We start from the raw sequence: 60,948 nt of genomic DNA on the forward strand, positions 1-60,948 counted from the left end.
TCGCCCGCCCCCACTGCCGTTGCCAGGAGATGCAGCCGCTCCGTTCTCCTCTGGCCAGATGCGCCATTGCATCCCGCACTGGCCACCTGATTCGTTGGGTGGGCACGCGTGATGATGGTGATGAGGAGAGAGGAGGAGAGACAGGGGTGGCGGCGGCGGCGTCTGGAGAGGATGAGCGGGGAAGGAGAGGTGGCGGCGAGGCATGGCTATTGTTGTGCCCTGGCCTCGAGGAGGACGGGCGATTGGTGGGGAGGAGGACACGGGATTGGTGGGTGAATCATCCACGATGGCCGCGGTTAATGTATTTTTCACGCAAGGCGCGGGCGACGAACACACAGCACGCGCACTTCCAAGCTAGGCCCGTGAGAGACGAAGGCCCACTTGTCATCCGCCTGAGCAAGAAAGAGTGGTGTGGAAAGAAACAAGCCGTGGGATTTTTGACACCGGGGTGAAAAACCTCCAGCAAGGCAGATCGAGCGAACGAGATCAAAAGCGGGATGCAAGTGCCCTCGCTAGGCGAGTTGCCTAGCGTGGTTTATATGTTCGATACCTTGGTGGCCTTTGGAGAGATTGAAGGCAAGGCCATCGCGAGGGGTAAGAGAATCAAAGCAGCGAATAGAGTAGCAAAATGTGAACTAGCTAGAGGCCACCGGATGTAGAAATGGCCGGGGAACTCGTCCATGCATACTTGGCAGACATCAGCAGGATGGCGGTGAGGACTTGGTTTTTCCCTATCTTTGAGAGTTGAGACTATGTTCTATGTGTGAGAAGAATATCTGAGGGGGCGCATGTTGTTGTGGCATAAAGGGTAGACCTGCTCGGCCCAAAGGACCTTTGGGTGATTGCCCAATTCATCTATTGTACTTTAAGGGTCGCTACTGTAGCCCTTTTGCTATTTTACGAGATTGTTAAGCGCGGCGATGGGCCAACCCTCCCCATCGCGAGGCTTATGATTGTATTTTTCTTCGTTGGGGAATAATTGGAGAATGCTAGATTCAGTGGGGTTTTTTTTTTTTGCTTTAAGATGCGGATCTTAACATTGTCTTCTAATTAGAGCTGAGAATCAGTGGTATTTAGAGATATATTTAATATTTTGGGAACCATGTGTATATACACTTGTTGCCTGAAGTGATCCTTTCATTACCCTGAACTGCTGACAGCATCGGCATTGCACATGCTAACCGATTAGGTCAGTATGCAGCATGTACGTAGCTGGGACGTGGTCTAAGCACGATCCCATTTTTCCCTTTGTTGGTTTTTTCTGTAAACCCGGTCAGCGTGGCACGTTTGTGAGAAGGAGGTCGTGGGATGGCGCGATCAATCTGGATCACGACGGGCTGGTCAGGGTTTGTTAGATAGGCTTTTGGTTGTACCAGGAATAAGGGAAAAGGAATGAAACAGAAAACGCTGCGCTGTTAGCTGCGGCACAAAAGGACTTTCCTCTCTCTCTCACGTGCGTGTGTTCTTCAGCTCAGGTTCTTCGCTCGATCGGCTATTCGGCAACGACACTCCTAATGTTTTTTGGGTATACTTCAAACTTCGATGGCATGCTGGAAATTAGTCAAATTTAGAATACAGCCCCCTGTAGCTAATTGTTTTTTTTCCTTCTCATGAACAGATGGTAACTGACGACGACGATGATAGCTCAGACGACAACGACAATGATGAAGCGTCAGTGATGGACAATGAAGCGGCAGCCAGAGCAAACGATATGTCGGTGGGCGAGCCGAGGCCTTCCAAGCCTACCCCTGACGCTGATGGGTGGACAGTTGTGCCACCGAAGCGCGGTGGCCGGGGCAAGAACTAAGCGCAGAAAGGAAACCATGGCAACAAACTTGCCACTTGAGAGGCCGTTTTGGTCTGAAGGCTTTGAAGTGCGACTAGCAATACCTTGGCAACCACTTGTGCCATTCTGGCCTAGAGGTTTTCAAGTGTTGCACTCTGCCTGTATCGCTTGGATTTTGTCAGGAATGTTGCTTGTGCAGCATGTTTTTCTTTCTTGCTCTCTAGGTGTTCGACCGATCCCCAGTCTGTCGACGGATGCGGTGTCCGGTTTGTGAGATGTAGGTCTTCTGCATGGTTTGAAAAAAATAAAATGGGAGTGTCTAGGTCTCAGTCGACTGAGACTTCGCGAAGTCTCAGTCGGCTGACGTCATCGCATGCAGATTAGGCCTGTTAAGTAGCTCTGTTTCTGCTGGGTTGAAACGGCTTAGCACGTGGGCTTATTTCGTTTTCCCCCTGTTTGTTTGTTTGTTACTTTGGGCTGGGCTTCTCACTTTGTTTGTCGTGGTTGAGGCTGGACCAACAAGCTGCTACTGTTGTATGGGCTTTCTGCTGGGTTTTTGCTGTTTGTCAGGCCTGTTGTACCTGTGTCCCCATCCCTGGACGCACCAAACACAAAAACAAAAAAGCAGAAAGCCCATGTATAGCTAAAAGACAGGAAAACTTTTGCTCCTCTGTCAAAACCCTGAACCCCCACCCTCCCACGCTGAGAGAACACGCCAGTCCTCACCCCTCCCACCTTTCCCCTCCTTCCTCCCCGTCCCTGCCTCCCCTACCCAACCCTAGTGTAGGTGGCGGCTGTTCTTGGACATGAAAGAAGCAGATGATGAAGATAAGAACAGGGATAAGGGGAAACAAACTCACCAGGGTGAGTTTGTGCGTCCATGGATCCATCTGCAACTCCTTTCTTTTCCAATTCTCCTGATCTTGTTCCCTTCTTCTTTTTGGATCTGAAAACCTCAACTTTCCGATGTTCTTTCCTTTGAGCACTCTTAGTCAGCTAGCAAAAAGCAAAAAAAGAGAAAAAATTCATTAGGGTGGAGCAAAGAAAAAAAGAGGCAACACAAATCATTCATTAGCTATTTTTTTAAACATCAAAAAAGAAAAAAATCATAGCCTCTCTTTCAACATGTGTTGCCTAGTTAAAAACTTCCTATATGAACTAATAACCTTGGAAAAAGAAAAAGTGCGTATTTGTATATAAAGAGTTACACACCACCGTCAGAACTTCTTCATACAGCAAATCGTCTGATGCTTCAGTGTCGGTGATCTCGACATCATAGCCTCTCTCATCTAAATCAGTATCTTCCACACACTGATGTCTCCCTTCTTCATTCCTATCACTACCAGGGTTCCCTTCTTCATCTTCAATATATGTACCTGGGTGTGGCTGTGTTCACAAAAAAAGTGCATATGATACATTAGTGTTGCATAGTAACATGTATCTTTTGCGAACATACTCTAGGCCAAAAAAAGATAAATAGCAAAAACAACACACATATGTTGCAGGGTAACTTCCCTTGTTTGCTAATGCTTAACGAAAAACCAAGCAGTAGACATTGTAAAAAGCATACAAAATGGGTGATAGCATTTAACAAAAAGAGAGGCAGTTAGCTAAAAAGAAAAAGTGGATTTAACACAAACACAAAAAAGAGAAAGATAAATGATCACTTGATTCCCTCTCAAAACTTTACTGTGCAGTTAGCTAAAGAAAAAAATACTGCACCAAAATCATTCAAAAAAGTTATGCATCAGAGACAAGGATTATGATCTTGGAGTCTAAATTCAGATAAGGGAAAGTGAAAAACACAGCGATTATGATTGATTCGGTTAGTAGTGTAGGCTTGAGAAAGGTGTTGCTGAGTGAGATGCAGTTAGGCAAAAACAATACTTAATAAAAGTAGCAGGTTTATTTTTTCGTGTGTGAGGAAAAAGAAGAAGGACAACTAGCAGGTGGTCAAAGTCACAGCCTGGTTCGCGGTGTGGACATCCGATCCCAACCACAATGCTTGTCGCGCCACGCGAAGCACGCACGCACGCATACCCCACATTGGCTGCTGCCGCCCACCCACGTGTCCCTCCGTTGCAAGTACTAGCTCAGCCTAGATTTGTGTGAGGGAATGGAGTCTGGCTAGAATTGCCTAGAAACAGAACTATGTATAACACAACACTGGCCCAGCTTGGTGTAGAACACACACATTGTCTCAAAACAAAAAATCAACTACCTCAGTATGCCAAATGCCTTAGAAAAAAATTCAAAACAGGCATTGCCAAAAACTCCATCCCAGAATCTATATTCACACTATATACTCCATCTCCACAAACTCCATCTCCACAAACTTCATGCCCAAAAAAAATGATGATGAGATTCATAATAAAATGTACAAAAAAGGGGTTAAATCAAAACACATAAAAAAATGATGATGAGATTCGAGTGCGTACAGTTTTAAGCTCTTGACCTAACCATTCTTTCAAGGACGCCTTGGCTTTACTTTCGATCTCGTGTTCAATCTTCTTGCGGGCATCCATCAGACACTGCTCCATAAAAAAAAAGAGGCGCATTAATTTAAAAAATATAGATCACAAAAATGGATTTACACACAAAAGACAAAAAATAAAAATGATCACTGGATTCCCTCTCAAAAACTTTACTGTGCCACTTAGCTAAGAAAATAAGATACAGAGCCGGGATATGGTTTAGAATTGGTTAAGAGGAATTTACGCATAGGAAAATAAACCGAGCATTGTCCTTAAAGAGGAATATGGCCTAATATATACTTGATTTCTCAAAAAGAGTTGCAAGTAGCAGAAAGAGAATCACAAATAGTATCTTTTTTCGGTTTGAAACAGCGACAAAAAATTACCCCAAAAAAGACACCTGCCATCTTGGAGCATGCTGCATTCTTTCACAAAAAAAAATGGTTTCATCCGGCTGAATGTTTTGCTTCTAAACTCAGGGAGGATGTTTGCAACAAAATTGTGCAGACCTAAATTGTAAAACGTTCTTAGGTGCGTACATTCTCCTAAGACGCAATCTCAACAAAATACAAAATCCCTCCCATGCTCACAACTAGACAAGGGGACTAGACGCAACATATTGCAGTTAGCGAATTCAGCCAGGGGACAAGACGCAAAACATATTCCAGTTTGCGTGAATTCAGCGAGGGGACTACAAAACTGCTAAATTCTGCTATATACTAGCAGTTCTGGTGCCATCATTTACTTGTGAATCACAGATATATCTTGTTCAAAACATAAGTACAGATAAAAACATGTTCAAGTACACAAACTCTGAATTTTCAGGCAACAGAGTGCACAAACATTGTTCAAGTACAGGAATCATTCGCTCCAATTCCAATTGGCAAATTCTGCAAGGGGACTAGACTTGACGCCGCATATCAAGATGGCAAAACTAAAAAACAAGCAGCAAACTGCAAAAACATGCATACATATCTGTCCATGATTCGTGACCCCGCTCTCTAAATTGATTAGTTGCCGTTGTATCTGAGCAGCTCCCACATGTTAAGTTCAGAAAAAACACAAACAAACAGAATGCCTTCTGACAGTGAACAGAATTAGACTGACGCTCTCATAGAGCACATAATAAAATTCAGACATAGTCCTACTAAGTTCCCCATCCTGCTGACCGGGCGTGGCGCTGGCCGGGGTGCCGCCGGAGAACGATGGAGAAGACGGCCACGCTGCCCCTGACACCTTCTCGTCGGGCAGCACCACCGGCGCCCATTTCACCTCACGGCCGACCATGCTAGTTCCCCCCTGTAACACCCCGAGAATCATGCTACAGTAACTCTCTGTGATTAAGCTAATCATGTAGCTAAACAGGGCTTGATCACATTGGAATCACATTTCTTTTCAAACTCCTAATTCAAACTTCAATTAAATTTAAAATGGAAAATAAAATGGTCAAAATTGAAAACTAAAATGTTCATTAAATAACAAATAATTCTGAAGCAATTATAAAATTGTAACTAAACTTAAATGGATTAGTTAAGTGACCCTAACAATCTCAAACTTTGGCGAGCAACAACATTTAATAACCTTTTAATTAATCTAAATTCAATATGAATTAGTATTTCACCCAAACTAGTTTTTGGTGCAAGGATCTGATGCACTGCAACTTATAAGCTAGCTCCCATATTTTATAAATACCATTTAGGTGCTAAACATTTTTGCAAACAGAAAAAAAATTAATAAAAAAAAAGGGAAAGGCATCAATAGGACCCCTCCCCCACCCGCTGGGCCAACCGGCCCAGCTGGCCACCAGGTCATCCAGGCCGGCCCAGACCCAGGCCATTAACCCCTCCCGGGGGGCACCGAAACCCTAACCCCCATTCCCCACGATCCCCACTCTCCTCCCCCCCCCCCCCGCGCGATCTGGATCAGGGGCGCCCCAACGCATCGCAGCCCCGATCCCGTTGCCCCAGAGCCCGACGCCGGGGCCCGACGCCGCCCCGCCGTCGCCGGGCTGCCCCGCCCCACCACTCCGTCGCCGGAACGCCATCGCCGCCGCCTCGCTCCACCAATCCTCCCCGAACGACCTCCACGCGCCCGACGCCGCCGATCTCTTCCCTCGACGCCGTCGCCGGAGACCACCTCGCCGGACTGCCTCCCCTACGTCGCCAGCGTCCCCGTCTTCCTCCTCGTGCCCCGCTGCCCAGTCCCCTGCAACCCCTTGTGAGCGCCACCCCCATCTCCCTCTCTGACCCCGCGCCGAAGTCGTCCTCGATAGGACTCGCTCGCCCGCGTGCTCCCGCAGCTCCGCCCGACCCCTGCCCCGTAGCCTTCCCCGCGGCCTGGTGCCCGCGGCCACCCCGCCGTGCACAGCGCCTGCACCGTGGCCTTCCCGCCCGGCAGCCTCTTCGCCCGTAGCACCGCGCCCCACCTCTGCTCCGCCTGCCGCTGCGGCCCTCACCTCACACTGCTGCTAGTCTGTCTGCTGCCGCGCTTACCCTCCACCGCGACCCTCCGCTCCCGCGTTGAGCTCCGGCGGCCCCCAAGCCGCGCTGCACCGCAGCGCTGCTGCTGCTGCTCACCACGGCCTCGCCCCGTCTGCGCCCCGACTCGCCTCCCGCCCTTGGCCTCGCGTGGCCGCGCCTGCCTACGCGTGGCCGCGCCCGTCGTCTCCCGCGGCCAGCCACCACCGCCGCTGCCTGCCGCCCGAGTACCGCCGGCACCAGCGCCTCTGTGCGTGCGTGCACAGCCGCGGCCAGAGCCGGCTGTGTCACCGCCACATGGGGCCGGCCCTAATTAGTTTAGGGGCTAATTCCCCCTCTTAAAAAAATGATGAAAACAAAACCCCCTTGAGTATGACTAGTGGGCCCCGCCCTATAAAAGAATTAAAAAGGGATTACAAAAATAATAATTATTTAATTAACTAATTAATTAAGTAATAAGTTAGTGGTTTAATTAAATTAACTTAATTGACTAACAGGTTAGACTAATCGGTCAATGACACCGGGCCCCACTGCCAGATTTGACTAGTCAACATTCAACACTTTGACTGTTGACTGCTTAGTCAGCACCCCTCTGGTCCCACATGTCATGGACCCTGGCTAGAGTAGTAATAGGTGACAATAGTATTCTGTCTTTATTTTGAATTGAAATAATTCCAGAAATTCAATAAAACTTTGACAAATCATATAAAATAATCCGTAACTCGGATAAAAATACTTTGTACATGAAAGTTGCTCAGAACGACGAGACGAATCCAGATACGCACCCCGTTCGTCCGCCACACATCCCTAACCTATCGAACTCGCAACTTTCCCCCTCCGTTTCATTGTCCGAAAACGTGGAACACCGGGGATACTTTCCCGGATGTTTCCCCCCTTCAGCGGTATCACCTCATACCGCGTTAGAACACGTCTAGCTCTGCCTGTTGTCCTGTTATGCACTTGCTTGCTATGTATTTACTGTTTCTCCCCCCTCTTCTCTTCGGTAGACCCCGTGACGATGCTGATGCCCCTGTGGTCGACTACGTCACCGACGATCCCTCCTTCTTGTCTGAGCAACCAGGCAAGCCCCCCCCCCCTTGATCACCAGATATCGCCTATTCCTTCTCTATACTGCTTGCATTAGAGTAGTGTAGCATGTTACTGCTTTCGGTTAATCCTATACTGATGCATAGCCTGTCATTGTTGCTACAGTTGTTACCCTTACCTGCTATCCTACTGCTTAGTATAGGAAGCTAGTGTTCCATCAGTGGCCATACACTCTTGTCCGTATGCCATGCTATACTACTGGGCCCTGATCACTTTGGGAGGTGATCACGGGTATATACTATATACATTATATACATGACACATGTGGTGACTAAAGTCGGGTCGGCTCGAGGAGTACCCGCAAGAGATTCTGATGAGGGGGCTGAAAGGACAGGTGGCTCCACCCCGGTAGAGGTGGGCCTGGGTTCCTGACGGCCCCCGACTGTTACTTTGTGGCGGAGCGACAGGGCAGGTTGAGACCACCTAGGAGAGAGGTGGGCCTGGCCCTAGTCGGCGTTCGCAGATACTTAACACGCTTAACGAGATCTTGGTATTTGATCTGAGTCTGGCCATTTGGTCTATACGCACTAACCATCTACGCGGGAGTAGTTATGGGTATCCCGGCGTCGTGGTATCAGCCGAAGCTCTTTTTGACGTCAGCGACTGAGTGGCGCGTGCCGCATTGGACCGTAAGCTCGCGCTTGTATTAAGGGGGCTAGGTCTGCTTCCGGCCGCGTACGCAACGTGCAGGTGTGCATAGGGCGATGGGCCCAGTCCCCTGCGCGCATAGGGTTAGACCGGCGTGCTGACCTCTCTGTTGAGCCTAGGTGGGGCTGCGACGTGTTGATCTTACGAGGCCGGGCATGACCCAGAAAAGTGTGTCCGGCCAAATGGGATCGAGCGTGTTGGGTTATGTGGTGCACCCCTGCAGGGAAGTTTATCTATTCGAATAGCCGTGTCCCTCGGAAAAAGGACGACCCGGAGTTGTACCTTGACCTTATGACAACTAGAACCGGATACTGAATAAAACACACCCTTCCAAGTGCCAGATATAACCCGGTGATCGCTCTCTAACAGGGCGACGAGGAGGGGATCGCCGGGTAGGATTATGCTATGCGATGCTACTTGGAGGACTTCAATCTACTCTCTTCTACATGCTGCAAGATGGAGATGGCCAGAAGCGTAGTCTTCGACAGGATTAGCTATCCCCCTCTTATTCTGGCATTCTGCAGTTCAGTCCACCGATATGGCCCCTTTACACATATACTCATGCATATGTAGTGTAGCTCCTTGCTTGTGAGTACTTTGGATGAGTACTCACGGTTGCTTTTCTCCCTCTTTTCCCCTTTCTATACCTGATTGTCGCAACCAGATGCTGGAGTCCAGGAGCTAGAGATCCCGAGGATGATGCTACTTGGAGTTCGGCTTCGAGGAGTAGTTAGGAGGTCCCAGGCAGGAGGCCTTGCCTTTTTGACCGTTGCTACTTTTGTGCTAGCCTTCTTAAGGCAAACTTGTTTAACTTATGTCTGTACTCAGATATTGTTGCTTCCGCTGACTCGTCTATGATCGAGCAATTGTATTCGAGCCCTCGAGGCCCCTGGCTTGTATTATGATGCTTGTATGACTTATTTATGTTGTAGAGTTGTGTTGTGATATCTTCCCGTGAGTCCCTGATCTTGATCGTACACATTTGCGTGCATGATTAGTGTACGGTCAAATCGGGGGCGTCACAAGTTGGTATCAGAGCCGACTGCCTGTAGGAATTCCCCTTTCCACACTCCTTGGCCGAAGTCGAGTCTAGACATTACAAAAACTTTTACTAACATGGTTGTGTGTCTTACGGGCCCACGTCGCCATTGGGTGGTACTAGGATCTTTTACTCCTCGACCTTTACTCTGGGACTCTAAACTCTCTTCTACTCGGGTTAAGTGAATTTTGCTAAATCTAACATCAGGATCTCGTTATCACTTTCACCCGGAGAGCCCCTTATTGCTGATGATCGTCTGCTGCACGTGAAGACCCTGAAGATACTCTCCGCTGATAACCCGAGAACTTGTGTTCATTGCTTTTGCAATTCCCTTTCATCGATAAACTCCTATGGATAACCACGTATACTCGCCACTCATACAATGTTTCCCAGTTGATCTTGTTATTACAAGATACCCCGAAATTCTCCCTGTTGTTCCGAAAATCCTTTGAGCTTACTGCCTTGCTGTTCTTGTCACCTGCATACCCCTACGGATAATTCTCGCACTTACCGAGTATCCGGTCATCCCCAGTTGATTCAAGTATTTCACAATAGTCTTCAAAATACTATTCGATCTTCCGAAAATCCTCAGGAGCCTATTGCTCTTGAAATTCTTGTTTGCTTGCATTATGGTTAGTCCCATAAGTCTCGTAATCTTATTGGCATCTCTTGTCATTATCATTTTGAGTCCGTTGATTCAATTTGTTGCGAATGCTCGCAATCCTCAATCATATCCTAGAATTCATTCTTCCGGCTCAGACGTCATTTTAAATGTGAGCTGGATCTCGACCTATCAAATTGCCATCGATTGTACCCCTAAGCCTACTCAACTTATCCATCCTTGATCAGAGTGTTGCTTCTGACCCCCTGAGTTGGAAATCATAATTCTTTTGCATTTGAACTTTGAGTTAGCCAGTTGTTTCTATAATCAGATCTCCTGGCATTCTTCTTCCTCTGGTTGAGTACCGATGCTCACATCAGATCCCTTGTGGACCATCGGTTCCTTTGTTGGATTTTATCCAACAGTGTCCTTCCTATTGAATAACCTTGTGAGCCTTTCCATGGGTATATAATGCCTTTGGTAAATTGTATCATCTGCTTTTGAACAATGCTCTTCTTTCGAGCTTGTAATATTTACTCCGAAGTTTGTGGTATATGTTCCTAAGATGCCCTGATGGGTTGAACCTATGCCTTCCTTAATCTGTGTGAACCCGAAAGTTTTCCAAGGTTCATACTCCTCTGGTAATTCACCAGGTAGATCTTCGCACTCAAATTATTTTTAATAGAGCAGTGAATGAAAGGTTATGCATTGCAGAAGTGGGAGTCGACCTTGAACTTTGTGTTCATGCCCATGGACACGAGGTAGATCTTATCATTAAAAGCTTCTCTTAAATTAATTATTACCTTGGTATAAGTTCATCTTATATCTGGGATCTGGCCTTTTGCAATCGTGGTTCCGACCATGTTCTCCTTTAAACACCATTTCTCGTGCAAGTTTAAGCACTTGACTTCTGCAAAGCAATACCCAATCCAACCTCTATTTTGATTTGTCGTCGAGTATTACCCCCTGGTATCTCGAGATTATCATGGAACTGCATAACTTCTTATGAGTTCTTCATCAAGTGCTACATTCTCACTGATTCCAATTTTCCACGGGCTCTGGGTTATTAATCACGCAAAGACACCGATAACTGAACCGAGTCCGCACTACGGTTCAACAACTCTTAGTAATCTTCTTTAAGTATGAGTTTGTACCCGATCACGCCATTCCTAGCCTGTTTGGCTATATCATTATCTTGATGATTTTAACTGTGCTACCTGGTCTTTATTCCCGGAGCACCACTCTCGACGCTGAGCTAAGCTTACGTCGATTTTCCTCGTCATATCATTTCGCCTTGAACAGCAAGCTTGATTTCGAGTTTGTGTCGTACCCCTGGTTCCAGTAACCTTTCGCTTTCATCATTCCTTTGACTTGATGTCATCGTCGATCAATTACATCTTCTTGAAAACCTCTCGCCAAATTTGTCGTGATCATTGACAACAATTTGACTTCTTCCAAGTTGTGAGTCGAAATTCAGGATGAGAAATACCATCCTTGCCCCTCGATGAATTGTGTTATCATCGACAACATTCTTGCCTCCCCCCCAACACAAACTTGTTCATATTTTGTGTTGTATCTTGATTTCCCTGCTATCCAACTTATGTTAAGTTCTACCGCGGAATATTACCATCTTTGATGTCAAGGATGTTATGAGGATTGCTCCACCTCTTAAGAATTCTTGCTATAATGATACTTCTCACCATCACCATTCTTTCTTGGTCCTCGTGTTGATTCCAACCGAGGTACCCACAAGTGAATTGTGTTGTTTGGATTCTGCCCTTCTAGCAACCCTATTCCTTTGAAGTTAATGGTCGGACGTTCATTCTTAGACTATTGATTATTGAATCACCATTCCGACGTTGGTCGTGCAACCCAGCCCATATTTCGGGTGCACCTTTCCACCAATGTTTAATTATGTATGTTTTCCTCGAGCATACCTCATTATATCATTTGATCTGACAAATGTTATCTCCTTGTTCACATAAGTGTGGAAATCCCTCTTTTTGGAAATCTCGAGGAATTGTCGCTGAGTCCATCAGCCACCCCCTCATCCTCTCCTTGGTTTAATGATGAACTCTTGTTTCGGAACTTGCTTCCATAGTTCTATTCTCGAGAATCTTACAATGTCATCTCGACAATTTGTGTTGCACCTTTCTTCTCAGGCATCCTGAGTCTGAGTTATCCTGACACCAATCAGATCTGAATCTCGGTTAGATATGATGGTTGGGACATATTTTTGAGAGTTATAACATTGGTCTTTGTGTGACCCGGTAACATGATGTCATGCCTAGCACCCCCCTGGCTGGAGGACCTATCATTACAATTCCTTTTGAAAGGATAACCATTCTTCCTGGAGGAAATTGTGAGACTTATTCTATAAGTTGTTCCTGATGGATCCTTTGTGTATCCAAAGTCCGACCTTGCTTGAAGACCATGCCAATGTTATCTCGAAGCATGTCTGTGGTACTCCGATTTTCAATAAGAGCATTTGAAGAACAATGCAAAATTTTCTTTGTCCATTATCCAAACACCGTTGTATGGGTGATGTCATGAAATTTCTCTCACCTTACCTAAAGAGTTTTCTACATTATATCCTGTCCTGGATATCATGCTCTGCTTGTCCTTGGGAAGGATACACCCTTGAAATATGTGTTTAAACACATTTTCCTTTCCATTCTTCTGTTTAATCTGATAATCATATTTTCCTTTCCATTGTTTGGTTTAACATTTCTGGTGGTCTATATGATCTAAGCAGTAATATTCTCCTGCTTATGTAAACACCTCGGTGTACAATTCTGTCAGCAAGACCCTGTTACTATTGTTGATGACATCACGGTAACCACCAATGGACGAGAACTTTGCCTATTGGTCCGCCTCGTTTCAACGAGCAGGAAAATGGTTCTCTTCGTCCCTTGCCCTTGGTATCGATGTTGTTGCCGACATAATCGACAGGCTTCCTCTGACACGCCTTGCTATCATGACCATGCAAGATGTCACCGCTCCTCCTACTTTTATCCCACATGGTGGGCCCATAACACACAGTTCCACAGGATCGAAACCTGACTCTCCTGTACACCCCCGGTTTCCAAAGTTATTCCTCGCGCTTGACTTCTTATGTAACTCACGGGCCACCTGCCAAGTGATCTATTCGGGTGTCAGACGCAATACTTATTCTCGTTGCTCTGAACCCCTTTCACCTTCTGATTAGGCATCGAATGCTTGCCTATCCGTTTGAAATTTCTCACGGTACCTTCTTACCTTGCTCTCGATATTTCTTAGTTTCAATTCGAGAGTTACCTTCCCCCACCTCCCCGGATGTTATCTACCAGATAAGCAACCTTGTAGGGCCTATTCTTCCGAAGTTACCCCTTGTCCTTCGTAGGTTCGATGAAGACTCCGAAGAAGGATGATGACTTCATCATGACGACCTGAAGCAGAGAAATGAAGACATCAACGTAGTGGATAGACCTCTTCGAGAAGAGAAACCAACACCGAGAAGACCAATTAGAATTTCGTAACCAAATCCCTTCCCCCTTACTCCCGCTCCAAAATCTCGGGACGAGATTTCTTGTAGTGGAGGAGATTTGTAACACCCCGAGAATCATGCTACAGTAACTCTCTGTGATTAAGCTAATCATGTTGCTAAACAGGGCTTGATCACATTGGAATCACATTTCTTTTCAAACTCCTAATTCAAACTTCAATTAAATTTAAAGTGGAAAATAAAAGTTGTCAAAATTGAAAACTAAAATGTTCATTAAATAACAAATAATTCTGAAGCAATTATAAAATTGTAACTAAACTTAAATGGATTAGTTAAGTGACCCTAACAATCTCAAACTTTGGCGAGCAACAACATTTAATAACCTTTTAATTAATCTAAATTCAATATGAATTAGTATTTCACCCAAACTAGTTTTTGGTGCAAGGATCTGATGCACTGCAACTTATAAGCTAGCTCCCATATTTTATAAATACCATTTAGGTGCTAAACATTTTTGCAAACAGAAAAAAAATTAATAAAAAAAAGGGAAAGGCATCAATAGGACCCCTCCCCCACCCGCTGGGCCAACCGGCCCAGCTGGCCACCAGGTCATCCAGGCCGGCCCAGACCCGGGCCATTAACCCCTCCCGGGGGGCACCGAAACCCTAACCCCCATTCCCCACGATCCCCACTCTCCTTCCCCCACCCCCCGCGCGATCTGGATCAGGGGCGCCCCAACGCATCGCCGCCCCGATCTCGTTGCCCCCGAGCCCGACGCCGGGGCCCGACGCCGCCCCGCCGTCGCCGGGCTGCCCCGCCCCACCACTCCGTCCCCAGAACGCCATCGCCGCCGCCTCGCTCCACCAATCCTCCCCGAACGACCTCCACGCGCCCGACGCCGCCGATCTCTTCCCTCGACGCCGTCGCCGGAGACCACCTCGCCGGACTGCCTCCCCTACGTCGCCAGCGTCCCCGTCTTCCTCCTCGTGCCCCGCTGCCCAGTCCCCTGCAATCCCTTGTGAGCGCCACCCCCATCTCCCTCTCTGACCCCGCGCCGAAGTCGTCCTCGATGGGACTCGCTCGCCCGCGTGCTCCCGCAGCTCCGCCCGACCCCTGCCCCGTAGCCTTCCCCGCGGCCTGGTGCCCGCGGCCACCCCGCCGTGCACAGCGCCTGCACCGTGGCCTTCCCGCCCGGCGGCCTCTTCGCCCGTAGCACCGCGCCCCACCTCTGCTCCGCCTGCCGCTGCGGCCCTCACCTCACACTGCTGCTAGTCTGTCTGCTGCCGCGCTTACCCTCCACCGCGACCCTCCGCTCCCGCGTTGAGCTCCGGCGGCCCCCGAGCCGCGCTGCACCGCAGCGCTGCTGCTGCTGCTCACCACGGCCTCGCCCCGTCTGCGCCCCGACTCGCCTCCCGCCCTTGGCCTCGCGTGGCCGCGCCTGCCTACGCGTGGCCGCGCCCGTCGTCTCCCGCGGCCGGCCACCACCGCCGCTGCCTGCCGCCCGAGTACCGCCGGCACCAGCGCCTCTGTGCGTGCGTGCACAGCCGCGGCCAGAGCCGGCTGTGTCACCGCCACATGGGGCCGGCCCTAATTAGTTTAGGGGCTAATTCCCCCTCTTAAAAAAATGATGAAAACAAAACCCCCTTGAGTATGACTAGTGGGCCCCGCCCTATAAAAGAATTAAAAAGGGATTACAAAAATAATAATTATTTACTTAACTAATTAATTAAGTAATAAGTTAGTAGTTTAATTAAATTAACTTAATTGACTAACAGGTTAGACTAATCGGTCAATGACACCGGGCCCCACTGCCAGATTTGACTAGTCAACATTCAACACTTTGACTGTTGACTGCTGAGTCAGCACCCCTCTGGTTCCACATGTCATGGACCCTGGCTAGAGTAGTAATAGGTGACAATAGTATTCTGTCTTTATTTCGAATTGAAATAATTCCAGAAATTCAATAAAACTTTGACAAATCATATAAAATAATTCGTAACTCGGATGAAAATACTTTGTACATGAAAGTTGCTCAGAACGACGAGACGAATCCAGATACGCACCCCGTTCGTCCGCCACACATCCCTAACCTATCGAACTCGCAACTTCCCCCTCCGTTTCATTGTCCGAAAACGTGGAACACCGGGGATACTTTCCCGGATGTTTCCCCCCTTCATCGGTATCACCTCATACCGCGTTAGAACACGTCTAGCTCTGCCTGTTGTCCTGTTATGCACTTGCTTGCTATGTATTTACTGTTTCTCCCCCCTCTTCTCTTCGGTAGACCCCGTGACGATGCTGATGCCCCTGTGGTCGACTACGTCACCGACGATCCCTCCTTCTTGTCTGAGCAACCAGGCAAGCCCCCCCCCCTTGATCACCAGATATCGCCTATTCCTTCTCTATACTGCTTGCATTAGAGTAGTGTAGCATGTTACTGCTTTCGGTTAATCCTATACTGATGCATAGCCTGTCATTGTTGCTATAGTTGTTACCCTTACCTGCTATCCTACTGCTTAGTATAGGATGTTAGTGTTCCATCAGTGGCCATACACTCTTGTCCGTATGCCATGCTATACTACTGGGCCTGATCACTTTGGGAGGTGATCACGGGTATATACTATATACATTATATACATGACACATGTGGTGACTAAAGTCGGGTCGGCTCGAGGAGTACCCGCAAGAGATTCTGATGAGGGGGCTGAAAGGACAGGTGGCTCCACCCCGGTAGAGGTGGGCCTGGGTTCCTGACGGCCCCTGACTGTTACTTTGTGGCGGAGCGACAGGGCAGGTTGAGACCACCTAGGAGAGAGGTGGGCCTGGCCCTGGTCGGCGTTCGCAGATACTTAACACGCTTAACGAGATCTTGGTATTTGATCTGAGTCTGGCCATTTGGTCTATACGCACTAACCATCTACGCAGGAGTAGTTATGGGTATCCCGGCGTCGTGGTATCAGCCGAAGCTCTTTTTGACGTCAGCGACTGAGTGGCGCGCGCCGCATTGGACCGTAAGCTCGCGCTTGTATTAAGGGGGCTAGGTCTGCTTCCGGCCGCGTACGCAACGTGCAGGTGTGCATAGGGCGATGGACCCAGACCCCTGCGCGCATAGGGTTAGACCGGCGTGCTGACCTCTCTGTTGAGCCTAGGTGGGGCTGCGACGTGTTGATCTTACGAGGCCGGGCATGGCCCAGAAAAGTGTGTCCGGCCAAATGGGATCGAGCGTGTTGGGTTATGCGGTGCACCCCTGCAGGGAAGTTTATCTATTCGAATAGTCGTGTCCCTCGGAAAAAGGACGACCCGGAGTTGTACCTTGACCTTATGACAACTAGAACCGGATACTGAATAAAACACACCCTTCCAAGTGCCAGATATAACCCGGTGATCGCTCTCTAACAGGGCGACGAGGAGGGGATCGCCGGGTAGGATTATGCTATGCGATGCTACTTGGAGGACTTCAATCTACTCTCTTCTACATGCTGCAAGATGGAGATGGCCAGAAGCGTAGTCTTCGACAGGATTAGCTATCCCCCTCTTATTCTGGCATTCTGCAGTTCAGTCCACCGATATGGCCCCTTTACACATATACTCATGCATATGTAGTGTAGCTCCTTGCTTGCGAGTACTTTGGATGAGTACTCACGGTTGCTTTTCTCCCTCTTTTCCCCTTTCTATACCTGATTGTCGCAACCAGATGCTGGAGTCCAGGAGCTAGAGATCCCGAGGATGATGCTACATGGAGTTCGGCTTCGAGGAGTAGTTAGGAGGTCCCAGGCAGGAGGCCTTGCCTTTTTGACCGTTGATACTTTTGTGCTAGCCTTCTTAAGGCAAACTTGTTTAACTTATGTCTGTACTCAGATATTGTTGCTTCCGCTGACTCGTCTATGATCGAGCAATTATATTCGAGCCCTCGAGGCCCCTGGCTCTTATTATGATGCTTGTATGACTTATTTATGTTGTAGAGTTGTGTTGTGATATCTTCCCGTGAGTCCCTGATCTTGATCGTACACATTTGCGTGCATGATTAGTGTACGGTCAAATCGGGGGCGTCACACCCCCCCATGCCGCTGCACGAAAACACACCAAAATCCCTCTTCTAGACTTGCAATTCCCTCACGGAATCGTGATTCTCAACAAATTATGAATCCTATACTGCAGAAAATGGACATCCGCAGCTCGATTTCGCCTCGCGTACACGCAAACGGGGGCGCGATTGTGTGGGGTGGAGGGGAGAGAGGGGAAAATGGGCCGTAGCTCACCTCATCAGCGGGGCGCGAGGACTCTGGAGGGGCGCCACTGAGCATCTCGCCGCGGGCGTCGACGGGCATCTCGTCGCCGACGACTTCCGCCCCGGAAACCTTGGATGTGACCGCCCCCGTGATGCGGCTTCCTTCCTTTCCCGTTCTCTCTCTGTGTCTATGTGCCGTTGGGTGACCTCTAGAAAGAAGTAGAGCCTGGGTCCACATTCCGGAGACTTAAAAAAAAGAAAAAAAAATAGAAAACAGCAGCACACCGTGTATAGTCACTGTTTTCCGCTGATTTGTTGGGCAATTATCTCTGCTTAATTAATCGATAGGACAAATCTTTTGCCTCCGTTTCGAAGAAACTCCTTTCCTTCACAAAAAAGTATTAAAAAATGTGTCCGAGGATCTGGACAAGTAACTCTTCTTCCTTAATATGCTCCTTTTATTTTTGAGAAAATGAGCTCCGCTGTTAGAATAAGATACAAAAAAATATTATTTTTTCTTAAATCCTTGGGAAAACAAAAAATGCAAAAACATAGTGAGGGTAGAGGATTCACGGGGGAGCTGCCCCCTTCCGACCAAGCAAAAAAGGTCTAGTTTGAGAAAAAAAATTGTTTGTAAAAGAACATGTAGTTATACTCCGGGGGACAACGCTTGCAATTGCATGACTAGTTGTTGCCCTCTCTTATTGTCACCCTCTCCGGTAAAACAAAGGCCCCTAATTGCAACTAAGTTGGAAGACACTAAGTTCCGACCAAGCTAGAAAGACATGCAGTTGCATGAGTATAGTTGGACATGCAACTGGGCCCCATGTCGCTCAATGTTGCCCCCTCCGACAAAACAAAGCCCCCCTTAGTTGTGACCAAAGCTAGAAGACATGCAGTTGCGTGCCTGGTGTGAGACATGCAACTAGTCCCCATGTCTCTTGACGCCGCCCCCTCCAACAAAATAAAGCCCCTCCTAGTTGCGACCAAAGCTAGAAGACATGCAGTTGCGTGCCTGGTGTGGGGCATGCAACTGGTCCCCGTGTCTCTTGACGCCGCCCCCTCCGACAAAACAAAGCCCCTCCCTAGTTGCGACCAAAGCTAGAAGACATGTAGTTGCGTGCCTGGTTTGGGACATGCAACTGGTCCCCGTGTCTCTTGACGCCGCCCCCCCCCCCCCCCGACAAAACAAAGCCCCCCTAGTTGCGACCAAAGCTAGAAGACATGCAGTTGCGTACCTGGTGTGGGGCATGTAATTGGTCCCCATGTCTCTTGATGCCGCCCCCTCCGACAAAACAAAGCCCCTCCTAGTTGCGAACAAACTAGAAGACATGCAGTTGCGTGCCTGGTGTGGGACATGCAACTACGCCCGATGTCTCTCGACGCAGCCCCATTCGACAAAACAAAAAGTACTCTCACCCCCCGAGTTGCAACCTAAAAACTAGAAGCCGCCCCTCCGACAAATCATAAAAAAATGGAAATGTCAAGTTGCGACCAAGCTAGAAGACATGCAGTTGCGTGTCCTAGTGTGGGAGATGCAACTCGGGCCCCATGTCTCTTCGACGCCGCGCCCTTCCGACAAGAAAAAATCCCTCTAGTTGCGACCAAGCTAGAAGACATGCAGTTGCATGCCTGGTGTGGGACATGCAACTGGGCCTTTTTCTGTTGACGCCGTCCCATTCGACAAAACAAAAGGTACCTTCCCCCCTCCCCCGAGTTGGGACCAGAAAACTAGAAGCCGCCCCTCCGGCAACCAACAAAAATGGAAGTCAAGTTGCAACCCAGCTAGAAGACATGCAGTTGTGTGCCTAGTGTGGGACATGCAACTGGGCCCCATGTCTCTTGACGCCGCTCTGGGTACCCCCCCATCCCCGAGTTGCGACCAAAAAACAAGAAGCCGCCCCTCCGGCAAACAACAAAAATGGAAGTCGAGTTGCGACCAAGCTAGAAGACATGCAATTGCGTGCCTGGTGTGGGGCATGCAACTGGGCCCCCCATGTCTCTCGACGCCGCGCCCATCGACAAGACAAAAGCCCTCTAGTTGCGACATGCAGTTGCGTGCCTGGTGTGGGACATGCAACTGAGCCCCATGTCTCTTGACGCCGCCCCATTCGATAAAAAATTGGGTACCTGCCCCCCTCCCCGAGTTGGGACCAGAAAACTAGAAGCCGCCCCTCCGGCAACCAACAAAAAAATGGAAGTCAAGTTGCAACCCAGCTAGAAGGCATGCAGTTGCGTGCCTAGTGTGGGAGATGCAACTGGGGCCCCATGTCTCTCGACGTCGCGCCCTTCCGACAAGAAAAAATCCCTCTAGTTGCGACCAAGCTAGAAGACATGCAATTGCGTGCCTGGTCTGGGACATGCAACTGGGCCCCCCATGTCTCTCGACGCCGCGCCCACCGACAAGACAAAAGCCCTCTAGTTGCGACCAAGCTAGAAGACATGCAGTTGCGTGCCTGGTGTGGGACATCCAACTGGGCCCCATGTCTCTTGACGCCGCCCCATTCGACAAAACATTGGGTACCCCCCCCCCTCCCCGAGTTTGGACCAGAAAACTAGAAGCCGCCCCTCCGGCAACCAACAAAAAAATGGAAGTCAGGTTGCAACCCAGCTAGAAAAGACATGCAGTTGCGTGCCTACTGTGGGACATGCAACTGGAGCCCCATGTCTCTCGACGCTGCGCCCACTGACAAGACAAAAAAAGCCCTCTAGTTGCGACCAACCTAGAAAGACATGCAGTTGCATGCCTGGTGTGGGACATGCAACTGGGCCCCATGTCTCTCGACGCCGCCCCATTCAACAAAAACATAGGGTAGTCGAGTTGCAACCAAGTTAGAGAAGACATGCAGTTACGTGCCTAGTGTGGGATATGCAAAATGGGCCCCTGTGTCTCTCGACGGCTCCCCCTCCGACAAAACAAAAAGGTGCCCCCCTACTCCCCGCGTTGCGACAAGAAAACAAATGTCCCCTCCCCTAGTTGCGACCAATGTAGAAAGACATGCAGCTTTACGTGCCCCCTAGTGCGGAACATGTAAATTGGGGGCCATGTCTTTTGACGTCGCCCCCTCCAACAAAACAAAGGTCTCCCACCCCCCTAGTTGCGACAAAAAAACATGTAGTTGCCCCAGTAATCATTTTAAAAAAAGACATGCAAGCAAAATTAGATCACGATAGGCTTAAAAAAAATCAAATAGTTCCATCATCCACATTCTCCATTCGTTTGTGTGTAAGGAGCGTGTTCCTCGACACCACAATTAAAAACACATAAGCTGGTTGGATAGCGTGGAAAAAAAATAGACATGTATAGAGGAAGTCTGCTGTCCTTGAAACGAATACAGTAGCACACATTTTGACATTTAAAAAAAAGCATGTACACATAAATTAAAAAAGTATATGTATGGTTACTGAAAAAATCAACAAAAAAAAACTTAGGTGAAACACTTGAATATAATGTAGAAAAAGGTTCCCATCATATATTATTCAAGCCGCATTGTTCGGTGGACACATAAGAAACGCAAACTACACTGACAGGTTCAACATGGCATAAAAATGAAAAAAAGGTTCGTCATACAGACTTCGACACAGAAATATATAGAATACCCTAAAGATGAGTATTATAGACGCAGCTCTGCTTGTCATTAGTTGCTGTGGCTGGTGCCTAGCCAAGCTTCTTCAAGATAACCAGGACATGGACATCATCCCTCTCGCTGCTCTTGAAGCCAATAAGAACAGCTGTGTTGACTTTGAGTCCTCTGCTAGCTGCGAAGTCTTTCCACTTCTTCCTGCCAAACACAATGCGGCCATCATCAGCAGTTTTGTATGAGATTTTTTTGAATCTCCGACCATCCACAGAAATACCAACAACCCCCTGTTCTTCAAACGGCGTGGCAGCAGCAACTTTCTTGGGTATTTTCTATCAAAAAAACACAAACAGACACGAAAAAATATGAGTGTTTATATCAGAACAATCAAACTTTCTTTGGTCTTTGAATAATTTAAAAAACGGGTAAAAAACACAATTCAGATTTTTTTTTGCTTGAAAAGAGCGTACTGGAAAAAAACTGAGCATGAATACATGTTCAAAACATGCTTGCAGATACTAAAAACTAATACAAAAAAAATCTTATATTTTTTGTTCAGAATCCATATTACCCCCGCCCCTTCTCTTTCAAGGAATCATATTTGCATTGTGTGTTCACATATATATGCCTGTAGCATACACATACAAAAAAAGAAAAAACGAAGACAAATATATACATACCATCATGCCCAAGCGAATGTCAGTCCTTGTGAGGCGGTGAACAAAAGCAAACCCGATGAAACCATCACTGAGAGGCAGCAGCCCTTGTAGCTGAGCATCCTCTGTCTCATTAAGCAAAAGCCCCCTAGTGCGAACAATGCCTTCACCATCATCGCTTGAAGCTTCTCCATCCTCATTACCTGAAATCTGAATCTTCAATGGGATCACCCTCTTCCATAGGCTGTTCATCTTCAGAGCCGTTGCCGACCTGGAACCACAAAATAGATGCCGTAGGCGAAGGTTCATCCAGGTAGAACACCATCATCTGACCCTTGCCCAGATTGTTGTCTTCATAGAACTTCCTCCAACCTCTCCCATACATAGCGCTCTTTCTGCGACCCTTGTAACACTTTACAGTGTATGCCCGTTGGTTTGCCACAAACGTCACCTTCTCTCCTGTCGCATTGTTGAAACGGGCCCTTTCATTGCAAGGCACAACCTGATTTGAACAAAAAAAACAAAAAAGTTAGGAATGATGTCACGACAAAAAGTTGTGAGTATTGTGATGACATTAGTACAAAAAGTTAGGAGTGAGTTACCCCTGCATTCTTGAACTCCTCCCATGCAAGCATGCTGAAACCGCTTCCCTTGCTCTCATACTTGCAATGGTTGAAACAAACTCCACAAACCCCCTGTACACATCAAAAAAGGAAGCAAAAAAAAATTAGAATGGATAACTCACTAAAAATAACACTTTACAGTGTCATTCTTTCACCTCAGAAACATAAATATATTTCACAATGTATTCATGCAGCTTAATGACTGCGAAAAAAGCCCAAAAACCATGCTTACCCGATGGTACAACCAAAACAAAAGTACTTATGCTGTAAAAAGACCGTAAGATGTCAGCCCATAGACCTGTCGCTCCTTGCGAGAGCTTCCAGATCCATTTACACATGAGCGCAGTATTCTGTAGTCTGGTATTGATGATCCCTAATCCTCCCAAGGATTTGGGCCTACAAACCACTGCCCATTTTACCATATGGTATTTACGCTCTAGGCCCGACCCTTCCCAAAAGAATCGGGCGCGCGGTGTGTCCAACTTGGCATGAACCCCTTCTGCCAAAAGGAACAGACCCATAGCAAACATAGGGAGCGAGGGAAGGCTCGAGTTGGTGAGAACCAATCTTGCCGCTGAGGACATGGACTTGCCTCGCCAAGGACTCACCTTCTTCCCCGCCTTCCCAGTTAAGGGGGCCCACTCGTCTATCGTCACTCTACGTGGCGCTAGAGGCAATCCCAGATATGTAAAGGGGAATTTTCCCACTTTACAATTGAGCAGGTCTGCGATGCGACGCCCCTCCTCGCTGTCTATCCCCATAGACAGTACTTCGCACTTGTGAAAATTAATTTTGAGACCGGACATCATTTCGAAACTTAGTAGCAAAGACTTCACCGTACACTACTAGGAAAAGGGCTATAGCTGATATGGACATTAATGGGGCACCAGTACAGGTGCGCCATTATTGACATATTACTAATGGTGCACCTGGTGTGTGGTGCGCCATTAGTGGTTTGGAAAAAAAAATTGTTAGCAGTGGCGCACCAGGGATAGTGCGCCATTACTAGTTGACATAGTAATGGCACACCACACCCACCGTGCGCCATTAGTAGTTTTGAAAAAAAAATGGCGCACCACACCCACCGTGCGCCATAAGTAGTTTTGAAAAAAAAAATAAAAAATTTTTGTTAGTAGTGGCGCACCATGGGACAGTGCGCCATTACTAGTTTTAACTAGTAATGACGCACTATCCCATGGTGCGCCACTACTAACAATTTTTTTATTTTTTTTAAACTACTAATGGCGCACCACACACCAGGTGCGCCATTAGTAACCCTAGTGCTAAATGCACCCCCCCCCCCCCGGACCGCCTTTTCAGTTAAAAAAAAAAGAAAATGATGGAAATGTCAAGAAAATAAAATAAAATAAGTTTCCCATGTGATACGGGGCTTTTAAGATCTAGAGGGGGGGAAATGAAAAAAACAAACTTACTAGTGACGCACCATTTGCTAGGTGCGCCACTAGTAAGAGAAAAAAATATTTGATTTCAAAAAAAAAATTGGAATTTTTTTTCAAAATATGATACGTAATATGACCGAAAAGTTTGAAATATTTTTTCAAAATTTCATCACACTCATGAACATGAATAAAGTCCTAGACATCAACAAGGTTTAATAGGATTGATATGATAGATATATCAACAAGTGCCTATGAAGTGAGCTGGTGTTGGGGTTGGATAGAACTGCGAAGTTAAGCGTGCTTGGGCTGGAGTAGTGTGAGGATGGGTGACCTCGCCATTACTATTTTGTTACTAATGGCGTGATAATAGTGGCACACCTGTAGTGCGCCATTATTGGCAAAAACAAGTGCGCCACTAATTAGCCTTTTCCTAGTAGTGGCAGTGATGCTGTGATTGTCCGGCTGGAACAGTAGCAGTGTATCATCTGCGTACTGCAAGTGCGAGATCCCCCCTGGGATTAGGTGGCCGACCACTCCCTTGATGTGGCCTGCCGCGGTCGCCCTGCGCAACATGGCTGCGAGGGCGTCGACCACAAAGTTGAATAGGAGCGGAGACATGGGGTCACCCTGACGCAGTCCCCGCTTGTTCCGGAAGAAGTTCCCTACTTCTCCGCTAACCGAAATAGCTGTCTGGCCACCCGTGACCAGCTGCATAATTTGGCGCACCCACATAGCCGAGAAGCCTCGGCTTAGCAGGACCTGACACAAAAAATTCCATTTCACACGATCGTACGCTTTCTCAGAGTCTAATTTCAGGAGAATGGCCGATTCCTTTATGCGTTTTAGTTCGTGGATGATCTCCTGTAACGCAAGGGAGCCCTCCAAGATGTTACGGCCATGAATGAATGTAGTTTGGGTACGACTAATGGTGCGATGCACTATCGGGACCAGGCGGGAGGTGGTGGCTTTTGAACAGATCTTGAACGGGACGTTGATGAGCGCTATCGGCCTAAATTGACGGATATTATCTGCCCCTGCCACCTTTGGGATCAGCGAGAGGATCCCATAATTGAGCCTAGAGATATCTACCGTACCGCGCATAAAGCCGTTACACACTGCGAACACCGGCCCCTACAGGATCGACCAGAAATGTTTGAACATGGCAATAGGCCAGCCGTCTGGGCCTGGAGCTGTGTCAGTCTTCATGCTCTTGAGAGCCGCGTCGATTTCCTCGGGCAAAAAGGCAAGCCCCAGCTCCTCATTTTCCTTGTCAGTGACAAGCTGGGAGGGATCCCATAAGTCAGCACGCACCCCAGCACGCTGCTCTTCGCTCGTCCCCATTAGTTGGATGTAGAAATCGTAAACGTGGCGCGTGATGGCCTCCTGAGCCAGCCACTGTCGGATTGCAAGCGAAGGATTGCACATCTACGCCGTCTCCCGTTGGCGTAGGCGTGGAAGTACTTAGTGTTAGCGTCCCCTTTAAGGATCCACTTTAGGCCTCCCCGACGCCTCTAGTACTCCTCTTCCGCTCGCGGCAAGGACTGTACCTGGTTCTCCAACGCGTAGCGTCGAGCCCACTCCTGTTCAGAGAAAGGCGGCGCGTCCGCCTGTTGGTCGAGGCTCGCGATCTCTGCTAAAATGCCCTCTCTTAGCGATCTGTCCTGCCTTCCCAAGTTGGCTCCCCAGCCCTTGAGGCTGGCCCGAAGGCGGCTCCCTGCCGCGATCCAGAAGTCCATGGGGCCCCTCTGATGGCCCACCTGGCTAACACAGGCCGACCACTTCTCTCTAAAAATGGAATCGAAATCTGGATTTTCAAACCACGTCATTTTGAAGTAAAACCGAGGACTACGCCTAATCCTTTCCTCCCCTGAGGCCAGGATTAGTGGCACGTGATCCGACCTGATCCTGGTCTCAGCAACTAGCGAGCAGAGAGGGTACATCAATTCCCAGTCGGGGGAGATGAACACTCTGGCAAGCACCGATCACACCGGATCCAATTGCTTGTTCGTCCAAGTGTAGCGTGCCCCAGATCTGGCTAACTCCCTAATAGCCATCGAGGCAATCGCGTTGTTGAACATGGATACCCTAGTCCAATTAATGTTGTTGTTGTTCTTATCCGCACCCGAGCGGATAAGATTAAAATCTCCCCCGACCACCAGGGGAGTGAGCGTAGTGCTCACCGCAAACACCTTCGCTTGCAGTTCGGCCAGAAACTCTGCCGAGCGCGCGTGATCCGCTGGCCCATAAACCTGGATCACCACCAGCTCCCTCTGAGACTGACGGTGGCGAATGTGGCCGGCAAGGAAAAAAGTGCCCGCATCCCACGCTAACACCTCATAGACTGCTTGGTCAAAACCCAGCAGCATACCCCCTGACTGCCCATTAGCAGCAAGGTGGTACCAGGAGAACCTCTCCAGGGGGTCGATCGACAACAGCTCGTGATGCCGAAAGTCAGATTTAATGGTCTCCTGCAAGGCTACGATATCTATCCCTTCTTTCCGCATGTATTCTTTCAACTGGGATCGCCTACCAACATGGCCGAACCCACGTATATTCCAAAAGATAGCCCGCATCTAAATGATTCTGTTTCGGAGACGGATGCCCCGTGAGGACACCGCTTTGGCCACGCGCCTCGCCTTGACCCTGCAAGGCGAGCGAGGGGGGCAACCCCTGTTGCCAACACCACCTCATCGGGCCGAGTCGCTAGTGCCTGTGAGGCCCCTGCCTCTTACCCTAGCTGATCAGCGCGTGCAGCAACCGCGGCTGCTATCGCCGCTTGCGCCTGCTCTGTCGCACGCAACAGAGGCAGCAGCTCGCGCATGCCCCCCGAGCACGACGCGTCCACACCACTCTCCCGCAACACCTCACTAAGATGATCATCTGAAAAAGACTGCAGAATCGTAAAGCGCGGGGGAGGGTTACCTCACATCTCGAGATTCTTCTGCGCCTGCATGAGCTGGGCCCGCTGCATCGCCGGTAGGCCAGCCTTAGCACCCCGGGAGCGCGAGCTGGAGCGGATCGGGGCCGCGGCCACCACCTTGGACCGCTTGGCCTGCACGATCAGGGCCACCTTGGAAGCCTCCTAGAAGAGGGCGTCGCCAATGGCCTGCGCGAGGGGAGCGGCGAGCGCCATCACCGACTGGCGCGGAGTTGGCGGCGTGCCCAGCTGTTCCATGGGCCTGATCCCGTCCGTGACCACCTTGCGCCCCGCGAGCTTCTTCGCCTGCCGCACGGATCCACTCTTGCTGCCTCCCTGCCCACCCGAAGCCGGAGACCCAGCCAAGGATGGGAGGATGGTGCTCGCAGACAGCAGAATCGTCCTGCGCTCCCCCGCTGGCACACCCATGTCACAGGATGCCATGATCCCCTTGTCAAGCAGAGCCGCAGCCTGAGGGGACACCATCCCCATGTTGGAGCCATATTGGTTAGCTACGTCCACCTCCATCGCCACCAGCGCTGTCGAGGCGAGGGCTTGACGCTTCTGGGCCGACGGCGAGCCCGCACCCCTGATGCCGAGCTTCTCCCAAGCCGCCGTGTCAATTGAGTCGTCCTCCATACTCGCGTCTGGATCCTTGTCGTCCTCCTTGTCTTGAGGCTTGTCCTTGTCGCTGTGATCTGGGCTCTTGTTGTGGCTTGGAGGCGGGGGTGGAGGCAGCGCCGAAGCCCCGCGCCGGGGAGGGTCGAGCTCCGGCTCAAGCTTGATGAGGAAACCTTCTCCGTTGAGCCAGAGCTGGACCGAGCACCGCAGCTTCTCAGGCTTGCGGCAGGCGAAGCGCATCCGCACCGGACCAGAGCGAATCAAGGTCAGCTCGTCCACCACCAAAGGACGGCCCAACATCGTCAGCCCCACCATCAGCCGGTCCACCTTCCGATGCTTGAGAGGAATGCCCCAGAGCTTCACCCAAACCTCGGGCATCGCTTCTCCTTTGGGCTCGTCAGCCACGGCATCGCGGATGAGGGCGGTGATGTTGTTGATGGACAGAAACAACTTGCCACTGCGGGTCGCCATGCGCAGCATCGCCGGGTCCGGGAAGACCACAGAGTAGCTATCGATGTCGATCTGGGCCACCTGCCAGTCCCACTCCCCCTCAAACAGATGCGGCAGCTCCACCTCCAAAATCTCCTTCGACAGCACGCCCGGGGCCGCGGAGAGGTGAAGGAAATATGCCCTAGAGGCAATAATAAAGTTATTATTTATTTCCTTATATCATGATAAATGTTTATTATTCATGCTAGAATTGTATTAACCGGAAACATGATACATGTGTGAATACATAGACAAACAGAGTGTCACTAGTATGCCTCTACTTGACTAGCTCGTTAATCAAAGATGGTTATGTTTCCTAACCATGGACAAAGAGTTTTTATTTGATTAACGGGATCACATCATTAGGAGAATGATGTGATTGACTTGACCCATTCCGTTAGCTTAGCACTCGATCGTTTAGTATGTTGCTACTGCTTTCTTCATGACTTATACATGTTCCTATGACTATGAGATTATGCAACTCCCGTTTACCGGAGGAACACTTTGTGTGCTACCAAACGTCACAACGTAACTGGGTGATTATAAAGGTGCTCTACAGGTGCTTCCAAAGGTACTTGTTGGGTTGGCGTATTTCGAGATTAGGATTGTCACTCCGACTGTCAGAGAGGTATCTCTGGGCCCACTCAGTAATGCACATCACTATAAGCCTTGCAAGCATTGTAACTAATGAGTTAGTTGCGGGATGATGTATTACGGAACGAGTAAAGAGACTTGCCGGTAACGAGATTGAACTAGGTATTGAGATACCGACGATCGAATCTCGGGCAAGTAACATACCGATGACAAAGGGAACAATGTATTGTTATGCGGTTTGACCGATAAAGATCTTCATAGAATATGTGGGAGCCAATATGAGCATCCAGGTTCCGCTATTGGTTATTGACCGGAGATGTGTCTCGGTCATGTCTACATAGTTCTCGAACCCGTAGGGTCCGCACGCTTAGAGTTAGATGACGATTATATTATGAGTTTATGTGTTTTGATGTACCGAAGGAGTTAGGAGTCCCGGATGAGATCAGGGACACGACGAGGAGTCTCGAAATGGTCGAGACGTAAAGATCGATATATTGGACGACTATATTCGGACATAGGAAAGGTTCCGAGTAATTCGGGTATTTTTCGGAGTACCGGAGAGTTACGGGAATTCGTATTGGGCCTTAATGGGCCATACGGGAAAGGAGAGAAAGGCCCCAAAGGGTGGCCGCACCCCTCCCCATGGACTAGTCCGAATTGGACTAGGGAGGGGGGCGCCCCCTTCCTTCCTTCTCCTTCTCCCTTCCCTTCTCCTACTCCAACAAGGAAAGGAGGAGTCCTACTCCCGGTGGGAGTAGGACTCCCCCCTTGGTGCGCCCTCCTCCTAGGCCGGCCGCCTTCCCCCTTGCTCCTTTATATACGGGGGCAGGGGGGCACCTCTACACACAAGTTGATATACGACATTTTAGCCGTGTGCGGTGCCCCCCTCCACCATAATCCACCTCAATAATATCGTAGCGGTGCTTAGGCGAAGCCCTGCGTCGGTAGAACATCATCATCGTCACCACGCCGTCGTGCTGACGGAACTCTCCCTCAAAGCTCGGCTGGATCGGAGTTCGAGGGACGTCATCGAGCTGAACGTGTGCTGAACTCGGAGGTGCCGTACGTTCGGTACTTGGATCGGTCGGATCGTGAAGACGTACGACTACATCAACCGCGTTGTGCTAACGCTTCCGCTTTCGGTCTACGAGGGTACGTGGACAACACTCTCCCCTCTCGTTGCTATGCATCACCATGATCTTGCGTGTGCGTAGAATTTTTTTGAAATTACTACGTTCCCCAACAAGAGGATGGCGGCGTTGACTCCGAACCCGCTCTGAGCATCATCGGCCTCGGCAGGAAGCTGCAGGCAGAAGAAGCCCCCTCCAGGGATGGCATGCCCCATGGTCTGGAGAAGGAGAGGTTTGCCATGGGAGGGGTGAGGGAGTGCTGGACTAAGGGGTCCTCGGGCGTCCGGCCTGTTAGCCATGGGCCGGACTGATGGGCTGTGAAGATACGAAGGCCGAAGACTGCACCCGTGTCCGGATGGGACTTACCTTGGTGTGGAAGGCAAGCTTGGCGACCAAATATGTAGATTCACTTCTTTGTAACCAACCTTGTGTAACCCTAGATCCTCCCGGTGTCTATATAAACCAGAGGATCTCGTGGTAGATCAACTCTTGTAATACTCATATTCATCAAGATCATTCTAGCAGGAAGTAGGGTATTACCTCCATAGAGAGGGCCCGAACCTAGGTAAACATCGTGTCCCCCGTCTCCTGTTACCATCGACCTTAGACGCGCAGTTCGGGACCCCATACCCGAGATCCGCCGGTTTTGACACCGACATTGGTGCTTTCATTGAGAGTTCCACTGTGCCGTCGACGACAGGATCGATGATTCACCTCGTCCTTAAAGACAATATCACTGCTGGAGGAGAACTGGCCCCAGGCCAAACCCTCCGACTGGGCGGCTTTACCGTGACTGCCCGTTCGGCCGTTAAGCCAACGATGACCTCTCGGGCCATCGAAAATCCCCTTCGTATCGACTCCAAACACTCCAAGCAGGTTGATCCGGTGGAGTTTTCATCTTTAAACGAGCTCCTTGATCGCATCGCCGCCCTGGGAATCGCCACAGATTACGATCAGATCGGGCTTAAACCCGACCAAAGAGAAATCAAATCTCCACCGGTCACCCACCAGATAGCGGTAGTCGAGGAGCAAGACGGCGACTCTTCCCCTATACTGAAGACGGACTATGTCCGGATCACCAACCCTGCAGAGCCGGATACCCACCAGCAAAAGGAGGTGACCGGCCTTCCGGACATAGAATCGGACGGCGGGCATAAGCAACCAGAAGATACTCCGGAGCCCGGACTGTTAAGTCTGGAAAACCTTCAGACTCCGGATCATCGATCGGGTCAGGGTCCGGATCCAATTCCTCCCACCCACCCAGACATAAGCGCTCTCATGAGCATACAACAGCAGTCTCGGGAAACGGTCCACCACTTCTGGGCCAGATTCCTCCTTGTCAAGGACAAGGTTAAAGATTGCCGCGACGAGGACGCGATATCAGCGTTCTGCAACAATTGCACGAACAAAGGAATCCTCAACGCCATTAATCATCGCCGCATACTACACTTCGCTGACTTGGCAACTATCGTACAGAAGTACAGCGCAATGGAAAGCGCCTGGAAAGATCAGGGAGCTTGTTTGGAGCCATCGGTCCCAACTCAACCGCTGGTCCAGGCGAAAACGGCGCATCCCCGTGACACGCCCAGTCCAATAGCCAAGAAATATAAACCCATTACGCGGCACAGAACCGTTCTGGAGGGATGGCTTGATGGCCCATGCAAAATACACACTACACCGGACACCATACCAACCCACAGCCTTAGAGCATGTTGGATACTCCGGCAGGTAGCCAAGAGCGGTGAGGACATCCTTACCAAAAACACCCCAGAGCAACACCCTCCAGAAGATGATGACCCCAGAGTATTGACGGTCTTCGAGACATTCGCTTCAAACAATAAGCGCAAAAGGGCACTCCGCGACCTCGCCGAAGTCTGTCAAATCGCCGCGATAAACCCTTGGAACGACACGGCTATAACCTTTAATGTCGGTGACGAACCAAAATACAGGGCAGTCCGAGCACCAGCCGCATTAGTCCTCAGTCCCATCGTGGACGGCTTTCGACTCACCAAGGTCCTCATGGACGGCGGCAGCGGACTAAACCTCATCTATGAGGATACACTCCACAAGATGGAAATAGACAGAAGCCGCATCGAGCAAAGCAGCACGACCTTCCGAGGAATCATTCCCAGTCGGGAGGCGTGGTGTGCGGGAAAAATCACACTTGACGTGGTATTCGGCACGCCGGAGAATTATCGGTCCGAAGAAATAACCTTCCAAGTGGCTCGTTTCAGCAAGGGATACCACGCCCTGTTGGGGCGAGATGCTTTTACACGCTTCCAAGCTATACCTCATTACGGGTACATGAAGCTCAAAATGCCCGGACCAAACGGCATAATCACTCTTGTCAGTGATCCGGACATAGCACTCCGCACCGAAAACATAACCGCATCCCTGGCTGATACGTCTCCGTTGTATCTACTTTTCCAAACATTTTTGCCCTTGTTTTGGACTCTAACTTGCATGATTTGAATGGAACTAACCCGGACTGGCGCTGTTTTCAGCAGAATTGCCATGGTGTTATTTTTGTGCAGAAATAAAAGTTCTTGGAATGACCTGAAAATCAACGGAGATTATTTTTGGAATTAATAAAAATACTGGCGAAAGAATCAAGCCAGGGGGCCCACACCCTGTCCACGAGGGTGGGGGCGCGCCTACCCCCCTGGGCACACCCCCCTGTCTCGTGGGCCCCCTGGTGCTCCACCGACCTCAACTCCAATTCTATATATTCATGTTCGGGGAGAAAAAAATCAGAGAGAAGGATTCATCGCGTTTTATGATACGGAGCCACCGCCAAGCCCTAATCTCTCTCGGGAGGGCTGATCTCGAGTCCGTTCGGGGCTCCGGAGAGGGGAATCCGTTGCCATCGTCATCATCAACCTTCCTCCATCACCAATTTCATGATGCTCACCGCCGTGCGTGAGTAATTCCATCGTAGGCTTGTTGGCGGTGATGGGTTGGATGAGATTTACCATGTAATGAAGTTAGTTTTGTTAGGGTTTGATCCCTAGTATCCACTATGTTCTGAGATTGATGTTGCTATGACTTTGCTATGCTTAATGCTTGTCACTAGGGCCCGAGTGCCATGATTTCAGATCTGAACCTATTATGTTTCCATGAATATATGTGAGTTCCTGATCCTATCTTGCAAGTCTATAGTCACCTATTATGTGTTATGATCCGTTAACCCCGAAGTGACAATAATCGGGACCACTACCGGTGATGACCGTAGTTTGAGGAGTTCATGTATTCACTAAGTGTTAATGCTTTGGTCCGGTACTCTATTAAAAGGAGGCCTTAATATCCCTTAGTTTCCAATAGGACCTCGCTGCCACGGGAGGGTAGGACAAAAGATGTCATGCAAGTTCTTTTCCATAAGCACGTATGACTATATTCGGAATACATGCCTACATTACATTGATGAATTGGAGCTAGTTCTGTGTCACCCTATGTTATAACTATTGCATGAGGAATCGCATCCGGCATAATTCTCCATCACCGATCCGATGCCTACGAGCTTATCACATATTGTTCTTCGCTTATTTACTTTTCCGTTGCTACTGTTACAATCACTACAAAACTATCACTGTTACTTTTGCCACCGTTACCGTTACTTCCATACTACTTTGCTACTAAATACTTTGCTGCAGATACTAAGTTATCCAGGTGTGGTGGAATTGACAACTCAACTGCTAATACTTGAGAATATTCTTTGGCTCCCCTTGTGTCGAATCGATAAATTTGGGTTGAATACTCTACCCTCGAAAATTGTTGCGACCCCCTATACTTGTGGGTTATCAAGACTATTTTCTAGCGCCTGCCGGGGAGCATAGCTCTATTCTTTGAGTCACTTGGGATTTATATCTGCTGATCAGTATGAGGAACTTGAGGGGAGGTAAGGAACTGCCATCTAGCTCTGCACTTGATTCACCTTCTGTTTTGAGTAAGCTTGCAACACCTAAACCTGCTTCTGCTATTAATTCTGATATGTCGCATGTTATTGATGATGCCACTTCTGCTATGCATGATACTTATGATGAAACTACTTCTATGCTTGATACTACTGTGCCACTAGGTGAATTTCTTGATGAACAACTTGCTAGGGCTAGAAAGAATGAAATTATTGAAACTGATAATATTGATGAAAGTGATGATGAAGATTCTCCCCCTAGATATGAATTGCCTGTTGTGCCTAAGGGTTATGTTATGGATGAAGAAACTGCTAGAGACTTTCTTGCTTGCAATGATAGGAGTGATCTTAAGAAATTATTAGCTAAGCTGAAAGAAAAATCTCTGAATGCTAGAATGAAATATGACCCTGCTTTTGCTACTTCACCTATCTTTATTACTGATAAGGATTATGATTTCTCTGTTGATACTGAGATAATTACTTTGGTTGAATCTGATCCTTTTTATGGCTATGAATCTGAAACTGTTGTGGCACATCTTACTAAATTAAATGATATAGCCACCCTATTCACTAATGATGAGAAAACTCGCTACTACTATATCCTTAAATTATTTCCGTTCTCATTAAAGGGTCATGCTAAGATATGGTTTAATTCTCTTGATCCTGGTTGTGTGCGTAGTCCCCAGGATATGATTTACTACTTCTCTGCTAAATATTTCCCCGCTCATAAGAAACAAGCTGCTTTAAGGGAAATATATAATTTTGTGCAAATTGAAGAAGAGAGTCTCCCACAAGCTTGGGGAGGCTTCTCCAATTACTTAATGCTTTGCCTGATCATCCTCTCAAGAAAAATGAAATACTTGATATCTTTTATAATGGACTAACCGATGCTTCCAGAGACCACCTGGATAGTTGTGCTGGTTGTGTTTTCAGGGAAAGAACAGTTGATCAAGCTGAATTGCTATTGAATAATATGTTGACTAATGAAAATAATTGGACACTTCCTGAACCAACTCCTAAGCCAACTCCGAATAAAAGGGGTATTCTATTTCTCAGTCCTGAAGATATGCAAGAGGCAAAGAAATCTATGAAAGAAAAAGGTATTAAAGCTGAAGATGTTAAGAATTTACCACCTATTGAAGAAATACATGGTCTTGATTTCCCGCCTGTTGAAGAAATACATGGTCTTGATAACCCGACACAGGTAGTAAAGGTAAATTCTCTCTATAGATTTGATGAAGGTGATATTCCTCGTTATAAGTCTGCTAGCCAATTCTTAGATGAGTTTGATAATTTTATTGTCAAACAAGAAAACTTCAACGCTTATGTTGGTAGACAATTGAAACACAATGCTTATAAGCTTGAACACTTGAGTGATTATATGTCTAGAGTTAAAAGTGAAATTAAACTCATCAGTAAACATGCTTCTATGGTTACCACTCAAGTAGAACAAGTGCTTAAAGCTCAGAATGATTTGCTCAATGAATTAAATTATAAGAAAAAATGACTTTGTTGTTAGAGTTGCAACTAGAGGAGGTAAAGTGACTCAGGAACCCTTGTATCCTGAAGGCCACCCTAAGAGAATTGAGCAAGATTCTCAGAGAACTAATGTTGATGCACCTAGTCCTTCTAATAAGAAAAAGAAAAATGATAGGACTTTGCATGCTTCTAGTGAACCTGTTGTAGACACACCTGAGAATCCCAATGATATTTCTATTTCTAATGCTGAAACACAATCTGGTGATGAACATGAACCTAGAGATAATGTTAATGATGATGTTCATGTCGATGCTCAACCTAGTAATGACAATGATGTAGAAATTGAACCTGCTGTTGATCTTGATAACCCACAATCAAAGAATCAACGTTATGGTAAGAGAGACTTTGTTGCTAGAAAGCACGGTAAAGAAAGAGAACCATGGGTTCAGAAACCCATGCCTTTTCCTCCCAAACCATCCAAGAAAAAGGATGATGAGGATTTTGAGCGCTTTGCTGAAATGATTAGACCTATCTTCTTGCGTATGCGTTTGACTGATATGCTTAAAATGAATCCTTATGCCAAGTATATGAAGGATATCGTTACAAATAGGAGAAAAATACCGGAAGCTGAAATTTCCACCATGCTTGCTAATTATACTTTTAAGGGTGGAATACCTAAGAAACTTGGAGATCCAGGAGTACCTACTATACCATGCTCCATTAAAAAAACTATGTTAGAACTGCTTTATGTGATATTGGAGCCGGTGTTAGTGTTATGCCTCTCTCTTTATATCGTAGACTTGATTTGAATAAGTTGACACCAATTGAAATATCTTTGCAAATGGCCGATAAATCAACTGCTATACCTGTCGGTATTTGTGAGGATGTGCCTGTTGTAGTTGCAAACGTTGCTATTTTAACAGACTTTGTTATTCTTGTATTCCCGAGGACGATAGTATGTCGATTATCCTCGGTAGACCCTTTTTGAATACTGCAGGGGCTGTTATTTATTGCAACAAAGGTAATGTCACTTTTCATGTTAATGGTAATGAGCATACGGTACACTTTCGGAGGAAACAACCTCAAGTCCACAATATCAATTCTATTGGAAAAATTTCAATAATTATTATTGGAGGTTTTGAATTTCCTCTTCATACTGTCAAGAAGAAATATGATATTCTTATTGTTGGGGATGTTCATATCCCCGTTGAGGTAACATAGTGTTATTCGAAATTTCTCCAGTTCCATGTTATTCGAAATGAGTTTGTTAACAAGACCTGATCAACCTTGTTAGTGGATTCCTTTTGATGAGCATGAGATGGATGAAGTTAGAAAGCACAACCTTTTGTACCCTTCTTTTACTTTCTGTTATTTAGATTAAATAAAGCAAAAATAGTATATTCTGTCAGTTTTTTGAATTATCCGTGCAATAAAAAATACCCCGAAAATAAAAGTTCTCCAAATGCCCCGAAAATGAAATATGATTTTTTCTGGAATATTTGAGAATATCTGGTACTGAGAACACATCAGGGGGAGCAAGCACCTGGCCACGAGGGTCTAGGGCGCGCCCACCCCCCTGGGCGCGCCCCCTGCCTCGTGGGCCCATGGTGGCTCCCTCCACTTATTCCAGCCACCACACACTCCTTCCTCCCGAAAAAATTCACCAACCAGCTCAAGCACGAGTTCTAGCTCATTTTGCTGCGATTTTCGATCTCCTAGCTCAAAGCTCCACTCACAAAACTGCTTTGGCAGATTGTTCTTCGGTATGTGACTCCTCCAATGGTCCAATTAGTTTTTGTTCTAGTGCTTCATTCATTGCAAATTTTTGCTGCCTAGGTGACCCTGTTCTTGAGCTTGCATGTCAAATTTATATGGTCCAAGTAGTTCCGATGCATGATATAGTCTCTAGGCACTTGTGGGAGTAGTCGCTATCAATTTTGTTGAGTTTGGTTCACTTTTATTTTGAGTTACTAAAAATTTCAGAAATTTTCAAGAATAGATGAAGAGATTTTTTAGGGGCTCTTCGAGCCGAAGCTCGAGGGATAAGCAAAGTGAAGAGGATAAGAGGCCCAAATATAATCTCCCTCGCACCGCGGAGGTTCGGCCGTGTGAATGGCCTTGTGATGAGTTCTTAACAGCAGCCGGGATTCATGATGATTTCTATTCTTTGGTTGAGAATGCGGGCCTCACCGACTTCTTCCGCCACCAGCGTGAACAGTATCTCTTACTCACTAATATTTTCGTGCAAAATTTTCATTTTCATGCTAGGAGATCACCACCTTCAGTGGAATTTTATTTATATGATGAGCATAAGGAGATGTCCCTTTCTGATTTCTGCCGGGTTTGTAAGATACCCCTTACTGGCAGCATAGAGGAACCACATCGTAATGATGTGGAAGGGTTTATTGATATGATTGCTGTAGGGGAAACAAGGAAAGTTTCCGATGCAAGAATTACTAGAATACATTTTCCGGTTCTGCGTTACTTTGCTATATTTGCTAGTAGATGTTTAATTGGTCGCGGAAACTGTGGAAACCTTAGCGCCCCTGATATTGTTATTTTGGGCCATGCCTTGTTTCGTGATAACTCTTTTAGCCTAGGCGCTATCGTTGCCAAACGGTTAAGTCTTAACCGCATGAAGGGTCCCATCTTGGGAGGTATCTTCGCCTCGCGCCTTGTTGCACACTTTAACATACCTATTAGGCATTATGAGAAAGAAGAAAAGTTGTTGCCTCCTGTTTTTCTAGACTATAGGAGTATGGTAGCACATGATTTTATCTATAAGAATAAAGAAAAGATGCTTAAGTACAAACTGATATTTGGTAAAAATCGCCCTGAGATTATTACTTTGCATGCTCCTTCTTTGTTTGACTTATCTACAAGCAAGTATCTTGTTCAGCCGGAGGCATTTCATGCCTATCAGAACCCCACACCAGCTATAGAGCCAGAGTAGGAACCACAATTTGATCCTTCACGACAGTCTGTTTACCAGTGGGATCCGGAGGAGATTGCCAACCAGTGACAACCCGAGGCTCCTTCTCAGTACGACCCCAACTACAACTTTGGATATCCGCCAGGCCAGCCGTGGCAGTAGACCAACTTAGGCCAAAAGCCTAAGCTTGGGGGTGTACGTATCTCTACCCGACATTACATTCATGCTCACACACTCATGTTAGTTGTCGGTGCTCATACTTTTTCACTGTAATATCCATGCTAGTTTATTTTCCTTTTCTCGCTTTCTTCTTGTGTGTTTGAAAAACCTTAAGAAAAACCAAAAAAAATAGTTGTAGCTTTTAGATAGTTTACTTTCCATGCTTTTAGTAGTAGTAATTAAAAGAAAACCCAAAAAGATTTCTTGTTCTTCTTTTGTTTGTTGGGATCTTTCCCGTGTAAATAGTTTTATTTCTTTTTCTTTGGGGGTCGAGAGGAGAAGACCATGATGAAAATGTTGAAGTGGCTCTTATATGCATTATTGTTGATTTAACCAAGAGCCCATATTACCTTGTCTTCTCCTTTGTATCAGATGCTTGCAGATTCTAGCTTAGTCCAATGCACGTGCACTATTATTATTATCCACACCGTTCGGTCGTGCAAGTGAAAGGCAATAACGACGATATATGATGGACTGATTGAGATGAGAGAAGCTGGTACGAACTCGACCTCTCTTGTTTTTGTAAATATGATTAGTTCATCGTTCTTGATTCAGCCTATTATGAATAAACATGTTTGCAATGACAATTAGAGATTATAGTTGCTCATGCCATGCTTAATTTGCTAGGAGTTTATAATGGTTTACCTTGTGTGCCAACATGCTATTAAACTGGTTGTGATGTGGTATGATAGGGTGGTATCCTCCTTTGAACAATTCGAGTGACTTGACTTGGCACATGTTCACGCATGTAGTTGAAACAAAATCAACATAGCCTTCACGATATTTATGTTCATGGTGGATTATGTCCTACTCATGCTTGCACTCAATGTTTATTAATTTTAATGCATTCATGACTGTTGTCGCTCTCTAGTTGGTCTCTTCCCAGTCTTTTTCTAGCCTTCACTTGTACTAAGCGGGAATACTGCTTGTGCATCCACTTCCATAAACCCCGAAGTTATTCCATATGAGTCCACCATACCTTCCTATATGCGGTATCTATCTGCCGTTCCAAGTAAATTTGTATGTGCCAAACTCTAAACCTTCAAATAAATTCTGGTTTGCATGCTCGAATAGCTCATGTATCAACTAGGGCTGTCTGTATCTTCCATGCTAGGCGGGTTATTCTCAAGAGGAGTGGACTCCGCTCCTCACTCACGAGAAAATGGCTCGTCACCGGGAAGCCCAGTCACATGCTCTAAGCAAATCAAATCGAAATAATTGCAAACAAAACTCCCCGAGGACTCTTGTTAGTTGGAGGCACTCGTTGTTTCGAGCCAGACATGGATTGATGCTTGTTGGTGGAGGGGGGTATAAACTTTACCATTCTGTTTGGGAAACGCCTATAATGTGTGTAGCATGGAAGATATCGAGATCTCTCGGTTGTTATGTTGACAATGAAGTATGCCGCTCAAAATATTATTTATCTCTATTTCAAAATCGAGCTCTGGCACCTCTACAAATCCCTGCTTCCCTCTGCGAAGGGCCTATCTATTTACTTTTATGTTGAGTCATCACCCTCTTATTAAAAAGCACCAGCTGGAGAGCCCCGCTGTCATTTGCATCCATTACTATTAATTTATATTGGGTATGACTATGACTGGATCTCTTTTACCATGACTTACAATGTTTAGTCAGTCCTTGATCTTCAGAGGTGCTCTGCATTTATGTTTTGCGGTCTCAAAAAGGGGCTAGCAAGATACCATCTTGTTATATCATCTTATGATTGTTTTGAGAAAGTGTGGTCATCCGAGATCTATTATTATTGCTCGCTAGTTGATTATGCCATTGATATGAGTAAATATGAGACCTAAGTGTTATTGTGAATATGGTTAGTTTATAATCTTTGCTGAAAACTTGAATGCTGGCTTTACATATTTACAACAACAAGACCAAACAGAGTTTGTAAAAGTTTTTTCTTTATCACTTTCAGTTTATCAACTGAATTGCTTGAGGACAAGCAAAGGTTTAAGCTTGGGGGAGTAGATACGTCTCCGTCGTATCTACTCTTCCAAACACTTTTGCCCTTGTTTTGGACTCCAACTTGCATGATTTGAATGGAACTAACCCGGACTGACGCTGTTTTCAGCAGAATTGCCATGGTGTTATTTTTGTGCAGTAATAAAAGTTCTCGGAATGACCTGAAAATCAACGGAGATTATTTTTTGAATTAATAAAAAATACTGGCAAAAGAATCAAGGCCAGGGGGCCCACACCCTGTCCACGAGGGTGGGGGCGCACCTACCCCCTGGGCGCGCCCCCTGCCTCGTGGGCCCCCTGGTGCTCCACCGACCTCAACTCCAACTCTATATATTCACGTTCGGTGAGAAAAGAAACCAGAGAGAAGGATTCATCGCGTTCTACGATACGGAGCCGCCACCAAGCCCTAATCTCTCTCGGGAGGGCTGATTTGGAGTCCGTTCGGGGCTCCGGAGAGGGGAATCCATCGCCATCGTCATCATCAACCTTCCTCCATCACCAATTTCATGATGCTCACTGTCGTGCGTGAGTAGTTCCATCGTAGGCTTGCTGGACGGTGATGGGTTGGATGAGATTTACCATGTAATCAAGTTAGTTTTGTTAGGGTTTGATCCCTAGTATCCACTATGTTCTGAGATTGATGTTGCTATGACTTTGCTATGCTTAATGCTTGTCACTAGGGCCCGAGTGCCATGATTTCAGATCTGAACCTATTATGTTTCCATGAATATATGTGAGTTCTTGATCCTATCTTGCAAGTCTATAGTCATCTATTATGTGTTATGATCCGTTAACCCCAAAGTGACAATAATCGGGACCACTACCGGTGATGACCGTAGTTTGAGGAGTTCATGTATTCACTAAGTGTTAATGCTTTGGTCCGGTACTCTATTAAAAGGAGGCCTTAATATTCCTTAGTTTTCAATAGGACCCCGCTGCCACGGGAGGGTAGGACAAAAGATGCCATGCAAGTTCTTTTCCATAAGCACGTATGACTATATTCGGAATACATGCCTACATTACATTGATGAATTGGAGCTAGTTCTGTGTCACCCTATGTTATAACTATTGCATGAGGAATCGCATCCGGCATAATTCTCCATCACCGATCCCATGCCTACAAGCTTTTCACATATTGTTCTTCGCTTATTTAATTTTCTGTTGCTACTGTTACAATCACTACAAAACTATCACTGTTACTTTTGCCACTGTTACCGTTACTTCCATACTACTTTGCTACTAAATACTTTGCTGCAGATACTAAGTTATCCAGGTGTGGTTGAATTGACAACTCAACTGCTAATACTTGAGAATATTCTTTGGCTCCCCTTGTGTCGAATCAGTAAATTTGGGTTGATACTCTACCCTTGAAAACTATTACGACCCCCTATATTTGTGGGTTATCACTGGCCCTTGAGGTATTATCTGAAGCCCTCGCAGCCGAAGAATTAACCGCACTGTGCTCCACGGTGGATAGGGATGATGTGATCTTAGACAAACGACCCAAATCCACCTCCTTCAAACCGACAGAAGAAATTGTCAAATTCCAGGTCCACCCAACGGACCCCAAGAAGACAGCATCTATTGGAGCACAACTAGACCCAACGGTCGACGCCGCACTACGGGATTTCCTTCGCGAAAACTGGGATATATTCGCCTAGCACCCTTCTGATATGCCTGGAATCCCACGCAAGCTGGCCGAACATAGTCTCAATATATTAAAGGAATATAAACCAGTCAAACAAGCAGTGCGGCGCTTTTTCAAACCCAAACGCCAAGCTATGGGGGAGGAGTTAGCCAAGCTAATTGAGGCCGGATTCATTAGGATATAAAACCTCCGGACTGGCTGGCAAACTTGGTGATGGTACCAAAGAAGGACAAATCCTGGCGCCTATGCGTCGATTTCAAAGACCTCAATAAGGCTTGCCCTAAGGATCCCTTCCCCCTCCCCCGCATTGATCAAATCATTGACGCTACCGCAGGACACGACTCACTGTGTTTCCTTGATGCATATTCCGGATACCATCAAATCAAAATGAAGGAGTCCGATCAAGCTGCAACAGCATTCATTACCCCATATGGCCATTCTGCTTCAACACCATGCCCTTCGGGCTCAAGAACGCCGGCGCCACATACCAACGCATGATTCAAACATGCCTGGAGAAACAGATCGGCAAGACAGTTGAAGCTTATGTGGATGACGTCGTCATCAAAACTAGGCACGTCAAAACACTAATTGACGATTTACGTCTCACATTTGACAACCTCCGCGCGTATGACATTAAGCTCAATCCGAAAAAGTGCGTTTTCGGCGTCCCCGTTGGAAAACTGCTGGGCTTCATCGTTTCCAACAGAGGAATTGAAGCAAATCCAGCCAAAATCCGAGCTCTGTCACAATTGGCTACGCCAACAGACCTTAAACAAGTCCAAAAGCTCGCGGGTTGCGTGGCAGCTCTAAGCCGCTTTATCTCCAGATTGGGAGAAAAGGCACTGCCACTCTATCGCCTTCTACGGCGAACCGATCACTTCGAGTGGACGGACGCGGCAACAGCCGGACTGGAAGAAATAAAAACCCTTCTAGCGAGCAGCCCAATCCTGGCCGCGCCAAACGTCGGCGAACCCATGTTACTATACATATTGGCAACACATCAGGTGGTGAGCGCCATGCTCATCGTTGAACGAGAACAGGACGGACACAAATTCCCGCTTCAGAAGCCAGTATACTACGTATCCACTGTCCTTACACCATGCAAATCCCGATACCCCCATTATCAAAAGATAGCATACGTGGTCTTCATGGCATCCCGAAAGTTACGACACTACATCCAGGAGTGTTCAATCACGGTGGCTTCCGAAGTACCACTCAACGACATAATAAACAACCGCGATGCCACGGGCCGGATCGCCAAATGGGCCATTGAGCTCCTTCCATTTGATATTACATACAAACCACGTCGAGCTATTAAATCCCAAGTACTGGCTGACTTCGTCGCCAAATGGACAGAGGCTGAACTCCCTAAAGAGTACGGCACATACTCCAATTGGGTTATGTATTTCGATGGCTCCAAAATGCTGGCAGGACTAGGAGCGGGCGTCGTGTTAACGTCTCCTACTGGAGACGTCGTTCAGTACGTACTCCAAATACTATACACAGATTCCAACAACGCAACCGAATACGAGGCCTTGTTGCATGGTCTCCGGATGGCTGTCTCCATGGGCATACAACGCCTAGAGGTGCGCGGGGACACAAACCTTGCAATATCTCAAATAAATGGAGATTTCGATGCCAAAGACCCAAAGATGGCGGCTTATCGTAATGCCGTCCTAAAAATGTCGTCTCGGTTCGAGGGGCTCGAGTTCCATCATGTGGCCCGTGAAAGTAATCAGGCGGCGGACGTTCTCGCTCGTATTGGCGCCAAGCGCGACCCCGTCCCACCTAATATATTTCTGGAAAGGCTTTTTAAGCCATCCGTGGTGTGGCAGGGGGAAAGCGGCAACACTAGTCCGGATCCGAGCACAACCCCGGATGCCGAACACACAGATATCATCAGCGGCTCAGCCACCGAAATAACACCGTCGGCCATCTCATTATGGCAGTCATTGCCCCATGGACCGAACCTTTCCTGGCCTACCTTAATAGGAAAGAACTTCCTGAGGATCAGAATGAGGCCCGCCGCATCGTCCGGCGTTCGAAAGCCTACAAGGTTCACGACGGAGAGCTCTATAAGAAAAGCGCTACCGGAGTCCTTCAAAGGTGTATCTCCGAGGAGGAGGGGCGCCAGCTCCTGGCTGAGATTAATGCCGGTCTCGGCGGGCACCACACCGCAGCTCGGGCCCTTGTTAGCAAGGCCTTCCGTACAGGATTCTATTGGCCGACGGCCCAAGCAGATGCATAGGACCTTGTCCAACGTTGCATCGGATGCCAACTCTTCGCCAACCAAAGCCACATGCCCCCATTGCCCTACAAACAATCCCCATCACTTGGCCTTTTGCGGTCTGGGGAATGGATATGGTTGGACCCCTTAAAGGAGGAAGCCATAAGAAAAAATATCTGTTGGTCATGGTGGATAAATTCACCAAGTGGATAGAAGCCAAACCAGTTAAAACGGCCGAGTCTGGGCCGGTGATAGAATTCATATCCAGCGTCGTACACCGTTATGGTGTTCCGCATAGTATCATCACCGATAACGGTTCCAACTTCACAGCCGACGAAGTAAAAACCTGGTGTGCCAATCAACTTCACCGTCAGGGCATTAAGCTCGATTACGCCTCTGTCTATCATCCACAGACAAATGGTCAAGTCGAAAGAGCCAATGGTCTTATTATGAGCGGCATTAAGCCCAGACTAGTGCGGTCTTTGAAAGAATCAGACAAGCACTTGGTTGAGGAGCTCGACTCCGTACTCTGGGGGCTGCGGACCACGCCCAATCGAACTACCGGATACACACCTTTCTTCATGGTGTACGGCGCAGAGGCAGTGCTACCCTACGGCATTATTCATGACTCACCTCGAGTGCGCATGTACGAAGAGAGAGAGGCCGAGCTCGATCGGCAGGAGAGCCTAGATGCCCTGGAGGAGGAGCGTGATGTCGCAAAAGCCCGTTCCACATTTTATCAACAGCAGGCTCGAAGGTATCAAAGCAGAGAAGTGCGGGCCAAAACTTATAACATCGGCGAACTCGTTCTACGCCTGCCGGAGAAGAAAAAGGACAAACTCAAGCCCAAGTGGGAGGGTCCCTTCATCATCGACGAAGTTCTCACCGGAGGAGCGTACCGTTTGCGCGATGCGTCAGACAACCGACTAGAGCCGAACCCCTGGAACGCGGCTAGACTCCGAAGATTCTATGCCTAGCGCTGAACCCTTTGTTCGTTTCCTCCCCCCTATTGTTTCCATCATTTTTTCTCTCTTTTCGTTTTTTTCTCTTTAGCCTTAAAAGCTTTCGTGCGGTTAGACCGTACATCCCCGACGCATACATCTTCAAGTATGTAAGTCTATTATACCTGGGGGCTTCTTGGACAGAAGCTTGCTATTATTATTTTCTGAGCATAAAGCTCATCACATATGCGTTTTCTCCCATATGTACCTTTTCTTCGCCATTATATGCATCGATATGACTTAAGTTTTGGCCAAGCTGGGTTGCCTGGCTCCTATGCTTATGCCCTACGTTCCTGTTAGTTCGGCTAGGGCATAAAGGGAGCACCTCTGCGATTGTTACTGCCGGGTCATCCGGATGTGTACCTCAGACTGGGTGAAGCCGAAAGCTAGCGTTCTTAAGGGAATATTCGGTCGGTGAACTAAAGGTGTTTTTGAATTCGTTCCATCGTGAACCCCCAGAAGCTATACATTGTGATTTCTTCATCACAGTCCGGACATGCACATCGATGCATGCACACCCAGGGAAAGGAACCCTTAACGGAACTATTCTCCCTGGAAGATGTTTCTTACAATTTTAATGTAATATAACATAACTAGCCGGATACAACTTGTCTGTTCAAGCAACTATGACCCCTACGCCTGGTTTTCACACATACCCCGGTTTATTTTGCCGCTCAGGTATTCGGAAAACACTCCGCACCTTCGGGTCGAGAGGTCGAAGAAAAAAGGTTGCCCATGACAAACGTTTTACAATCCAGCTAGAAGGAAAGTACATAGTCACTTAGGACTTAAAAACTTCCTCCTCTATACCGTCCAACAGGCGGTCTAACTTACAATCCTGTTGGGAATATCTAGCGGCCACCTCTACTTGGTCATATACTAAACTAACGGGAATTTCTTCCCCATTTGACCCTAGCGGTCCGACCCGGGCCATGTGATTCGGATCCAGCTTGGTATACCGCGTTTTTACCATGGCCCAGGCCTCTCGCGCACCCTCTCGGCAGGCCGATATCTTCTATAGTCGGATACGCCGCCGCGCTCCCTTGAACAGCTCTACAAGCTTCTCCATACTCCCTGGAGGGGAGGCGGATGGCCATAAGGCCTTGGCTACACTCTGCATTGCCTGCCGAGCTTGCTCGTGCAACTACGACAGCCCTTGCAGAAGATCACTTGATGATCCGGACACCTCCTCTTCGGGACGGCCCGTCAACATACCTGCAATCATAGCTATATCAGCTAATTTTACCTCCAAACTGTTATAAGATAAATTCCGCCACATACTGAATGTGCCGCCTCGCAGATTTTTGTTATCCTTCACGGAGTCGGCTAGCTGGGCTCACACATCTTTTAGTTCTTCGCCTAGTTTGGTGTTTGAATCCTAGAGTTTGTTTTTCTCCTCTCTGACTCGGGTCAGAACGCGCTCGCCTGCGGCATGTTGTCTCTTCGCCTCTTTTTCGCTCGTTTGAGCAGCCTTCAGTTCCTCTTCCAGTTGGTCCGATGACCCTGTTATGAGACAAGCAGCAGGTTCAACATAGCTGGCGTATCATTTTTTGTTTCTCGATGGAGGAAAATATCACCAGAGGACGCCTACTTGAACTTTTCCAGTTCGGTGGTAGCAGCAGTTAGCTGTGTCCGGCACTGCTCCAGCTCTTGGGCTAGCAAGTCATTCTTCTCCGTAAGAACCTGGTTATACATCGATCCTTAAAACATTTGTCCCAACTGCTTCAAGTCTCGGGGGCTACTGGCACATGGTTATCAAATTCGGACAAGGTAAACTTACCTGCACATCTTTCAAATGCTGCCCGGTGGCTCTGTTAAGCCCATCTCGAGCAGCTCGGATGTATGCATCAGCCGAGCTGAAGGCACCGAATGCCTCCTTTGAGAAGCGGGGATTTCGTAAAACGGCCCTCCGGCACCGGTGATTCATGGCGCTCTCCACTTCCGAATTGGTGACGGACATATTTTCCGAACCCTCGGCAGAAGGACAGTCCGGCGCCACTCCCATATCAGACCCCGTCTCTTTGGCTGGGACCGAATCTTGGTTATTAGGAGTACGACTGGTCGGGTCCCCGGACATAGTCCGTCGAACCTTTTTCCTGATACAAAATGAACATATGAGTCACAGTTGGACGCGACTGCTAAAAAGAGCATAGTTGCGAACCCATACCTCTTCAAGGAAGGCCCGACCGTATCGCTCTTTGCCTTCCTCTTCGAAGGCCTGCCCGGCATGGGAGCCGCTCTCTTTGGAGATGCCCCTGGGGCAGCACGACGCGTCGAACGCCTCCCCTTCTGAGCACAGGATGGTGCGGTGGGTGAGGAAGAATGAGAAAAACCCTCTCGGACAAAGTGTCTCCTGATTACTTACCTGAGAAGCGGGGAGAAGACCGGGATAGTCGGCGATGATGGCCACCTCTATGCCATCATAGCTCGTTTGGTAAAACGTCCCGTTCTCAAGCACCACAAAATATATCCAGATCCTCTTCAAATCTGGGGTCAAGGTCCCGATTGTAGCCCTCGGGCTGCGGGGCGGGGCTATGAAGCCCCTCGGAAATCTTTCGCCAGTGCTGTTATAAATGGACGGGTTAATATTCATTGAACAAAGCTCAGGGAGTGGAATAAGTAGAGCAGAAGAGTTGGGGGCTTACCCAGCTAGGAGGACTGTATATGGAATATCCTTCTCTGTGCGTGATGCGCAGGAACTCCTCTTCCTCACCCTTGAACAGTTCGGCCAACATTTTGGCTAGGGTGGCAGGGGTGTCCGGGCCTTTCCCGCCACAGCGGGAGGTGTCATCTTCCCCATTGTAGTTCCACATGGGAAGTCCTCTGTATTGGAGTGGCTGGACTCCCCGTACTATGGAGGTCGCCATCACTTCGACTATCGTATATCCAGACTGGGCAAGCGTCCTGATCTTGCTCAGGAGTTGGCGAACTTCCGCACTATCTTCCTCCTCGAGGCTCCGAGGGCGCCAGCTGTGGCGTTTCTTCAGAGGAACACTTGTAAACTCGGGGAGACCCCTCTAGACTGGATTTTTAAGTACGACATCATCGATGTAAAACCATTCAGAGGTCCACTCTTCGAAAGCTTTCTTCGGTGTGCCGGATAGGTATCCGGTCTCAGCAATGCTCCATATTTTGGCCCCGCCCACTTCAAATATCGATCCCTCGTGGTTGTGCGGGACAAGACAAAACAACCTTCTCCACAGATCAAAATGGGCCTCACAACCCAGGAATAGTTCGCGTAAAGCGACATAACCTGCAATGTGCAGGATGGAGGCTAGGGTATAATTGTGCAGCTGGAGGCCATAATACTCGAGAAGCCCTCGGAGGAATGGGTGAATTGGAAATCCCACGCCCCTCGGCAGATAGGGGACAAAGCACACTCGTTCCCCCGCAAATGGATTGGGGAAATCCTCCGCCTGGGTTATGCCGTTGAAGGAAGCCAACCCTGCTCGAACAGGGACCAGATCCGCAGGGGGGAGAAATCCCTGCGTTTGCAACTTCACCAATTGACTGTGGGACACAGAGCACCTCTCCCACTCGCCTTTCTCTGGGTCGAAACGGGAGGAGGAGCTAGGAGTGCTAGCCATATTGGAATGGTCTTTCCTGGCAATCTCTGATAATTTTCTCCGTGTGGTGCCGAATGGATCTGAGACCCAATCTCTTTAAATAGACGCTCTTTCTTGCATGGCCAGGGTGTTATTTGCAAAAAATACCCTGACCGTCCGCATTCGCCCGACACGTGGAAGCTGAAGTCGTCGATGCACAGAAGCCGAGGGGTGCGGCATTGAATTAAAAGCCGAATACATTACTTGGAAGCCGTCGGAGGAGGAACCCGCCTTGCAATGCCGAAGACAATCTGCGCGCCGAACACCTCGTCATTGAAGCCTGGTTCGGGGGCTACTGAGGGAGTCCTGGACTAAGGGGTCCTCGGGCATCCGGCCTATTAGCCATGGGCCGGACTGATGGGCTGTGAAGATACGAAGGCCGAAGACTGCACCCGTGTCCGGATGGGACTTTCCTTGGCGTGGAAGGCAAGCTTGGCGACCAAATATGTAGATTCCCTTCTTTGTAACCGACCTTGTGTAACCCTAGATCCTCCCGGTGTCTATATAAACCGGAGGACTTAGTCCGGAGGAAGAGATACTCATTACCATAGTCATACAGGCTAGGCTTTTAGGGTTTAGCCATCTCGATCTTGTGATAGATCAACTCTTGTAATACTCATATTCATCAAGATCAATCAAGCAGGAAGTAGGGTATTACCTCCATAGAGAGGGCCTAAACCTGGGTAAACATCATGTCCCCCGTCTCCTGTTACCATCGACCTTAGACGCATAGTTCGGGACCCCCTACCCGAGATCCGCCGGTTTTGACACCGACAAGGGGCAGCAGGCCGAGACATGGCCCTCCTGGGAGCAGAGGATGCAGAGGGGCGTGAACTTCCAGGTGCTCTGAAAGTGCCCCGCCCGGCCACACTTAAAGCACTCTCTGTCGTCGGCCTCCTCCATCGGGATTGGCTCGGCCGCTGTGCCCTTGGAAGACCCCTCCTGTAGCGCGGACGGCGGCTTGGAACCCGGCTGCCCCGCGGCCTTGTACTTCTTCTTCTTTTTCGCCGCGAAAGGGTCGCCGATCCGGCCGCCTTGGAACTGCGGCATCTCCTCGATGCGCTTGAGCTCGAGCCCCTTCCTCTTGTGCTCTTCTTTCTTCCGCTTCTTGCACTCCTGGTCCTTCAACCACCACGCCGACGGTGGCCCCCAGCCACCCGCCTCCCCATCGCGCGCCGCGCCATGCACCTTGGCTTGCGCGTGAAGCTCGCGCTCGCGGCCGCGCTCCGCCGCAGGATCGAGAGGGGGAAGGGGGCACTTGCCCGCCTGCTGGTCAGCCTTGGAACCCATGGCCAGCACCTCGGCGAAGGAGCGCACGAGGGGCGACGGAGGGGGAATGGGGAAGAGGGAGCGGGCGGAGTGACCAAAGCGTCTCGCCTCCGATTTGGTGGTTGGAAACCCTTGCGTCGGATCTAGGGTTCCTTTGGGCAGCCACAACCACTTAAGTACCCGCGCCACTGGGCTTGGGCCGACCGGGCCGTGCGAACCACCCCTGGCCTAGAAGGATCCTGGCAGCCATGCCCCAGACAGACCGTAGCCACTTGGGCCAAAGCCAAGCCCAAAGTGGGCCGGTCTGCCTAGGTGCCATCCCGGCCCACCTGGCCCTCCTGCTCCATGGCCCCAACCCTAGGGTCAGGCGACCCCGGCGCCGCCGCTGCCGCCAGGACCGCCGACGCCGGCGCAGCAGCCACCCCTGGGCCCTGCGGCTCAGCCCAGAGCAGGAGACCGTCCTCCGCTTCCGGGGCTGCAAGGTCAGTCCACCGCGCCTGAGATCCACGCCGACAAGGGCCACAACCTCCTGGCGCGAACGCACGCCGCCGACCAGAGTGGAGCGCACCCCCGAGCACCACCGCCCTGGCTACGAAATCCCCCACCGAGCATTCGGACGGGCCCTCACCGTTGACGACAGCCTCCGCCTCATCCTCCGATTCCTCCCCTGCCAGAGCCCAAAAGCGACTGCCGGACTAGCCGCCAGCGCCCGCCGGAGCGTCCCGCCGCCCCTCCCTGAGTGCAGGACCCGCCAGCGCCACGCCCGATTGGACCAGCGTCCACTCCGCCGCACCTTGCCGGCCTACCTCCGCCGCGCCCGCGTCGCCCTCACCATCGCCTTCTGGATTGCCGCTCCGTACAGGAGACGTTGGAGAACTCCGCATAGCTCTTTTCGGTGAAACATTGTTTATAGTGAGGAGTCTATGTTGCTAACAAACGGTAAAAAAATGTATGACATTGATCAAGTGATGTTATATTGTCGATGGGTATATAAAGAGCACAATCAAACATAATGTTTCCAAATGATAAATCCTTTCGTCCAAGCTCCCATACAGAAGAGTGTAAATCAATTTGATGAACATGGGTCACTGGTATCAGTTCAGTAGGGTGTGCCTAGAGTAGTCGTCAATGAAGAAACTCTTCCTCAGGAGCATCCCTCTAGTATTTAGTCTGTCATTGATGAGAAGCCAGAAGAAAATCTTGTGCTTCAACTAAGAGCAATTAGCTTTCCATAACCAGGAGATGGCAGGGATGGTATGAAATTCCCCCATAAGAATTATGTATGTATTTGACACAGCATAGGACGTTACACCGGAAGGGAATCGCCAAGTATCATTTTGATCCAGAGTGGGGAAGTTTTGCAGCAGACCAAGCATCTCCTGATATTGTTCGAAGGCTTCCACTGAAAAAGGTAAATGAAATAGTGATGAAGTGTCCTCAATATTGATGATCTGATGCAGAGACATGTGAGGATTCAGGGCAAAGGAGGCCAGCTGTGGCCATTGAGAATTCAATGTATTCCCAGCCCAATTATCCTTCCAAAACAAGATTGACTTGCCTGAACCAGGAGTACAGGAAGAATGTAACTTGTAGGTGTCCAGCAGCTTCAGACAATCCTTCCACCAAAATGAGCATTGGGCATTCTCACCAGGGGGCAGGCTATTCTGGTAATAAGATTCCCAGATCAAATGTACCCATGGGATATTGCATTGATTCAAGAACTTGTGGACCATTTTCAGAAGCAAAGCATGCTCTCGCTCCTGCTATCCACCTGCAGCTCACGCGGTCGGACGCACGCGTCGACGCCGCCGATGGTGCCCGTGAGCGAACGCAGTGCTGCTAGCTTCCGATGACACGCTGCAGGTCGGCAGTGATAGTGAGGGCCGCCAACCGCTGTGTACGATGCCGTTGAATCAAGCGCCAGGGGAGCCGACTCGCCGTGTACGTCGCTCGCCCCGTGTCGTGTATGCCGCGAGTGCCGGAGGAGCCTCCTCGCTGCTGGTTCGCAGCTCGGCATGGCCCTATCTCGGTCATCAATGTTGGCCCAAATCTCCGGCCGCTTCACCTTGCTGACGAGCACATGAGCTAGGACGCGACAGTGCAAAGTCAAACATGGCGCTAGCGAGGACGCTGTCGGCGCCACAACACTCGCAGCCGACGGCGGATGTCAGGATGGCGGGGGTTGGAGCTCACCGGGGTGGCAGGGATGGCCGACGGCGAGGTGAATCGGTAGTATTTGATGGCACCGCCGCCGTGGATTAGCAGCGCGCAGCCGTCAACGCACTTGTAGCGGGTGGCATCGGAGGAGATGGGGGAGGGGGCTGGAGGAGACGGTGAGGAGGAGGGGGGAGCTGGTGTGATGGTAGGTGGCGGACTGCTGCGGTAGAGGAGAAGGCATGGGAGGCGTTGAGGAACCGACGACGTTGGCACCGTACTTCTGGTTGTTAGCAGTGTCGGAGACGGGAAAGGAGGCGGTGGAGGGGAGATTGTGGTGGTGGTGGCTCCCGCTGTAGAGACGAGGCATTGGATGTGGATGGATCTGGATCGGTCTGGAAGAGGGAGACTAGCGGGCGTCTCTTTGCTAAAGTGCCAACATCACTTTTGATGCGTTAGACGTCGATCGGATGGTCGGAATTGCTAGATGGCAGGCACACCATCACCATCAAGTGTGCTTTTTATATGAGTAGAGATAATTTCCAGCCTTTACTATCTCCCCCTTTTTCAATAACGTTCTGATGATAAAATTTAAAAGACAAGAACTGGGAGCACAACCACTCTTCTCCATTGATGAAAACATATCGTCAGCTTCTTCCAATGATCCTTCTTCTAGAAGATTTTGTATATTTTTGCCATAAGTAGAAGCATTAGGTACCAATCCACTGGCAGATATTGCAGCAAACAAATCGTTAGCTTCTTCTCTTCTCTGAACCTTGAACATTGCATTGATCATGGTATTGAGTATTGTAACATCCAACTTCACATCCATTGCTCCTAATTTCTGGAACAGGGTGATCGCTTCGTCAGCATGACTATTCCTGCAAAGTCCTCCATGGATTATCATGTATGTGGAAATGCTCACTGTTATTCCACTTTTGATCATCTCATGGAACATCTTTGCAGCAACCGTTCTCCCAGCATGAAATAACCCATTCAGTATGATGTTATAGGTAACAGTTGTAGGTTCAACTCTCTTATGCAACATTTCTCTGAATAGCATCAACCCATCATCAATCCTTCCACTTCTACAGTAGCCGTCAACAAGTGTACCATATGTAACAACATTAGGCTCAATGCCAGCGGATGCCATGTCATCAAGTACTCTCAAAGCTTTTTCCATCTCGCCAACTAAGCAATATCCGTCAATTAGTGAAGTAAATGTAGTGACATCAGGACTCTCACCTATTTCTACAACCAAGTTGAAGATATCTTGTGCATCTTTAACCCTTCCTTCTTTTCATAGACTACTTATTATTGAACTGAAGAACACAAAGTTAGGAGGAGGAATACCTTTGTTTGTCATTTCAAAAACCAACTCCTTCACTTTCCCCAAATCACCATGCGTACAAAAACCCTGAATTAGGAAATGATAAACAACTGTGTTTGATTGTACTCCCTTACCAATCATCTGATTGACTTTATCCATGGCATCATCCATCCTACCCGTTCTACAAAATGCAGCTATTACAATTGCATAGGGGACTACATCCGGACTCACCCCCTGTCCTTGCATTTCAGTAAATATGAGCATAGCTTCGTCCACCATTCCACGTTTAGTATATGCATCAACTAAAATGTTGAAAATCTGGCGATTGGGTGTAATACCATTGCTTGCCATAAAATTAAAGAGATTAATCATATCAGCAAAGCATCCTTCTGTAGCATACCTGTGAAGCAGAATAGAATATGAGACCATATCGCAACCATGGAATAAAAAGTATCTGCAGCCTCTTTGCTTCTTCCATGCTTGCAAAGGGAGGCCATGAACAAGTTCCAAGTGACAGTATTTGGTACAAGACCCCGGCTTGTCATTTCTCTAAACATTTGAGTCACCTTTTTCCACTGGCCCAAAGTGGAGTATCCATGGATCATTACAGTATATGTCACTTTATCCGGTCGAACACCGTTATCAACCATCTGCCAAAGGAACAACTCTGCCTTGCCCATTGCTCCATCCTTGCACAGCGCATCAATAATCGAGCTATACGTCCACATCAAGCTCAACACCTTGCTGCATCATTTCATGGAATAGAGTGCAGGCCTTGCCTATTTTGCCTTCCTTAAAGAAGCCATGGATGACTGTGCTATATGTGACCACGTCAGGGGAGCGGAGACCTCCTTCTTTCGCCATCATTCGCGATGACCTGGTCTGTCTTCAGGCCGGTCCTGAGGAGGCGGCCGAAGAAGGCAAGCTCAAGGTCCAGACGAAGGGCGCGACAGCAGCAGTCCATGAGGACGCCGTAGGTGCAGATCGTGGGCGTGGCCACCTGCAGGCCGGCTTCTTCTCAGGAGACGCGGTTGAAGATGGCGAGGGCGAGGGCGGGGCCATCACTGCAGGCAAAAGAATCTGGCGCACGGGCGAGGGCGGCAAGGAAGCCGTTCAGGGAGCGCCCCGGGACCGGGATCGCCTGCCGTAGCAATTCGTCGAACAGGTGGTGTGCGTCTTCCCGCTCTTGGTCTCTGCACGCTGCATTTGCCGTGGCCACGGCAAATGCAGCGTGCAGAGACCAAGAGCGCGAGGACTGCGACATGGAGGTGGAGGAGGAAGAGCGGCAGAGGTGGAGGCGGATGCGGGAGCGGCGCATCGGCGTGGTGGAGCATAAGCCGGACATCGGCCTTCGTCTTCGTACGCAGTGGAAGCTTGGGATGAGCCGTGATTCTTTGGTGGGTCCCATTTTCCTATCACACGATTTGTGTGTTTCCTTTCGAGGGAAACTTCTACATCATGGAAGTCCTTTTTGATATACGTGGGCATTAGAAATTGATGATACTTAGGACGTGTTTGGTTGCCGTTTGCTACAGTTTCTGCATCGCATACACTACTCAACCCAGTCTGGTTGAGCAAAAATAGGCTCTAATACGTCATCTGCAAGTTGTTTGGTTGCCTGCATCTAATGTCCGTGCATTAGGTAATACGCAAGTGCACTTTGTTTGGTTGCCTACATTGGCCCAAGCGGCACATGAACACGGCGTTTGGTTGCATAAGGCATACATGTTATGCTTATCTTGTACCCTAGTTGGTGAGCTTACCCACACCTAGCACACCAACACGACAGCACAGCAATGGTGATGAACTGGGCGAAGATGATAAAGTTCTTCAGCTTCAGCTCAAACTGACGATCCATCTTGACACCTCAACCTTGTCACTTGTGCACTGGCTTCTTCCCATGAACTATAAACCTCTGGAATCTTACCGATGAACACGGCAATACCACTTGCCCTAGCAATGCACAAGAGCAAGAGTTGAAGCAACAAATCAATGGAGCACACATGTAGCAAGTAAAGTAGTACACAAACAATAATGGAGCAGAAGAGAAGAAGTAAAACATGCATGATCATGCGGCATAGCAAGTTCTACCTAGCACTACCTTGGTGTTAACCTACCACCACATCTAAAAGTGGGTGTCGTCCTACCACCGCAAGTTCACCATCAGCGTGAGGGGTTAGTATATACCACATCACCAAAATATACAGACCATCAAATAGTTTTTCAGCCCTAACTACACAAAATGTATGTCGTCGTCGTCGCCACCGCCATCGCCGTCGGGATCTAGTAGTAGTGCTTGCCCAGCCAGCTCCTGAGCCACAGCACCCTGTGAACGTCGGCCATGGCAATGAACCCAACATCCTGGGCCTTGTTGTCAAGCAGGTGGCTGAGAGCTGCCATGAGAGCCTCGTCGCTGAAGCCACCCTGGGTCATGACAGCGCCATACAGGTCAGGGTGGACGTCGAGGGGCTTGCACTCCCTGATGGCTGTTGCCACCTCCTTCACCGCCTCAGTCATGCTGCAAAAGACATTGATCTCCTCCTCCATCAGACCTCCTCTCTTCCTCTTCCTATCATGGACGGGGTCAAATGGCTTGTCGAAGGGCTTCACGAAGGGCTTGTCAGGGCCATCAAGGACCTCGACGTCCGGGTTCCCAGGGAAGTCTGGCATGGGAGAACCAAGAGGCTCCTCCGAGCCCATGGTATGCTTCCCAGTTGCCAGCCCGAAGGAGAAGATGTGCTGCATCTAGTTCTGTATGAGTGTATTGAGGAACTCAGCGTCCTTTGGGTGGTCCTAAGAATGAAACACAAGTGTTGTTAGTTGCGATTATGAGTAGGCAATGGTGGACAGTATGAAAAGAAAGAGGGTTGTGAGCTAACCGCGACATGGTCGGCGTAGTGCTCTGCCTCCAGAACTATGTAGCAAGTGTACTCATCCCATGAGGCGCCGCTAATGTCTCTTAGCTTGGACACTTGGATCCATCGACTTCTCCACTTCCTTAGATGGTTGTACACCTGGGTGACAGACACCTCCTGCCCACAGAACTCGAACACCTGCTTCGCAACACTACTAGGGAAAACCTTATACACAGAATCTTAGCAGCAGGGCGGTTTAAAAACAGACGCTACTGCTAATTAGCAGTAGAGAGCTTTAGGAAACCGCGCTACTAATAGCACGGTAGCAGTAGCGGTCTAGGTGAAACAAGCGCTACTACTATAATTGCCACAGCGTTGCCCCCGGGCTAGATATAGTAGTAGCGCCCTTCCAAGGATGCTCTACTGCTAAAGTACTTAGTAGCAACGTTTTTCTTCAAAACACGCTGCTGCTAAGTATTGCACCTTAAATATGTTACTTCTTAAACTATCTCGAGCACTTGGTCTTCATTGAACTACTCCAGTGCCTATACAGGTACTATGAGGATTCATATTGACTTTTTAGATTCTACACAAAAAGATCAATGATGACCAATGTATATTTTTGAAGTTTTTACATGCTTAGACTTAGCAATAGCGTTTTTTCAGGGCAAAGCCCTATTGATATTATAAAACAGAAAGGAATAGCTGTAGCGCATTTCGCTTGACACGCTATAGCTAACTTAGCTATAGTGTGTTCCGGCCAAACGCGCTGCTGCTAGTTTGACTTAACCCCCGGCCGCGCGGGCTCAAAATTTCGTTAAGTCCTTCCCCTCCACTTCCCCCTCTCCCCCAACTGCTCCATCGCCGTCGTCGCCCTGCCGCTCTCGACCTCACCGCCGCTGCCCGCCGCCGCCCTCAACCTCACCACCGCCGCTGCCCGCCGCACACCCTCGACGCCGCCCCCGGCCCCGACCTCGACGCCGCCCTCCGCCGCGCGCTCGAGCCCCGACCCCGACCTCGACGCCGCCTGCCCCTCCCTCGCCGCAGTCACCGTAAGGCTCTGCCTCTCCTCTCCCCTACCCTCCTCTCTCTCTCTGCTAGGGCAATTCATATATGTGTTGATGCTGTGTTGATGTTCGTATGAACCCTAGGTGTTCATATGAACCCTAGATTTGTTTAGGGCAGTAGGCATTTTTTGCATTTAGGAAAAATGATTAGCAATTTTTTCAGGAAATTAGCTAGGGCAAATTTTTATGAAAATGCCTAAACAGTAATTTCATTCAAAAAACAAAAAACAGAATTGTTTTTCTTTCAAAAACTTGGTTAAACTAATTGTTGCTATGTAAACAAAAAACAAGATTCTTGTTATATGATATATGTCATTGATGTTCATTTGCATATTCCATTATTGAAGTGGTTCGATTGTGCCCAAGTGGCTTTGTTTTTTCCAGGGAATGAAGTCGAGTGGCCTATGTTTTGCCGGAATGTTGATTCATTTCCGTTTCGGCAAATTTCAGGTTCTCGATTTGTCCACTTTTTAGTAAAAGCATGCCGAAATTTTCCGTGAATTTCGGCATGACTTGTGCTACAAACTAGGACATCTCGAGTGCCCGGGATTTGCCGCACCGGGAAGGAGTCAACATTCCTGCAAAGCATAGGCCTTTTTTATGTCATTATTCATTTTATTAGGTATAGAATTAATTGACTAGATTTAATCGTAAGAACTAGTTGAATTAATAGAACTAGTTGAATATGTCACATTTGTTGTTATTTTTTTAGTTAAAGCAATTATTCCCGCATCGACGTCGACGATGCCTATCCCGCATCCTCGTCGTCGAGTCGGCGGAGGACACCTGCATCACCAGATGGGCCATGTCCGGGACTGGGCTCCGCCTGGGTAGTACTGGGAGGCGCTACCTACCGGGGGGCGCAGGTTGGTGAGGAGTCAGCCCGTCGTTGACCCGAACCTTCTTTGGTGGCGGTCGCGTGGGCCAGTGACGGTCCAGAGGCTCGAGGACCCCGCGGAGGTGGTGCATCACCGTGTCAGTGAGGAGGACGCGCACGTCCGTCGCTACTTGTTTGCGTTGGAGCACAGGTTCTCCAATACCTGGCAGGTTCTCCAGGGATCTCACTGGAGCTATGATCCTGTGATGGTTCCTTCTCTGTGGGTGTCCACCGCCCGCGCCGATACCCGTCGTGCGCTAGGGTTTTAGTTGTATTAGTGATGTTATATGTATGATACTATTCTGGATGTATTAGTGATAATATTCGACGATGTACGGACGCATGAGATGATTTACTTTTGCTTATTGAATGCATGCTAATTTGAATACTTATTTATTTTACGATTTGGTTTTGCTTATTAAATGCTCATGTCAATATGAGTCATATAAGATATTTTGAAATGTATATCTTGTGTTGCTCAAATAGGATATGTGCTTGCCCAAGTGGCTTTGCAGGTTACACCTCCGAATGGCCTATGTTTTGCCGGAGTGTTGATTCATTTCCGTTCCGACAAATTTCAGGCGCTCGATATGTCCTATTTTAGCGAAGGTCATGCCGGATTTTTCCGTGAATTTTGGCATGACTTGTGCCAGAATATGTAGGAAATATCGAGTGCCCCGGATTTGTGTGTTGAGTATCCTGGTAGTTGCCTTCGATCGATTTTCAATTAATGTTTCAACTATGAACATAGGAAATGTCTGACGACGAAAAGGATTTCAGTATTTGCGAATACTACGAAGACGAGCGCGGCCTGTGCGACAGAATCTTCCTAGATGATGATAGGTGCTTCAGTATCAAGCTGGACGAGAACTTCGAAGTGGATACAGTAAGTCACAACAAAAAGTCTTTTTTCGTAATTAAGCATGACATCTGCTTCATTTGTTTCAACTTATAATTTGATTTTTTTTACTATTCTACTAGCGTATCCCCTGCCATGCAAGAGTTTTTGTCTTGGATAAGATAGGTTTCAGTGGTATGGAAACTACGGAGATAAAGAGAGTTAACTTGAAGACCGAGCATGGTTATACTTTCCACGCAAAATTATACAACGCAGACACCTACACCTATTTTGAATGCAAAACTTGGCAAGCACTATGCAAGGCTTATGCATTTGAGCCTGATATGGTTATCACCTTTGATATTCGTCCCGAAAATGATATTGAAGGTAATATCGACATCTGGGTCGATGTGCAGACGCCTCCAGTTATACCATTATGTGAGTTTCTCAACCAAATTTATGTCTTCGATATTGTTTATTCAAAAATAGTTGACAACTAATTTCTATTGACAGCTTATTTTCATTCAAGCAAACATGTCCGGCGCTTGGTAGACATGACCGTCCACTGTCCTGGGGCTGAACTAAACTGCGAGGAGATAGGTCATTATGTTTCATGGCTTGAGGATCTTCATACTGTCAAGACAAATTATTTTTCTGGACTTAAAATCATAGTACTCAAAACGTGCGACCAATAGTGTTCGTACTGAACTACGGTAACATCTATTTAGGAAAGATTGTAAGATTTTTACTATTTGTCCTCAGTGCATCTTTTGCATACATTATTTTTTAAGCTAAACTTCATTGCTGAGTATGTTACTATACGATGTTCTTCAACAGGGACTCCCGATGAATGTTGTGCCTCATTGGATCGAGACTAAAGGTCGCATGAGAATTGTTAGCTTGCGGCCAAGATATCCTACAATGCACTTTAGTGCATACAGGATTTCTAATAGCGAGGAATGCTTAATAGTGAAAGACTGGAGCAAAATTGTGAACGATCGCAGAAAAGTACTAGGGGGCAGAAATGAGAAGCGCAGCCCACGATTAGGAGACATGTCCATCTGCATGCTCCAACTTGATGAAGCAGGAGTGCTACACATGTTTTATGCTATTTTACCTGAGAGAGAGCAGCAAGAGTGATTAGCTAGCTAGAAATGAGTTATGATGATTAAATAGCTAGTGTTGGTCGTAATGACTATGATGATTATTATTAGCTAGTGTTGGTGGTGATTAGATAGCTACCGCAGCTAGTGTTGATGGTGATTAGCTAGCTAGAATGAGTTTGAAGATGATGATGTGTGCTACACTATGATTATGATGATTAAATAGCTACTGTTGGTGGTAATGACTATGATGATGATTAAATAGCTTGTGTTGGTGGATTAGATTTAAGTGGAGGCAACATGTGGTGCACATCGAAATAGTACTACTAGTCCAAACTAGATCAAGTTTGGATTAGTAGTATACTTTTGACATGCACCATATGTTGCCTCCATTTGAATCTAATCCACCTTCATTTGACACACTGTTATGGACATATTGATATAACAACCTCATAATTGGTATTGTACCAAAATTTGTATAACGGCGTATAAATACACTAAAAAAAATACTAGTAGCGATGGAGAGTAAACACGCTACAACTAGCTATATTAGCAGTAGCGTTGGAATGGACAAACGCTGCTGCTATATGTCTTAGCAGCAG

General features: G+C 48.1%; 2 protein-coding genes and 1 long non-coding RNA gene across 9 annotated transcripts in view; all 3 read right to left on the reverse strand.

Annotated features, from left to right (window-relative positions):
- Window positions 1–498, reverse strand: part of LOC123180228 (uncharacterized) — a 4,298-nt gene extending 3,800 nt beyond the window's left edge. For 4 of the 7 annotated variants that reach the window (XM_044592211.1, XM_044592210.1, XM_044592213.1 and 1 more), the window contains exon 1: window positions 1–498. This exon is cut by the window's left edge and continues 202 nt beyond it. The gene's annotated coding sequence lies outside the window, so the exon portion shown is untranslated. The other 3 variants (XR_006490782.1, XR_006490783.1, XR_006490784.1) reach the window with 2 other exon arrangements.
- Window positions 499–21,453: 20,955 nt separating this feature from the next.
- LOC123157735 (uncharacterized) lies at window positions 21,454–22,333 on the reverse strand. The gene is made up of 2 exons (XM_044575962.1): window positions 22,106–22,333; window positions 21,454–21,757 (listed from the first exon to the last, which is right to left on the reverse strand). The coding sequence occupies exons 1-2, from the start codon at window positions 22,331–22,333 to the stop codon at window positions 21,503–21,505; spliced, it is 483 nt and encodes a 160-aa protein (XP_044431897.1). The 3' UTR covers window positions 21,454–21,502.
- Window positions 22,334–51,075: 28,742 nt separating this feature from the next.
- Window positions 51,076–52,860, reverse strand: LOC123180230 (uncharacterized). Its single transcript, XR_006490785.1, has 2 exons — window positions 52,316–52,860; window positions 51,076–52,207 (listed from the first exon to the last, which is right to left on the reverse strand). It is a non-coding gene; the product is annotated as an uncharacterized lncRNA (long non-coding RNA).
- Between the last annotated feature and the right edge of the window lie 8,088 nt (window positions 52,861–60,948).

Source organism: Triticum aestivum, chromosome 1D (genome assembly GCF_018294505.1).
Source record: "Triticum aestivum cultivar Chinese Spring chromosome 1D, IWGSC CS RefSeq v2.1, whole genome shotgun sequence".
Taxonomy (NCBI): Eukaryota; Viridiplantae; Streptophyta; class Magnoliopsida; order Poales; family Poaceae; genus Triticum; species Triticum aestivum.

Excerpts from the sequence above, each read along its gene's own strand:
- LOC123157735 (XM_044575962.1), bottom strand. The coding sequence starts at position 22,333 with ATGAACAGCCTATGGAAGAGGGTGATCCCATTGAAGATTCAGATTTCA. Across the intron at positions 21,758-22,105 it reads ACATTCGCTTGGGCATGATG|AAAATACCCAAGAAAGTTGC; the intron begins GTATGTATATAT and ends TTTTTTTGATAG.